The following is a 71,447-nucleotide window of genomic DNA, read 5'->3' as shown; positions in this document are numbered from 1 at the left end:
AAGACATCGCTGCAGGAGTTCCTCAGGACAGTGTCCTCGGCCCAACCATCTTCAGCTGCTTCCTCAATGACGTTATCTCCATCATAAGATCAGAAGTAGGGATGTTCGCTGATGATTGCACAGTGTTCAGTTCCATTCGCAACTCCTCAGATAATGAAGCAGTCTATGCCCATATGCAGCAAGACTGGGGCAAGTAAAATTCATGCCACACAAGTGCCAGGCAATGACCATCTCCAACAAGAGAAAGTCTAAGTACCTCCCCTTAACATTCAATGACATTACCATCGCCAAATTCACCACCATCAACAAATATTACCAGAAACTTAAAGGACCAGTCACAAGAGCAGGTCACAAGAGCAGGTATTCTGCGGTGAGTGTCTCGTCTCCTGACTCCCCAAAGCCTTTCCACCATCTACAAGGCACAAGTCAGGAGTGTGATGGAACACTCTCCACTTGCCTGGATGAGTGCAGCTCCAATCACACTCAACACCATCCCAGACAAAGCAGACCGCTTGATTGGTACCCCATTCACCACCTTCAACATTCACTCCCTCCACCACCGGCGCACCGTGGTTGCAATGGAACACCATCAACTCCAAGTTCCCCTCCAAGTCACACACCATTCCCAACTTAGAAATATATCGGCCGTTCCTTCATCGTCGCTGGGTCAGAATCCTGGAACTCCCTCCCTAACAGCACTGTGGGAGTACCTTCACCACACGGGACTGCAACGGTTAAGAAGGCAGCTCACCATTCCCACAATTGTGCATGTACTAGATGGGGGTAACTAGATGGCAATTGGGATTAGGTCTCTGGCTCATCTCTCTCTCCCTCCATTCTTTCATCCCACAGCCTTGATCTGGGAACGCTCCATGTTGACAGTGGGTGAATGAAATGGGTAAAGCGTTCCATTTGATGTTTATGCCAGGAGGTCTGTAGGTCTGGAGTACTGCGTACAGTTTTGGTCTCCTTATTAAAGGAGGATATACTTGCATTGGAGGCAGTTCAGAGAAGGTTCACTCGATTGATTCCTGAGATGAAGGGGTTGTCTTATGAAGAAAGGTTGAGCAGATTGGGCCTGTACTAATTGGAGTTTAGAAGAATGAGAGGTGATCTTATTGAAATGTATAAGATTCTGAGGGGGCTTGACAGGGTAGATGCAGAGAGGATGTTTCCTCTCGTGGGGGAACCGAGAACTAGGGGGCGTAGTTTCAGAATAAGGGGCCGCCCATTTAAAACAGAAATGAGGAGGTATTTCTTCTCTCAGAGGGTTGTGAATCTGTGGAATTCTCTGGCCCAGAGAGCTGTGGAGGCTGGGTCATTGAATATATGTAAGTTGGAGATAGACAGATTTTTGAAAAATAGGCGAGTCAAGGTTTATAGGGAACAGGCAGGGGAGTGGAGTTGAGGCCAAGATCAGATCAGTCATGATCTTATTGAATGGCGGAGCAGGCTCGAGGGGCTGAATGGCCTCCTTATTGTGTCTGTAAGCACTCTAGTAATGACTCCATGAAGTAAGGTATTGCACTTGAACTGTTGTGACCTTAGTCCATTTATTGCAGCTCCTGAATGAGGGTACAGTAAGGTGAGCTCCCTTTTATACCTGGTTACCTGCAGTGTGCGGGTGACCCCTAGGTCTCCACCAGTTGCACCCTCTGGTGGTACAGGCATATTGTATACAGTGTGAAGATACATTCAGTGGTCTCATGTAACTGGATATTGAGTGTACAGGGTATATACATACACAACACTCCTCCTGCTCCTATTTATTATGTCCTTATGCAATTGAAAAATCTTAAATCAGTTCAAAAAGTGAAGCTTCACTCTGCATGTCACCTATGTGTATAACGTAGTGCCAGAAAGTATTAGTTACTTGGGACTCCGTGCCTTATAGAATGATACAGCACAGAAGGAGGCCAAGCGGCCCATCCTGTCTGTGCCGGCTCTTCAAACAAGCTATCCAATTAGTCCCACTCTCCCGCTCTTTCCCCATAGCTCTGCAATGTTTTCCTCCTTTCAAGTATTTATCCTATACCCTTTTGAAAGTTACTATTGATTTCTGCTGCCACCACCCTTCTATGCAGCTCATTCCAGATCACAGCAATGCGCTGTGTAAAAACACCCCTCCTTATCAAGCCTGCCTCATACTGCCATGTGCGTCCTGTCACATAAGAACAGAAGGCATTTGACAAGGTGCCACATCAAAAGTTACTGTACAAGATAAAAGTTCAAGGGGTTGGGGGTAATATATTAGCATGGATAGAGGATTGGCTAACTCTTAGAAAACAGAGATAAATGGTTCATTCTCGGGTTGGCAACCAGTAACTAGTGGGGTGCCGCAGGGGTCAGTGCTGGGACCCCAACTATTTACAATCTATATTAACGTCTTGGAAGAAGGGACAGAGTGTAATGTAGCCAAGTTTGTTGACGATACTGATACGTCCTTACTATACAGTATAAATGCACACGAGGCCCATGCTTGAGAGAAGGTCAGTCTGTGACCTGTCCTTTATTCCTTAGCACTCAAGTGCAGGAAGTGGGTGGAGCTTCCCCTTTTATCTCTGAAGGTCCAGGTTAGGAGTGTCTCCCAAAAGTTCACCACCTAGTGGTCATTGTTCTCACAGTGAACAACTTAGGTCAGATTATACATGGGTTACAATGCTGGTTGAATACATGACATCACCTCCCCCCCAAAGTCTTATTGGGATCACAGGTTAAGTCTCTCTGGTGGTTTACGCTCCCTTGTAGAGCGCCTGAGTTGGGGCTCCGGTTGTTGGGCGCTGGCCTGAGTGTCTGCTGTTTGCGGTACCTCAGGCCTATCCGGACTGCCCACAGTGACTGGACTCTCCTCCCTTTGGTTCCTGTGTTCGGTCACCTGTGGAGGAGTGAACTCTATATTGTGTTCTTCCTCTGCTTCTTCTATGGAGTTGCTGAACCTCCTTTTTGTTTGATCCACATGTTTGCCGCAGGTTTGTCCATTGGTAAGTTTAACTACCAGAATCCTATTTCCCTCTTTGGCAATCACAGTGCCTGCAAGCCATTTGGGCCCTGCAGCATAGTTGAGGACAAAAACATCAATACATCGCGTCCTCGCATTCCTGTCATGGTAGTCATGCTCTGCTCTCGACAATTTCTTTCTTGGTGGGGTGTATAAGGGATAACCGGGTTTTGAGCGTCCTTTTCATTAGCAGCTCTGCGGGTGGAACCCCTGTGAGCGAGTGTGTTCGGGATCTGTAGGCCAACAGGAGGCGTGATAAGCGTCTTTGTAGGGAACCCCCTTGGATTCTGAGCATCCCCTGTTTGATTATCTGCACTGCTCGTTCTGCCTGGCCGTTTGAGGCCAGTTTGAACGGTGCCGTTCTGACATGGTTAATTCCATTGCCTGCCATGAAGTCCTGGAATTCAGTGCTTGTGAAGCACGGGCCATTGTCGCTGACCAAGATGTCTGGTAGACCGTGGGCGGCGAACATTGCCCGTAGATTTTCTACCGTGGCAGAGGATGTGCTTGAATTGAGAATGTCACACTCGATCCATTTGGAGTAGGCGTCTACTACAACCAAAAACATTTTTTCCATGAAACGACCTGCGTGGTCCACATGGATGCGTGACCAAGGCTTGGCGGGCCAGGACCAGGGGCTAAGGGGGGCTTCCCTGGAAGCATTGCCCAGCTGGGCACACGTGTTGCACCTGCGAACACAAAGTTCCAGATCTGCGTCTATCCCTGGCCACCAAACGTGTGACCTGGCAATTGCCTTCATCATGACAATGCCCGGGTGCTCATTGTGGAGTTCTCTGATGAACACCTCTCTGTCCATCTGGGGCATGACTACGCGGTTTCCCCACAGTAGGCAATCGGCCTGAATCGAGAGTTCATCCCTGCGCCAGTGAAATGGCTTAAATTCCTCAGGGCATGCCCTGTACGTGGCTGCCCAGTTCCCATTCAGGACACATTTCTTGACAAGAGACAATAGCGGGTCTCTATTTGTCCAGACTTTAATCTGACGGGCTGTCACGGGTGAGCCTTCGCTTCCGAAAGCTTCAACAGCCATGACCATCTCAGTAGCATGCTCGGTAGCCCCCTCAGTGGTGGCTAGTGGTAGCCTGCTAAGTGCATCAGCGCAGTTTTCGGTGCCTGGTCTGTGCCGAATTGTGTAGTCATAGGCGGCTAACGTGAGTGCCTATCTCTGTATGCGGGCCGATGCGTTTGCATTTATGGCCTTGTTGTCGGCCAAAAGGGATGTTAGGGGTTTCTGATCTGTCTCCAGCTCAAATTTCCTGCCAAACAGGTACTGGTGCATTTTCTTTACCGCAGATATACATGCGAGCGCCTCCTTTTCTACCATCCCGTAGCCCCTTTCTGCCTGGGACAGACTTCTGGAGACATAAGCTACCAGTTGTAACTGACCCTTGGCATTGACATGCTGCAATACACACCCGACACCATAGGATGATGCATCACACGTTAACACAAGTTTCTTACATGGGTCATATAGCGTTAACAGATTGTTGGAACATAACAAATTGCGTGCTCTATTAAAAGCCCTTTCCTGGCTGTCCCCACAGACCCATTCGCGGCCTTTGCGTAGGAGCACGTGTAGCGGCTCTAGCAGCATGCTCAATTTGGGAAGAAAGTTACCAAAATAGTTCAGGAGCCCCAGGAACGAACGCAGCTCCGTCGTGTTACGGGGTCTGGGTGCTCTCTGGATCGCTTCCGTCTTAGATGCAGTAGGGCTGATCCCGTCTGCTGCTACCCTCATCCCCAGGAATTCTACCTCTGGAGCTAGGAAGACGCACTTCGCCTTTTTCAGTCACAGCCCTACCCGGTCCAGTCTGCGTAGCACCTCCTCCAGGTTGTGGAGGTGTTCTTCAGTATCGTAAACCGTGATGAGGATGTCGACCTGAAAAAACACCGTCCCTGGAATCGACTTGAGGAGGCTTTCCATATTTCGTTGGAAGATCGCGGCGGCCGAGCGAATCCCGAACGGACATCTGTTGTACTCAAACAACCCCTTGTGTGTCGTGATGGTGGTCAGCTTCTTCGACTCACTCGCCAGCTCCTGGGTCATGTAAGCTGAGGTCAGGTCCAATTTTGAAAAAAGTTTGCCACCAGATAGTGTCGCAAAGAGGTCCTCCGCTCTCGGTAGCGGGTACTGGTCTTGGAGTGACACCCGATTGCTGGTGGCCTTGTAATCACCACATATCCACCTTGAGCACCGGCACAATCGGGCTCGTGCAGTCACTGAATTCGACTGGCGAGATGATGCCTTCCCTCAGCAGGCAGTCCAATTCACCTTCTATCTTTTCCCGCATCACGTACGGCACCGCTCTGGCCTTGTGGTGTACTGGCCTGGCGTCCGGGTTTATGTGAATCACTACCTTGGCCCTCATGAAAGTGCCAATGCCGGGTTGAAATAATGAGTCAAATTTGTCCAGGACCTGTGAGCATGATACTCGCTCCAGAGAGGAAATTGCATTGACATCGCCCCATTTCCAGTTCATGACAGCAAGCCAATTCCTCCCCAGTAGTGCGAGACCGTCCCCCGGGACAACCCATAGTGGCAACCAGTTCTCCGAATCTTTGTGGGTCACGACTACCGTGGCGCTGCCTAGCACCGGAATGATCTCCTTTTTGTATGTCCGTAGCTGTGCGTCAATCGGCGATAATTTTGGCCTCCTGGCCTTGGATGCCCACAACTTTCCAAACTGTTTGATACCCATCAGGGACTGGCTGGCCCCCGTGTCTAGCTCCATTGATATTGGGATGCCATTGAGGAGCACTTTCATCATTATCGGTGGCGTCCTGGTGTATGAACTGTATACGTGCTCCACATGAACTCGCTGAACTTCAGCTTCCAGCGATTTCCCCCAGCGTTCATTTCTGCAATTTCTGCAGGTATTTTGCTCATCTCTGCAAACTCCGGCTGAGTGTGTGCCTCCACGCCTCCAACATGAGCTGCTGTTGGAAACAAAAGGTCCCTTGCCAGTCGATCGTCCCTGACTGCTCCTGTGATTGCCCTTGAGTGCGCCATTAACAGTTGTTGATGGTCCCATTACTGGCTGCATTGTCCCTTGCAATGGTGTGAATCGCCGTTCAGCTTGCCATTGTCTCTGTCGAACTCCCCCTCTGGGTTCGACTACATGTTGGGGCATGCCCGATTGTCCTTGACTGCTTGGAGAACTGTGTGCTGCTTTAACAATGTTGAATCTCTGTCCCAACCATTCCTGTACCTCTCGTCTGTTCTGCTAGTGGCCATGCTTGCGTGGTTTAAATCCCAGTTTCTCGTCGCCATTGATAAGTCCTTACTATACAGTATAAATGCACACGAGGCCCATGCTTGAGAGAAGGTCAGTCTGTGACCAGTCCTTTATTCCTTAGCACTCAAGTGCAGGAAGTGGGTGGAGTTTCCCCTTTTATCTCTGAAAGTCCAGGTTAGGAGTGTCTCCCACACGTTCACCACCTAGTGGTCATTGTTCTCAGTGTACAACTTCGGTCAGATTATACATGGGTTACAATGCTGGTTGAATACATGACAGATACAAAGATGGGAGGAAAAGCACTGTGTGAGGAAGACACAAAAAAATCTGCAAAAGGACATAGACAGGCTAAGTGAGTGGCAAAAATTTGGCAGATGGAGTATAATGTTGGAAAGTGTGAGGTCATGCACTTTGGCAGAAAAAAATCAAAGAGCAAGTTATTATTTAAATGGAGAAAGATTGCAAAATGCTGCAGTACAGCGGGACCTGGGGTACTTGTGCATGAAACACGAAAGGATAGTATGCAGGTACAGCAAGTGATCAGGAAGGCCAATGGAATCTTGGCCTTTATTACAAAGGGGATGGAGTATAAAAGCAGGGAAGACTTGCTACAGTTATACAGGGTATTGGTGAGGTCACACCTGGAATACTGCGTGCAGTTTCGGTTTCCATATTTACAAAAGGATATACTTGCTTTGGAGGCAGTTCAGAGAAGGTTCACTCGGTTGATTCCGGGGATGAGGGGGTTGACTTATGAAGAAAGGTTGAGTAGGTTGGGCCTCTACTCATTGGAATTCAGAAGAATGAGAGGTGATCTCATCGAAACATATAAGATGATGAGGGGGCTTGACAAGGTGGATGCAGAGAGGATGTTTCCACTGATGGGGAAGACTAGAACTAGAGGGCATAATCTTAAAAATGAGATGGGGAGAAACTTCTTTTCTCAGAGGGTTGTAAATCTGTGGAATTTGCTGCCTCAGAGAGCTGTGGAAGCTGAGACAGTGAATAAATTTAAGACAGAAATAGTTTCTTAAATGATAAGGGAATAAAGAGTTATGGGGAGCGGGCAGGGAAGTGGACCTGAGTCCATGATCGGATCAGCCATGATCGTATTGAATGGTGGAGCAGGCTCGAGGGGCTGTATAGCCTGCTCCTATTTCTTATGTTCTTATGTAACATAAGATCAATAAGATCATGGCTGATCTTCTACCTCAACACCACGTTCCTGCATTGTCCTCATATCGATTCCCTTAATATCCAAAAATCTATCGATCTCTGTCTTGAATATACTCAACGACTAAGCCTCCACAGCTCTCTGGGGTAGAGAATTCCAAAGATTCACCACCCTCTGAATGAAGAAACTTCTCCTCATCCCAGTTCTAAATGGCCGCCCCCTTATTCTGAGACTGTGACCCCTGGTTCTAGACTCCCCAGCCATAGGCATCTACCCGGTCAAGCCCTGTAAGAAGTTTGTACGTTTCAATGAGATCATCGCTCATTCTTTTCAACTCTAGGGAATATAGGTCTAATTTACTCAATCTCTCCTCATAGGACAATCCCCCCATCCCAGGAATCAGTCTGCCGAACCTTTGTTGCACTCCCTCTATGGCAAGTATATCCTTCCTTAGGTAAGGAGACCAAAACTGTACACAATACTCCAGGTGCGGTCTCACTAGGGCCCTATATAATTGCAGGAAGACGTCTTTACTCTTGCACTCAAAATCCTCTGGTAACAAAAGCCAACATACCATTTGCTTTCTTAATCGCTTGCTGTTGCTGCATGTATATTTACTTACTGAGGCATTTAGGGAAAGCAAAATCTTTAAATAATAAGATATATTTACTGCAATTTAAACTGTTGGTTAAGGCAGGAAATTACCACCAGATCTGTGAAATCCGTGCAGGTGTTTACAGCAGGAAACACTGCAGACTATGCCCTCGTGAGGTTTAGAGGTGATATTGCAGCACATGTAGGGAAATCATTCCACAATTCTTACTTTCAACAGGATGATGTGACTTTGACCCCTCTTTTTGGCTGCAAATATTAACATATAAATTATTTGTGTGATGTTTTAACCTTTTTTTGTTTCGTTAATTTTCTTCTCCCTAGGGATGTTACTCTTGCATCGCTTCTGAGGGCCTTATGGTACCTTGGCTCATTTTTATTATTCATTCATGGGCGTCATTGGCAAGGCCGGCATTTATTGCCCATCCCTGATCGCCCTTGAGAAGGTGGTGGTGAGCCACCTTCTTGAACCGCTGCAGTCCGTGTGGTGAAGGTGCTCCCACAGTGCTGTTAGGGAGGGAGTTCCAGGATTTTGACCCAGCAATGATGAACGGCCTATCTATATTTCGAAATCAGGATGGTGTGTGACTTGGAGGGGAACATGGAGGTGGTGGTGTTCCCATGCACCTGCTGCCCTTGCCCTTCTAGGCGGTAGAGGTCACAGATTTGGGAGGTGCTGTCGAAGAAGCCTTGGCGAGTTGCTGCAGTGCATCTTGTAGATGGTACACACTGCAGCCACGGTACACCGGTGGTGGAGGGAGTGAATGTTGAAGGTGGTGGATGGGGTGCCAATCAAGCGGGCTGCTTTGTCCGGAATGGTGTTGAGCTTCTTGTGTTGTTTGAGTTGCCCTCATCCAGGCAAGTGGAGAGTATTCCATCACTGACTCCTGACTTGTGCCTTGTAGATGGTGGAAAGGCTTTGGGAGTTAGAAGGTGAGACGCTCACCACAGAATACCCAGCCTCTGACCTGCTCTTGTAGCCACATTTGCCTCCCCCAAGTGGTTTCAGTTTGCTCATCGCCCTCCCCCCCACATTCCAAACTTCACTACTTCTTTCCTGAAGGCACCAACTCTCCCTGGGGTTGGTTCTACCACTTTTGGCAGCCTACTCATAGAGTTGGGTGCCTCGGTCACTGTAGGCACCATACCATGATCTAATGTATGTAAGGGCAAGCTTCCAGCATCGGCCACAGCAGAACAGTCAGCAGAGTCATTAGCTGATTTCCACCCTCCCTACAGTCAAAGATCACTCAGGTGCAAATTAAACCCATGGCCGATCCATTGTCTAATCTATTTGCCTTCCAATTTTCTCCCTGTCTCGTCTGAAGGTACTGGTTTGTTTAAAAAAAAGACTTGCATTTCTATAGCACCTTTCACTACCTCAGGACATGCCAAAGCACATTACAGCCAATGAAGTATAGTCACTGTCGTGATATAGGATACGTGGCAGCCAATTTGCACACAAGCTCCCACAAACAGCAATGAGATAATAACCAGATCGTTTTTTTTTTTAAAAAGTGATGCTGATGAAGGGCGAAATATTGGCCAGGATACTGGGGAAGAACTTCCCTGCTCTTCTTGGAAATAGTTCGATGTGATCTTTTACGTCCAGTTGAGTGGGCCAGGCCTTGGTTTAACGCCTCATACGAAAGATGGCACCTCTGGCAGTGCTGCACTTCCAGTATTGGGGTATGGTTCCACAGGCACTGTCAGCCCTTCCCATATCATACTCTGCTTCGTTCCTCCTTGTGACCAGGGGCATACCTTTAACAGTCCGCTTGGCAGGATTGTGAAATTGAACTAGTATCATACCAATTGTTGGTGGCTATGTTGCCGTCTATTAGATTTAAAACCTTTTGCCCCTGTTTGGCAGGTTGGTTGTGAAGCTTGTGGTAGAACCAAGCTCTGTAAGCAAGAGAGACCAAAAACCAATAGTTCTGTTAAAGGCTTTATTGAACTGTATTTTGCACTGGTCTGTCATTTGGAGGGTTTTTTTTTTTTAAAACACAACTGCAAAATTAGGACAATTAAAAAAGGAAACTTGTAAACTGAAAGACAAACTTTTGGATAAATCTAGGCTGTCTGGGATACTTTAAAAGTTTTTTTTTTGAAAGTACACATTACAATGGTCCACCTCTCCTCACTCAAAACTGAAAAAAAATCACCAGTATACATCTGCCTGGTGGCCAGAATTCAGTGCTCCCTAGTGTTTGAAACTAATTCTGCTGCAATTTCAACTTCACAATGTAAACTGCAACTGGGTTACTGGTTATTAATATTTAAGATCTTTGTGTGGAGTTTTTTTTTTTAATTACTCAGAATGGACAGTGATCTATAGCTGCAGAGCTTATTTCAAGCTTGGAAGCAGTGGGGTAGTTTTTTTTTTTAAATGTTGCGATGGTTAAACCAGCACATTGAGTCAAGTGGTTATGGGTTCAAGCCCTATTACAGACTTGAGCACACATCTAAACAGACACTTGCACAGCCTCCGAGGGAGCTCGAACTGGTCAGAGATGGGGGCTTGAGTAAGAGGTTTAAAACGTGGCCTTGTCTGCCTGTTCAGCGGTGTGTAAAAGATCCCATGGCGTGAGGAGGAGCAGGGGAGTTCTCCAAGTGTCATGGCCAACTTACATCATTCCTTCTGATCTCACGGTGTACAAATTGGCTGCTTCACTAGCCTGCTCATCAGTGACTGTACATTGGAGAAACCTCAGTGGCTGGGAATCATCGCGGGAATGTCCCGAGGACGTGAAGGGCACTATAGAAATGCATTATTTTTTTTAAACCCTCTAATCTACATGGCTCGCTTAAATTTTAGATTTTCTTCTCGCGAGTACCAATTCATGCTGGGGTTTACGTTCCACAGGAACCAGATTGGCCATGTAGCCGTGCGTGTGCATGCCAAGTGAACTGTGCGATTAGAGAGATTCACAGCCGAGCCCGGTCCTTGTGGGGCTCTGTGCAGACTTTTGAGGCAGGAGTCACTGGGGGAGGGGGGGGGGGGGGGCGGGGAACCAGGGAAAGCAAGCCCTTTGACCGAGTTTTCCCTTCCCTCACCCTAGGGCAACGAGTTTTGAATGATGAAGGAGTCAAGGGTTATGGGGAGCGGGCAGGGAAGTGGAGTTGAGGCCAAGATCAGATCAGCCGTGATCTCATTGAATGGCAGAGCAGGCTCGAGGGGCCGAATGGCCGACGCCTGCTCCTATTTCGTTCTTGAGACACAAGTTACGCTGCCTTTTGCTACCTGGATGAGAACAGATAGCTCCGGGCACGCGTGCACGTGTATATATACACACACACACACACACACACACACACACACACACACAGTAAGCCTGCAGCTTTCCCATTGTCTACGACTAAACATCACAGCTGTTACCCACTAACCCATTGGGGCCATCACAACTCAGCTCAGCTCAGCTCGTTGCTTTTAAACCAATTGGAGTCAGTCAGCGCTTACGGGGGGGGGGGGGGGGGAATTAGCAACAGTGCATCCCATGTACCTCAAAGGCAACAATCGGTTTTGTCATTTCAACAGCTCGCAGAGCGGGTGATGGGTTCGCCCCAACCACTGCGCTGAAGTCGCCAACGTGTCCACCACTGCAGGTCTTAAAAGATTTTCTTTGGAGGCAGAAGGCACAAGAACTCGGCAGCATACAGATATATATTTAATGTTCAATTTTCTGACCCTATGGCTATCCAGGCAGAGTCAGTAAGTAGTGGGCAGACAGTGATCACTGAAAGAATGAAGAGATGGATTCGATGGTTTTATTAAAAGCTTTCTAGAACATGGACTGCCATGCTGGCACCAGAGATCGAGGGCACAATCCAATGGATTTTAAAAAAGGCAAGGTGATAAAAATTTGGGAGAAATTCTAAAAAGGGAAATTGCGAGTAAATTGGTAGCTCTTAAGAGTTAGCACAGCTACAATGGGGTGAATCCCCTCCATCTCACTATAAACCCTACAATTTTGCCCATCTCCAAGAGGCGAAAAACCCACCTTGGACAGAGGTTGGATTCCTTCCCTTCAGAAACGACAACTGCGGGACACCGAGGCCGCCATTTTATACCGGAGATTAGCACGGGCCATATGGCGGAAGATAAGAGATTCTGGAGCAGCATGGACCTTCCTCAGACAGCAGAGAAGGTCCTATGACTTCAGGAGCACTGGAGAACGAAGGTAGGGAACCATCATTGTAGCTCCCACATCAGTCACTGCACTGAAGCACACAGCGTGGATTAAAGGGGAGTGCCAGAGAGAGAGAGAGAGAGAGAGAGAGAGAGAGAGAGAGAGAGAGAGAGAGAGAGAGAGAGAGAGAGTTTTAACAGACATTACTGATCAGCAATTGCAAGTTGCATCAGTGCCACTCTGTAACTACCCATCTCACATCAATAACGTTCCTCAGCACACAACAACCTGCAGCAACTGGATATCTGAAGAGTTTTAATTTATATTCTTCCTCTTTTTTCCCATCCCTGAAGTTAGTGTAAGGAATGCAAAAAAATTTAATTAGTTTAGCCCTTGTAGTATTACAACTTTTCAACTTGTTAGTTCAACATTCAATAGCCATTAGTGTGAACATTTTGCTACTTTAAAATGGTACATTTTCTTTGCTTTCCCTCCTCCTCCTCCTCTCCCCTAAAGGCTGGAGTCCGGGTACAGTCACCTCTGGCCCGTGTGACCATTCCTCACAGGATAGCCAAGGGGGCAGAGTGTCACAGGCTATCCAGTCACGTGCCGGGGAGGGATGGGGGCATCATGCTCCTGTCCGTCTACAATATGCGTTTCCCAACAGGGGTTAGTCTGCGCCCAACAAACGAGGAGTGGGGAGGACCCCTTGGGCTGAATTCCCTCCCAATCCTCCTCCAGCCCAGGGTTCAGAGGTCAGATGCTGGACCGCTCCTACAACTGGGCTGAGCTTAGCTGAGTCGGTAGAGACTGTGAGCCCCTGGTGTGCGTTGCTCAGTTACAGAACGCCAGTTACAGCAGTGCTTTTAATCAATTTGGTTGGTTTTCAGTGCCCTCCCTCCCCCACAGCAACATTAAAACACAAATACCACTCCGCCTTCAAAAACCACAGCACTGTTTGGGAGTAATCGCTGGGGCTACTGACTGGAGCAGATAAACCCTTCCAAAATTCAGGCCTTGGTATTCAAGGGGAATTAAATGCACGGGGAACTTTTGCTCATCACAGTCACTTACTAGTTTAGCGCTCCTGTGGTGTTTAGTCTGCTTCCGAATTATGGGTGAATTGTAGTCACCACAGGCTATTAAAAATGGCGACCACCGAAAATATTTAGGAGTTAATTGAATTTCTTCTCCCAAATTACAAGGTGCTGACTGTTGGAGAGCATGCAATGGCATTCCAGTGCCTTGCCCAAGTGGCCATTCTTCACAGCGATGGTTGACAGCCAAGCCCAAATCTCGCCACACCCGGCACCCATTCTCCAGGAGAAGAAGAACCGGGAATGGAAACCCGAGCGAATTCTCCCTCCTTTCTAGATAGGAGGGTGTCGCTGGATCCAGTTGTAGCCCTCCCCCCCCACCCACCAATCAGATCACTTTGCCACAGCCCGGGAGGGTCAATCGTACAATCTTCCTGGTCTGCTTAGTGTTCATTACTTTAACCAGCCGAGCCATCTCGGGAGGTGAAAGTGCGGTCTGAAAGTACATCGGGCTCACCTCCCACACCTGGCCCCCTGAACCCCTGGAAGGATCTGCCGGGGCAGGTGACCACATCTGGCACAGATCCAGACCATGAACATCCTAAAAAGAAAAGTGGGAGCCCACAAGGGAATTTGGAAATAGATTCAAAGTTGCAGTGGGAACAGGTGTGAAAATAGCAGGACTGGGTGGTTTCTCCATTAGAATCTTTTCGAAATGGGGGGGGGGGGGGGGTGGGTGGGGGAAATTATGAAGCACAGACATCATTCACAGCAGCAGGTCTACAGTTTCACACACAAGCGTCAGATTTGCTAAACCAAATCGGAGGTCCTGCAACATCACCGGTTAGATGAGTTAGTCTTGCATTTAGTTTTTTTTAAAAAAAAGTTAAACCTAGTTGTTTTCTCCTGTAACCCATGGTCTATGTGAGATAGAAGGCTGCATTCAGCATGCTTTAAGTCAAGATATTTTATGGGGGGGGGGGGGGGGGGGGCTATAGAATAAGGAACGCTCTAATGCAACAGAGGACAGATTAAAATTGCTAAATTGATCATGAAAATGGGAGCCTGCAGCCCAAACCGGGCAGCTGGCTCCCATTCACATAGACGATGAGGCAGCAACTTTAACTGGTGCTAGCATGAGATGTGGCGTAATGTTAAAGTGTTACCTGGGTCAAAGAGATCAATAGGCTCACTTGACGATGCGGAGAGGGCGGAGGGGTCGTTGATGCTTTTTGTAGCAGAATTGCTACTCTTGTCGTAAACCATGCGCTCTCTCTTTTGGAGGCCACTGCACATTAGAGAAAGTCAGAAAGCTATCCCACAGGGAGTGAAGGTCCAGAAATAGCAGTGTGTGCATCGGGTCTCGAAGTCATTGGCTCATTTGAGAGAGGAAGGGGGAAAACATTAAGGGAAGGTCAAAAGCTTAATGTGCCATTACCTTTTAAAGTCAGCAATCACAGGACAAAGCTTTAGATCACTAATGCTTGGTCCTACAACCCCAGCTTTGACACAACTTGCAGAGGCCCCATGTACGCAACATCACCTCCTTAAAATTACAATGACCAAAAAAAAAACCCCGTCTGGCCCTCACAATAAATAACATCCACACATCCTCCTCCCCATGCTCCTTCTTACAAACAGTGTTAATAAATTACAAATCCTAGGGTTTCTTTGCTTCAGTCTCGAAACGGAATAAGGGGGAAAAGAAGTCTGTTCATTTACTGGGCGGCTTGTAAGGCTCGAGCAAGAGCTTGGAGAAGGTGTTGACTTTGTCGGTGCCCCGCACTTCGTGAGGCAACAGCGGGAGCTTCACGATGTGAAAATCTTCGTACAGATCCTCCATCTGGAAGGGAAGCAGAAGAGACGAGCTAAAATAGCCACCACCATCTTCTTCAACAAAAAAAAAAGAGAGCGAGCGATAAAGTGCAAACTGTGATCTAACCCTGGTAATAGGAAGGCGGGACATGGAAATATCTACGCGCCTGCCACACTAAAATCTTAAAGTATCAGGCGAGTTCGTCATTATTCACGTACCGTAACTATTTCAAGCTGCCAGTTCAGTTTCATTCAGCCAGTGCTAGTGGTGTGAATGGTCAAAATAAAAAAAAACTTATGGATTCAACAATCGCAAGGATCCTGAACTCCGGCACCAGAAGCTAACCAAACTCAGTACTAACAGTCGAGAGCAAAGTACAATATAGGAGTTCACATAGATTGGAAAGTAATGTGTCACCCTCACTTTCTCCTCCCTTCTTTCTTGCTACTCCCCCACTCCCCAACTATAAAAAAAAAAGAAACTTGGCCCAACTCAAACGTGCAGTCACAACTTAGCTGGTCACATTTGCTGTGCACAATATTTCATCCAAATTCATGCCCACTGTAATGTACCTGGTCTAGGTATTTTGATTGGATTTTGTGCCGCGCCTCACACATCCGACACGGTTTCTCCCCGGGGTCCGGAAACACCAGCTGGTTTACGATGATGTTGTGGGTGTCGATTTTACATTTGGCCAACTCTTGGATTAGTCGTTCTGTTTCGTACAGGGACAGAAACTCGGCAATGCACACACAGATGAATGTGGTCTGTTCCTGTGAGGGGCAAAAAAAAAAAAGAAAAGGCCATCGAATAGGTTTATCAGGCAACAATCATCTTGGTTCTCAAACACTCAGTCGATGTTGTGCATGTAGTACATACATACACACGGTATTAAAGACCTTTAACCACAAAATTCTCACAACTTTAAGCTTCGGAATCTTTGGGCATTGCAGTTGCTGCCAAAATTTTGAAAATAGTGCATAAATATTGGAAAGCGGACAGAATTAAAAAAACAAAACTAGCACTTTGCATTTGTAGAAAGCAGATATGGAAATATAGGAAAAATCCATGTGTAGTGCGTTGGGGGTGAGGGTTGGGTATACAAGAGCATACAAGAGGGGGTCGGGCAGGAAAGTGGAGTTGAGATAGGTCAGCCATGAACTTATTGAATGGCGGAGCAGGTTCGAGGGGCCGTATATCCTATTCCAGCTCCTAATTCTTATGTTCTTAAGCTGCAGAGGGTTGGCTGGGCATTCTAGAGAGATTAACCCCCAGTAGGTGAAGACAGGCTGTGGTGAAATGGAATAAAGGGAATACTTTTGTTTGGTGCATGAGCAGGAGATATGTGGGCAATGCTGCGGTCTTTCTGAATAAAATAAATTTAAGTGCAAGATAGTTATATTCTCATTGGAACCAACTGGGTAGTGCTAGTTAATAGGATATGGTAGCCTAGCTGGACAAGCAACCCAGAGCTGAAGCTCAAATTTCACTATAGCAAGTTGTGACACGGAATTCAATAAATCTGCTAACGCATGGGCTGGAACCAGATTTTTTTTTTTTTTTAAATAAAGCTGCTCGCAGGGAAGGGATCCATCACCCCTATACGGTCTCACACAATGTAGTTTACTCTCACGGCAACTAATAAATGCAGACTAGCCAGCGTCACCCAAAATCTGGGTGCTGGTATATCTGTAGTAAGCAGCGCCTTTTGGGTGGCAGTGTGAGCTGCGAGGAGGATGCTAAGAGGCTGCAGAGCGACTTGGATAGGTTAGGTGAGTGGGCAAATGCATGGCAGATGAAGTATAATGTGGATAAATGTGAGGTTATCCACTTTGGTGGTAAAAACAGAGAGACAGACTATTATCTGAATGGTGACAGATTAGGAAAAGGGGAGGTGCAAAGAGACCTGGGTGTCATGGTACATCAGTCATTGAAGGTTGGCATGCAGGTACAGCAGGCGGTTAAGAAAGCAAATGGCATGTTGGCCTTCATAGCGAGGGGATTTGAGTACAGGGGCAGGGAGGTGTTGCTACAATTGTACAGGGCCTTGGTGAGGCCACACCTGGAGTATTGTGTACAGTTTTGGTCTCCTAACCTGAGGAAGGACATTCTTGCTATTGAGAGAGTGCAGCGAAGGTTCACCAGACTGATTCCCGGGATGGCGGGACTGACCTATCAAGAAAGACTGGATCAACTGGGCTTGTATTCACTGGAGTTCAGAAGAATGAGAGGGGACCTCATAGAAACGTTTAAAATTCTGACGGGGTTAGACAGGTTAGATGCAGGAAGAATGTTCCCAATGTTGGGGAAGTCCAGAACCAGGGGACACAGTCTAAGGATAAGGGGGAAGCCATTTAGGACCGAGATGAGGAGGAATTTCTTCACCCAGAGAGTGGTGAACCTGTGGAATTCTCTACCACAGAAAGTTGTTGAGGCCAATTCACTAAATATATTCAAAAAGGAGTTAGATGAAGTCCTTACTACTAGGGGAATCAAGGGGTATGGTGAGAAAGCAGGAATGGGGTACTGAAGTTGCATGTTCAGCCATGAACTCATTGAATGGCGGTGCAGGCTAGAAGGGCCGAATGGCCTACTCCTGCACCTAGTTTCTATGTTTCTATGTTTAACTCAGTAAAACGTTCCAAGGCACTTCACAGGAGCGTTATGATGCAAAATTTGACATTGAGCCTCATAGGGAGATAACGATCAAAGAGGTAGGTTTTAAGGAGAGTCTTAAAAAGAAGAGAAGAGAGGTGGAGAAGTTTAGGGAGGAAAGTCCAGGGGTCAGGGCCATGGCAGCTGAAGGCACGGCCGTCAATGGGGGAGCGATGGAAATTACAACTTTACATTCAAGGAACCAAAGGCCAACACCAAGCTTGACTTTTGGAAGATTGCAGGAGGAAGGCGAGAGAGTAAGGTTCTGCAAGTTTGCTGCATTACAGATGTGTACCAGGAGTTAAAAATTCCACAGCCCAATTCAGATTCTGCAGAATTGACCATTTCAGTTCAACCATTAAAACTCAAGTGGGGGGGGAAAAAAACGATTAAGGGGTAATTACCGGGTCCTTAAACTGCTCACTGACTGAACGAATGACGGGCAAGGTCTCCTCCAGCTTCGATGCAAGCTGATCTGCATTCATGTCACCGAGTCCTAGCATGCTGCACATCTGAAACACAGGCAGTGAATAAATATATGCACAGATTGATCCTACGACTCATACAAGCAAATGATTATACGGATCACCAACAATGCAAGGAGCAATTATTCAAAAGTTGAACGTTTGCAGATCAGAGTCACTTTAATTAGCTTGGAACTCAAGAGTCACTGCATGAAGACTTATTTACATCACGAGATTGATTCCTGACATGAAGGGGTTGTCTTATGAAGAAAAATTGAGCAAGTTGGGCCTATACTCATTAGTGCTTAGAAGGAGAGGTGATCTTATTGAAATGTAAAAGGTTCTGAGGGGGCTGGACAAGATTAGATGCAGAGAAGATGTTTCCTCTTGTGGGGGAATCTAGAACTAGGGGGCATAGTCTCAGAATAAGGGATCGCCCATTTTAAAACCGAGATGAGGAGCAATTTCTTCCCCGAGAGGGTCGTGAATCTTTGGAATTCTCTACCCCAAAGAGCTGTGGAGGCTGGGTCACTTAAGGTGGAGATAGACAGATTTTTGAATGATAGGAGAGTCAAGGGTTATGGGGAGCGAGCGGGAAAGTGGAGTTGAGGCCAAGATCAGATCAGCCATGATCTTATTGAATGGCGGAGCAGGCTCGAGGGTCCGAATGGCCGACTCCTGCTCCTATTTCTTATGTTCCTATGCAAACTGCAAGCAAGGTACCCAACTAATTCTATTCCAAAATGCTGCATGCAAGCAATGAAAATTGAATTGCTCCAACATTAAAAGACTGACTTTCCAAACGTACACTATTGGGTGGGGAACAGTGCCGTACACAACAGGAAGCTGCGGGTGTTACACCCGCAACTCATCAACATGCACAGCAAGACTCTACGTCAATAGCAGCTGTTCAGAAAGATCAGCCAGCAAGAGCTGCGGCAGATTGAAATCTAGGCAAGATCTATGGGAGTGACAGGTTTTAAAGCATCATAGATGCAAATTGAGTTCGCCCAGATTGCAATCTGCAACTCTTGATGACCGATGAACAGATACCATGGAATCTTGCTGTGAGTGATGGTGTCAGTGTTGCAGAACAGACTTGCAGCTTGGTCTACCTGGGAGATGAAAGGGCTGATCTGGTTCTTGATCTGCATTAGCCTTCCAAGCCCCCTCTCGACTATCGTCGGAAAGTTCAGGAGTCGTAGTGTGTGCCCTGTCGGTGCGGTGTCAAACACTACCACGGAGAAATTCATGCCTTTCACCAACCTGCAAAACACACGCCCAAAGTTAAACATCAAAAAAAAGGCTGTGTTAAGACCATGAAAAATTATCTATAGTAAAAATGTCACCGTGGTCAGCTGCAAATAAGTGCATACAACTTTCATACCCTCAAACAACTTAATCTGTTAGAGGCTGGAGAATCTGCCCAATTCCATAACGCAATCTTAACACATTCTCAAACTGCATCGACACTTGTAAAAGGCTCAATGTTGCAATGCATAGGTCTGGATCAAGTATTTTACACATGGTCTGCGCAGGTTAAGCATTTTGTGCATTTTTTTTTTTTAAAAACAGAAGGGATATGGGGACAGTGCAGGAAAGTGGAGTTGAGGTACAAGATCAGCCATGATCTCATTAAATGGCGGAGCAGGCTCGAGGGGCCGAATGGCCTGCTCCTAATTGTTATGTTCGTAACGTGCATGATAATCCACCCCGCCGCTTATCTGCAAGGATTTTGATGCATGCCAGAAATGCACTTTGTATAATGCAGCTAAAATGCAATTAAGCATCTTTTATAGATTTTTCACAGAGTTCTGGATCGAGCAGGACAGGCAGTGGGCCGAAGACTCCGTGCACAATAGGATTTACTACCCGCGTAACTCGCACATTTAGCTCTAGATGCAGATGACCAGCAAGCAGCTCGGTGTCAGCATTACCACAATCCCCTCCACCCCACCAATGTTCGCTTTAAGCTGCGCAGTGGCTCGGTGGTCTGGAGCTCCCTCAGCTCACCGGCTTATAAAATGAAAAAAAAACTCACATGCCTGGAATTTTGAACCAAAAACGAAATTAGAGGGAACGCTGCCCCCAACCCAAAACACACCTCATTTTTGAAACAGAAAAAAAAAAAGAATTTGAAGCTTCATTTAGATCCATTAAATAGAAAATCAGGAGACAAAATCTCCGTGTTTGGCAGAGTATACATTGCACAATAGACAGAGGATGAAAACATTACATAGAACAAACAGCACAGAAACAGACCATTCAACCCAACAGGTCCGTGCCGGTGTTTATGCTCCACATGAGCCTCCTCCCACCCCTCTTCATCTCACCCAACCAGCATAGCCTTCTATCTCTCATGTTTATCCAGCTTTCCCTTAAAAATCGAGGAAGCCTTGCTGCCACTCTATAAATGAGTTCTTAGGTGACTGAACAGTCCAATACAGGAATCACAGTCTCGGTCACAGGGGAGACAGTCAGTCGTTGAAGGAAGGGGTGGGTGGGACTGGTTTGCCGCACGCTGTTTCCGCTGCCTGCGCTTGTTTTCTGCATGCTCTCGCCGATGAGACTCGAGGTGCTCAGCGCCCTCTCAGATGCACTTCCTCCACTTAGGGCAGTCTTTGGCTAGGGACTCCCAGTTATCGGTGGGGATGTTGCATTTTATCAAGGGGGCTTTGAGGATGTCCTTGAAACGTTTCCTCTGCCCACCTGGGGCCCGCTTGCCGTGTAGGAGTTCAGGGTCCCTTAAATGCATCTATGCTATTCACCTCAACCACTCCCTGTGGTAGCGAGTTCCACATTCTCAACACTCTCTGGGTGAAGATGTTTCATCGTAGCTTGTGTATCCATAGTTACCTCTTACAGTCCTCTGTTTCCCACCCCCGCCCCAATGCAGCATCCAACCGTTCCTTAAATGGTTGCAGGGTTTCGCCATCCATTACTTGAGCGGGATATCCATTTGAAGTGTTGATCATTCTTGTCTGAGGACCTTCTTGACAGCAGTCCTTTAGCTTTTTCTAGTTTGCACCTTGTACACATTAAAAAGGGTCGAAGTGCACAGGAACATTTTAAATTCCCACTAATGTACTCACACCCTGTCCCACAAGATTTCCCTTCTGCCAATGTAGCGGTTTCACGGGATTCTCCCTCCCTTTTTGCACCAGTTCACAGGAGAGGAAACACAAATGTACCAGCTCGCTGCTCAATTCCAATCCGGTTTAAAAGCCAAGGCCCAGGATTTCCCTTCGTGTCAGCTGGGGCTCAGTGGGTAGCACACTCGCCTGAGTCAGGAGGTCGTGGGTTCAAGTCCCACTCCAGGAACTTGAGCACATAAATCGAGGCGGACACTCCCAGTGCAGTGCTGAGGGAGTGCTGCACTGTCGGAGGTGCCGTCTTTCGGACGAGACGTTAAACCGAGGACCTGTCTGCTCTCAGGTGGACGTAAAAGATCCCACGGCACTATTTTGAAGTGGAGAAGGGGAGTTATCCCCGGTGTCCTGGCCAATATTTTTATCCCTCAATCAACATAACAAAAATAGATTAATCTGGTCATTATCACATTGTGGGAGCTTGCTGTGCGCAAATTGGCTGCCGCGTTTCCACATTACAATAATGACTACACTTCAAAAGTACTTCATTGGCTGTAAAGCGCTTTGAGAAGTCTGGTGGTCGTGAAAGGTGCTATATAAATCCAAGTTTTTCTTTCTGTGAGTTGGAGGAATGGTGGACACAACCAATGCTAGAAACCTGCGATACGGGGGAAGTCAGGTGCATGAACTAACACCTTAAAGAGAAAGAAAGACCAGCTGTCAACGTTCCCTTTAAGCTGTAAGGACGCCCGGCTCTCTCTGCGAGTCCCGCGCAGCCGGTGAGCCGGCTTTTAAATAGAAACAACAATGTGGACATAATTCAGCCCTTAAAGGGGACGCACGGGAAAAAATAAAATTAGAGGGACTATTGCTTGCATTTCTGTAGCGCCTTTCACGACCTCTGGACGCCCAAAAGCGCTTTACAGTCAATCAAATACTTGTGTGTAGTCACTGTTATAATGTAGGAAAATTGTTGTAATGTACTTCCAAAAAGAAAAGGCACCAGGCCATACTGTGCCACAAGTATAGTTCTTCTACAAATGTTAAAAAGACACAGAACTGCAGATTAAGTCAGATCTTGGACAAAATTATCTTTTGGTGTAAATGCTGCCGTACCACTGACTTTTCAGAAAGAGATTTTTACAGCTTTTTGGGTCCTTTCTCCCATCATCCCACATTACCTCATGACTTCGGCATAGCTCATTGCTTCATCAATGCCGGGGAAAGCACTCATCGCCTCCTGCATCATCTTCTTACCCATGCTCAACATATTGTCTTCTTCGAAAAATTCATCGGGTAATTCAGCCACGCCCAGGCTCGGATCGATTTCCTGCAGAGGGGGGGGGGGGGGGGGGGTGGGGGGGGGAGACAAACCACAAAGCAGCTTCAGCTTATGTCCCTTTCATTCTTGGAATCCAGGCTATGATATTCCCGAAAGCTGCTCCCTTCATACGGCAGGTAAACTGAAAATCTTTACTTGACAGAACCATAGAAATTTACAGCACAGAAGGAGGCCATTCGGCCCATCGTGTCCGTGCCGACGACAAAGAGCTATCCAGCCTAATCCCACTTTCCAGCTCTTGGTCTGTAGCCCTGTAGGTTACAGCACTTCAAGTGCACATCCAGGTACTTTGTAAATGTGATGAGGGTTTCTGCCTTTACCACCCTTTCAGGCAGTGAGTTCCAGACCCCACCACCCTCTGGGTGACAAAAGTTCTCAACTCCTCTCTAATCCTTCTACCAATCTATTTAAATCAATGCCCCCTGGTTATTGACCTCTCTACTAAAGAAAATTGGTCCTTCCTGTCCACTATCTAGGCTCCTTGTAGTTTTATACATCTCAATTATATCTCCCCTCAGCCTCCTCTGTTCCAAAGAACCCCAGCCGATCCAATCTTTCCTCATAACTTATATTTATATAACGTCTTTAAAGTACTGAAATGTCCCAAGGCGCTTCACGAGTATTATGCGATAAAAATTTGACACCGAGCCACACAAGTAGAAATTATCGCAGGTAACCAAAAGCTTGGTCAAAGAGGTAGGTTTTAAGGAGTGTCTTGAAGGAGGAAAGAGAGGTAGAGAGACGGAGAGGTTTAGGCAGGGAGTTCCAGAGCTTGGGGCCTAGGCAACAGAAGGCATGGCCACCCATGGTTGAGCGATTATAATCAGGGATGCTGAGGAGGGTAGAATTAGAGGAGTGCAGACATCTCGGGCGGCTTGTGGGGCTGGAGGAGATTACAGAGATAGGGAGGGGGCGAGGTCATGGAGGGATCTGAAAAGAAGGATGAAAATTTTGAAATCAAGACATTGCTTAACCGGGAGCCAATGTAGGTCAGGGGTGATGGGTGAACGGGACTTGGTGCGGGCAGCCGTGTTTTGGATCACCTCTAGTTTACGTAGGGTAGAATGTGGGAGGCCAGCCAGTGTGCGCTGGAATAATCAAGTCGAAAGGTAACAAAGGCATAGCTAAAAGTCCCAGACTGTGCCAAGTTAGTCACTCCCACTTGGGGCAGCAAAATCGGGGTTTACGAACTGGCCTCACCACCAGTGGGCCATGGATCCTTCACCCAATCAAATGACCCCTGGTCCAAACCAGGTGGACATCAAGCAATATCCTGATGCCTTCCGTTGTTAACGAGACTGCTGCACCTCAGTGGGCTCGCTCAGCAAGAGTGGCCCCTTGGGCGAGATATTGGAGAGCTGCTGATACACACGGAGCTGTACCTAGCGAGAGTCAGCACCTTCAGCAGGGCAAAATAAAACTTTAATGGAGACAGTGCAGCAGTGTTCGTACAATACCCCGGACTTGGGTTTAAATCTAACCTAGAATCTAACCTAGAATTAATGCACGAAAACTTCTTCCCTCTGCTAACTAAGGATCGCACGAGAAATTACTTTTGTTAAGTTCTCCGTGGATGCAGTTCTCAGTGGGTGCAGACCCAGAGCACGAATCTCTCAATATTCCACCGGCAATTGCAATTAATGCAGCCACCAGGGTGCTGAAATTACAACACGGGATAGCAGCAGAGAAACTCATCCCATATCTGTCTAACATTTCTCTCCGATTCTAGCAGCAGCTAAATCAATTGCAATGAAAACGCTGAGAGTAGAATTACAGACGAGCTGTCAAGCCTTCAATGACTAATATCCTGCAGCATGAAGTTCAGGGGACTGGTGGCGGTAACGACACACTGATGCAATGGGGCACACTTCAGATCCTGCAGATAAGGCCCACCATTCAGGCAGAGGTGGTGCTGGAGCTCAGAGGGGCACAAAGTGAAGTGTCCCATTCAACGTTCCCCGCTAAACCACGCGGTGGTCTGGAGGTCCCGCTCAGGGCACTCATCGGTTTGTCAACGGAAGAAAGTATGCATGTGTGAAAATTTGGTAACGCAGCAAGTTAAAGGGCCCACGCACAAAATAAAAATTAACGAGAAGCTTGGTCCCATCCCTCACCTTGATAATTTTGTCTAAGAAAAACCAAGAACATTATCGGCGTGGACACGATGGGCCGAAATGGCCTCCTTTCGTGCTGTAAATTTCTATGATTACCAGTTTATTTTTAAAATGTATAACATGATAATTCTATACATAATTTGCTGCATGGAGAAACAAAAAAATACAGGAGTTACACAGCAGGTGTGATGAGTAGCCAAGAAAAAGGACCAGTTAACATTTTGGTGACGACCTCATCAAAACAATGGGGCCCTATCCGATGCATTAACTTTGTGATATTTCCAGCAACTTTAATATATTATTGCATGAAACAGAAGACTACGATTTGCACTTGCACAGCACGCCTCAAGAAACACCCCAAGGCACATCACAAATAAATACAAGAAAGCAGACTTCGAGCAGAGAAAAAGATTAGAGGGAATAAACATTTTGTTCAAGAGATGAGTTGCAAACAGAGGAACAGAAGAAAGATTATTAAGCCCTTACAGCATGTTCCGCTTTTCAATCAGCTCATGGGCGCTCTGTACCTCAACTCCATGGATCTGCCTTTGATACCTTTACCTAATAAAAATCTAATCAAGCTCAGTCTTAAAGTCCCAATTGACCTAGCAACCTCAGCCATTTGGGAGAGATAAGGTTTTAGATTTCTACTTCCCTGTGTGTTTAAAAAAAAAAGTGCTTCCTGATTTCACACCTGAAGAACACATTAGAAAACTCTTCAATCTTCTAAACTCAAGGGAATACAAGCCACGTTTATGCAATCGGTCATTTTAACCCTCACGCCCCAGTATCGTTCTGGTAAATATGCATTGTACCCTCGCCAAGGCAAATATATCCCTTCCTGATGTGCAGTGCCCAAAATTGAACGCAGGGGTCTGACCAAGACTCTCCAACTGCTAATCTGTCTATTGTAAGTGGAGGGTGTTTAAAAAGATTAAGATACAAATCATCACAGACATAAACAGCCATTTATACACATCTATGTATATTACACACAAATACATAATTTAGTTTCAATATTACTACACGGTGCAAATCTCTATTCTACTCTGACCACCTTTGTAAACACAAATATTGACAGGATTTTATGATGGCTCAGCTTCTTGAATGGATATCCTTTCTAGTAATAAGACACTTTGCCTGGTCTTAACCGATAAGGGATTATGGGGAGCGGGCAGTGAAGTGGACTAGAGTCCATGATTGGATCAGCCATGATCGCATTAAATAGCGGAGCAGGCTCCAAGGGCCGTATGGCCTACTCCTGCTCCTATTTCTTATGTTCTTATATCTGTTTAACTGGACTTTCAACACAATCTCTGGAGTTTAGAAGAATGAGAGGCGATATCAATGAAACATAAGATTCTGAGGGGGATTGACAGGGTATATGCTAGGTGGTTGTTTCCCCCTGACTGGAGAGTCTACAACTAGGGGGTATAGTCACAGGCCTTTTAAGACAGAGAGGAGGAGGGTTTCTTCATTCAGAGGGTTGTGAATCTATAGAATTCTCTATCCCAAAAGGACTGTAGATGCTGAATCGTTGAGTATATTAAAGGTCGAGAGTGATAGATTTTTGGACTCTAGGGGAATCAAGGGATTATGGGGATCAGGCGGGAAAGTAGAGTTAAGGTCGATGATCAGCCATGATTTTATTGAATGGTAGAGCAGGCTTGAGGGGCCATACGGCCTACTCCTGCTATTTTTTGTGTGATCTTCCTACATTTGACGTGACTTCTATTTGCAGCGAATCTCTTGAAACAAGAATAAAAATCTCTCAAAGCCAATCTGGGGTCGGTGTGAATTAATACTTTTAGCGCACACTTCCAACTTAAACCAGGTGACTAGCCCTACAACCCTCCGAGAACATCACACTCCTCTAGCTCGATCCTAGTTTCAGCCACAAACGCTGGAATTCCCTCAAAACTTTTCTGCCTTTAAGACCCTCCTTTTATGTCTTGGTGTCCATTTTAGGCTGATGGTGCTCCTGTGAGGCGCTTTCGGACATTTTACTATGTTAGAAAGGAACAATATAAAATACACATTGTTTAAAAAAAATACCCTGATCAGATCAAAAATGTCTGAATAGTAAAACTGCCGAGGAGATCTGAAGTTCTTCTTAAAAATTTGGTGGTTAGAATGGGGGGGGGGGGGGGGGAAACAGGAGCCCGTGACTGAATAATGATCCATGAACTCGAGTGGGCGGAACTGCCTTTCCTTGCGCTAGACTTTTATTTTCTTAAACTTTCCTCCCAAATCAGAATTACCATCTTTGCAGATTTGAAAGCTGCAACATTGAAACACTGCTTTGGCATTCAGTCTTCTCTCAGCACAGAAACGCACACTCTGCGACCCACAAAAATGTATTATTCTAATCTACATCGTGGGTCGCCCAGACCTGTGCGAGACCACCACCGCAGGTCGGGGCTATAGAGCTGGAGCGCCGGGCCCTGGAATATCGTGGCGGATGTGCGGCAAATGAGGGTACGGGGGCCCAGGGACAGCACGGGCCTGCCCACACTGCACGCACTAGATCTGTGCAGAACAGATCTCCAGTCGTCCTGTTTAATCCTTGCCACTGGATAAAGGCCGAGCTCTGTCAAGCCAGTGTGCGGCTGATGTGCAACACTCACCACACGTTAAAAAAAAATCCACGCACAGGCATCTTCCACCCCTCAACTGGAGTTCAGGACTGGAACATCGGGTCCTTCATTGAAACATCCGTGAACTTTCGTGGAAGCAAGTCATCCTCGTTCGAGGGAACGCCTATGAATATTTTACTCCTGCATGTATCAGATTATCAGATTTGACTATCACCCAGAGTACTGAGTAGCTGTAGCATATTTTTCCTATCGACCGTTCATATATGGAATTGCTAATTACAAAACAGCAACATCTATATCATCAGTACAGGTACAACATCTGAAATCCGGAATCCTCGGGACTGAGTCCGTGCCAGTTTTTGTGGTTTGCCGGATTTCAGACAAGAAAATCAAGAATCTGAAATCCCGAATCCTCGGGACCGAATCCGTGCCAGGTTTTGCCAGATATCGGACCTCACTGCGGACCGAATCCATGCCGGATTTTGGACCTCGCCACCCGCCGATCCTCGCCAAAATGTCTGGTTTTCCGACAATTCTGGTTTTCGGAATTCCGGACATTGCACCTGTAATTGGTTACATTCACTTCGATAAGTAAATTACTTCAGCCACCTACACAACATATTTTTGCACTAGTTACCCTCCACTGTTTATATTTCACTCACCATAGCAAACAGATTGTCGTAGCCCTTCACTTTTGTTGGTACTTTGGAGAATTTTTGATCGAATGCATCAGAGATGTTATGGGCTGGGTCTGTGGAAATAATCAGTACGCTCTCCCGAACATCTGCCAACTGCACAGCCAAACTGCAACTGTTTGAGAACACATTTACAATCAGATACAACTATATGAACCATCACAAGTGACCATTGGCCAAGATTTGAGAGAGGTCCTCATTTATTGCTTCTTTCCTTCCCACAGTGCCTGTAACTTGTTCCGACTGAACAACAATTTGTATTTGTATAGCACCTTTAACGTAGTGAAACATCCTGAGGCGCTTCACAGGTGTATTATGCAATAAAAATTTGACACCGAGCCACACAAGTAGAAATTAGGGCAGGTGAAAGATATGTTTTAAGGAGCATTTTGAAGGAGGAAAGAGAGATAGAGAGGTGGAGGGGTTTAGGGAGGGAGTTCCAGAGCTTGTGGCCCAGGCAACAGGAGGCATGGCCACCAATGGTTGAGCGATTATCAGGGATGCTCCGGAGGGCAGATTTAGAGGAGCGCAGTCATCTTTGGGGGGGGGGGGGGGGGGGGAAGAGGAGAGATTGTGGGGCTGGCGGAGATTACAGAGATAGGGAGGGTGGGCGAGGCCATGGAGGGATTTGAAAATAAAAAAAGGATCAGAATTTTGAAAATCGGGCTGTTGCTTAACTGGGAGCCAATATAGGTCAGCGAGCACAGGGGGTGATGAATGAGCAGGACTTGATGCAAGTTAGCACACGTGCAGCCGAGTTTTGGATCACCTCTAGTTTACATAGGGTAGAATGTGGGAGGCCAGCCAGGGGTGCGTTGGAATAGTCAAGTCTGGAGGTAACAAAAGGCATGGATGAGAGAGACAATGCACTATACTTAGGTGACTTTGGTGCAATGATGAAACACAAGAGGTGTGATCACCACAATCAGATTCTTCGAACTGGTGTTAATTTTCTTAAATGCTCTCCTAAAGTCGCTTGATGAGGTAATTACACTGCCTCCAGCAATTCTCAGTACCTCACCCAATATTGCAACAAGTGGCCATGGTGTCAAGTCACCATTCAAGAGAAAAATGAAGCTAACTATAATTTCTCTAATCTAGACAACCTTCTCCTGCAACACAGTAATGTCAAGTCTCATGACTTTTTTAATGTAAATGCTCCCCAACTCACAATTCCATTCAGGCAAGTCATGATTTTTTTTGCTTTGACTGGCTGCTGGGACATGTGGGTTTGGGGGGGGGGGGGGGCAATGACCCCTCCCCATTTCTTTTTTGGATGCGTGAACTCTAACAGGCTGTGCGGCCCATGCAAATTAACGGGCATGCACAATTTTTCCATTCAAACTGCGGCAAGCCGACTGTGTGGGACCTCCAGACCACTGCTCGGCCACACAGCTTAGAGAGAACATTGGTTGGGGGAGGTTAGGGGTTCTCAACGGGTGACACGTCGTGTCGCCCTCTGACAAGCGCCTCGTGCTGCAGGCATTAGCTTTCGAAGTCTAGTAATGGTAAAACTGGAGGGAAAGGTCAAAGGTCTACTGCTGGCTTGATGTGCAACGGTCACCACACGTTAAAAAAAATCCACGCACAGGCATCTTCCAGCCTCCCCAATTGGAGTTCAGGACTGGAACATCGGGTCCTTCATTGAAACATCTGTGAACTCTTGTGGAAGCAAGTCATCCTCGTTCAAGGGACCGCCTATGATGATGAGAGCTGGCCTCAGTTTCCCGTGGGCCACATTCACTGGCAACTGCGGGGTCAGTGTGCAGGTCATGTCATGTCATGTCATGTCATGTCAGGGCAGGGCCGCCCCGCCCCACCCCCCCACCCCACCCCCCACCCCCCACCTGTCCGCCCTGTCCTCCAGTAACCTAGATACTGTAGCTAGCGGGCATGAATTTACCTCGACAAGAAGAATTTATAATGAAAAAGACTTGCATTTATATAGCGCCTTTCATGACCATCGGACGTCTCAAAGCACTTTACAGCCGACGAAGTACTTTTGAAGTATAGTCAGTCACTGTTGTAATGTAGGAAATGTGGCAACCAATTTGCACACAGCAAGCTCCCACAAACAGCAATGTGATAATGACCAGATTATCTGTTTTTAAGGTGGTAGTTGAGGAATAAATATTGGCCCCAGGACACCGGGGATAGCTCCCCTGCTCTTCTTCGAAATAGTGGCCGTGGAATCTTTTATGTCCATTTCAGGGGGCAGACGGAACTTTGGTTTAACGTCTCATCTGAAAGACGGCACCTCCGACAGTGCAGTGCTCCGACAGCACTGCACTGGAATATAAAAGGGTGACTGGTAACATTTCATTTTTATTAAAAGTGAACAGAGCCCCAGGGCTGCTGGTGACTTCAAAGTAACAACATTCCTTTGGTCTCCGCCACTGCTTGTACTCAAACATGTGAACTACATGGATGCAAATGCCAATTAACACAGCTCTGCCGGCTGCAATAACGGAATAAATGTTCTTCTGTTATTGCGGGATAAAAACATTTAGAATCAACCTCCGGAGGGCAATAAATAACTGAGAATTGATTTCCGTGAAAGTTGCTGCTTATTTCTGGAGGAACATAGGATCAGGAGGAGGCCATTTAGCCCCTAGAGCCTGTTCCGCTTTTCAATGAGACCATGGCTGATCTGCGACCTAACTCCATAGAATCATTGAAAAACTTGGCTTGAATGCATGCGAGGAACAATCTTTGACATTTTGGTCTCGTTCCCAGCTCCACAACAACATGGTTATCATTGAGAACTTGGCATTCTATACTTAACTTTTATGACCCTGCAAGGTCTTGGAAATTAAGGGAAGGTAGTTTATTAAAGTTTAGCTGCACAATGCTGTGCCCAGCCCCTGTAACTCCACGCAATGCTGTCCCCAAAAGTTTGTCGCCATCCTCCGTCTGCTCCACGACGACATGCAAGTCGTGATTCTGACCAACAGATCCACCACAGACCCAATCCATGTCCGGACCGGGGTCAAGCAGGGCTGCGTCATCGCGCCAACCCTCTTCTCAACCTTCCTCGCTGGAATGCTCCATCTCATGCTCAAAAGTTCCTTGCTGGGGTGGAACTGAAATATTGAACCAGTGGGAACCGGTTCGACCTTCGTCGCCTCCAAGCTAGATCCAAGACCGTCCCATCTTCTGTCATCGAACTACAGTACGCGGATGACTCTTGCGTCTGCGCACATTCAGAGGCTGAACTCCAAGCCATCTTCACCGAGGCATACGAAAGCATGGGCCTTACATTAAACATCCGTAATACAAAGGTCCTCCACCAACCTGACCCCGCCACACAGCACTGCCCCCGGTCATCAAAATCCACGGCGTGGCCTTAGACAACGTGGACCACTTTCCATACCACAGGAGCCTACTATCAGCAAGGGCAGACATCGACGACGCGGTCCAACGCCGCCTCCAGTGCAGCCTTCGGTCGCCTGAAGAAGAGCGTGTTTGAAGACCAGGACCTCAAATCTGGCATCAAGCTTATGGTCTACAGGGTTGTAGTGACACCCAACCTCTTATATGGTTCAGAGACGTGTACTATATACAGTAGACACCTCAAATTGCTGGAAAAATACCACCAACGCCATCTCTGAAAAATCCTACAAATCCCCTGGAAGGATAGGTGCACCAACTTCAGTGTTCTCGATCAGGCCAACATCCCCAGCATTGAAGCACTGACCACATTCGACCAGCTCCGTTCGGTGGGCCACATCATCTGCATGCCCAACACAAGACTCCCAAAGCAAGGGCTCTACTCGGAACTCCTACAAGGCAAGCAATCCCCAGGTAGACAGAGGAAACGATTCAACACCCTCAAAACCTCCTTGATAAAGTGCAACATCCCCACCGGCACCTGGGAGTCCCTGGCCAAAGACCGCCCTAAGTGGAGGAAGAACATCCAGGAAGGCGCTGAGCATCTCGAGTCTAGTCACTGAGAACATGCAGAAAACAAGTGCAGGCAGCGGAAGGAGCGTATGGCAAACCAGACTCCCCACCCACCCTTTCCTGCAACCATCGTCTGCTCCACCTGTGACAGAGACTGTAATTCCTGTATTGGACTGTACAGTCACCTGAGAACTCACTTTTAGAGTGAAAGCAAGTCTTCCTCGATTTTGAGGGACTGTCTATGATGACGATGACAAACAGAGGTGTCGTGTGCTCTCTCAAGTGAACCTAAAAGATCCCATGGCACTATTTCAAAGAAGAGCAGAGGAGTTATCCCCAGTGTCCTGGGCCAGTATATATCCCTCAATCACCATGACAAAAAAAAAGAGATTATCTGATCATTATCACATTACAGTTTGTGGGAGCTTACTTGTGCACAAGTTGGCTGCAGCATTTCCTACATTACAACAGCGACCACACTCCAAAAGTTCTGACGAAGGGTCATCGACCTGTATCTTCAACTTTTGTGTTTCTCTCCACAGATGCTGCCTGACCTGCTGAGATTTCCAGCATTTCTTGGTTTTATTTCAAATTCCAGCATCCGCAATATTTTGCTTATACCCCAAATGCACACTGCGATATGTGTGCACACTCGATCCGTGCAGCAGAGCAAGTCTCCAGTCGTCTTGGTTAATCCTTGCTACTGGCCTGTCAAGCCCTTGTGGTGGCTGGTGTGCAACGGTCACCACACGTTTAAAAAAAAATCCACACACAGGCATCTTCCACCGTTCAAGATTTAGTTCAGACCTGGAATTTTCAGTCCATCATTGAAACATCTGTGAACTTTTTGACGTGGAAGCAAGTCATCCTCGATTCGAGGGACCGCCTGTGATGGATGCCCCAAAAGTACTTCATTGGCTGAAAAGCAGTTGGAGAGGTCCAGTTGTCGTGAAAAAGCACAATATAAATCAAAGTCTGTCTTTCTTTCATTGGCTACAAAGCGCTTTGAGATGCCCCGAGGGGTGTGAAAGGCAGGCTTGGGCTACAATTTGCACTCCAGTTGTTTGCTTGTGCGCAAATTTGCTGGCGTGTTTCCTACATTACAACAGTGACTACATTCCAAAAAGTACTTGATTGGCTGTAAAGCACTTTGGAACATCTGATGGTCATTAAAGGCACTATATAAATGCAAGTCTTTCTCTCGTTCATTGGCTGCAATGCGCTTTGGGACGCCCTAAGGGGCGTGATAGGGTATTGGTAAGGCCGCACCTGGAGTACTGCGTGCAGTTTTGGTCACCTTACTCAAGGAAGGATATACTGGCTTTGGAGGGGGTACAGAGACGATTCACCAGGCTGATTCCAGAGATGAGGGGGTTACCTTATGATGATAGATTGACTAGACTGGGTCTTTACTCGTTGGAGTTCAGAAGGATGAGGGGTGATCTTATAGAAACATTTAAAATAATGAAAGGGATAGACAAGATAGAGGCAGAGAGGTTGTTTCCACTAGTCGGGGAGACTAGAACTAGGGGGCACAGCTTCAAAATACGGGGGAGCCAATTTAAAACCGAGTGGAGAAGGAATTTCTTCTCCCAGAGAATTGTGAATCTGTGGAATTCTCTGCCCAAGGAAGCAGTTGAGGCTAGCTCATTGAATTTATTCAAGTCACAGATAGATAGATTTTTAACCAATAAGGGAATTAAGGGTTACGGGGAGCGGGCGGGTAAGTGGAGCGGAGTCCACGGCAAGATCAGCCATGATCTTATTGAATGGCGGAGCAGGCTCGAGGGGCTAGATGGCCTACTCCTGTTCCTAATTCTTATGTTCTTAAAGGCAAGTTTGGGTCCACAATTTGGCACTCATGTTGACAATCAACTTGCAGGAGAATAAAGCACTGGGCACTCCCCTTGCTCTTACCTGCAGGTGGTTTTGCCCACCCCTCCTTTGCCGCCCACAAAGAGCCACTTGAGGGACCGCTGCTCGATGATGTTGGCCAGGGTGGGCTCCAGGGGCTCCACGTCGATCGCGTCCTCGAACTCCTCATCCATCGCCGCCATCTTGGGCCCGCTACGCCAGGACCGAGCCCTCCAACTCTCCGTTCTTTATTAAATAATAATTATCTCCCGGGAGAATTAAAAAAAAACTCTCCTTACCGCCGGAACACGTAATTCAACCTTTACCACAAATCCTGCCCCTTCCCCCCTCCCAAACTAACGTCGCTCGGTAGAATTTTAAACTTGAAGCCAACCCCTAACTAAAGGCTATTTTCCCCCACTCGCCCCCATCCTCGACGCTGATTGGCACCTTTTCCCTGAGCAACTCCCGCTTTAATTGGTTAGCCGATTTTTCCTCAGATTAAAACCTTCCTAGCCAAATTATTTTTGACTTCGGGACGAACAGAATTAAAACCTTCCGCGAGTTATGCGATTAAAACCTATTTTTAATCCACCGTCGCTTCAACATCCAAGGGTTGCCCCCCCCCGCCCCAACCAAACGCGCAAAGGATGACGGATCTTGTCTTTACTTTTAATTGACTGCGTGTTTTTTTAAGCTAGAGGGAATACATTATAGTTTTCAAACGAAACCTATCGGTTTGCGATGTCAGCGCGTTTGCCGAACGTTTTATTTCAATTTGTTTTTTTAAAAAAGGGAGGGCGTCTGCTCCCGGCAGCCTTGGCGGCCATTTTTCTTTTCCTTTCCCAAGATGGCGGCGAGGAGACGGGGCCGAGAAGCTTCTGGAAGCGGCGGCGCGGGCAGCCGCGGGGTGAACGCGTTCGCCAACGACGGCAGCTTCATGGCGCTGTTTAAGAAGAAGATGGAGGAGCAGCAGGAGGAGAAGCGGAGAAAGGAAGAGGGAGCGGCGGCGGGAGGAGGAGGAGCTGCCGCCGCCGCCGCGCCGAGCGGCCGGGACATTAACAATGGCGGCGGGAGGGGGAGTGTGGCAGGCGGCCAGCAGCAACAACATCAACAGCAGCAGCAAAGCCCCGAGGCCCAGAGCAACGACGGCAAGAAAAGCGTGCTGAGTATTGTAAGAGCGAGGAGCGGGGAAGGAACGGGGATTTAATTTTGTTGTTGTTACCGAGCAACACTTGCATTTCTGTAGCGCCTGTCGCCACCACACCGAGCATCCCCCGAAATTGGTCTCCCGCGGCGGCGCAAAAACGGGCGGTGTCGTCAGAGGCAGGAGTCGGCCATTGGGATTGGATTGGATTGGGTGGGGTGGAGGCAATTTATTTTGTTGGCCTCAAGGGTTTGATGAGCAAGACTTGCATTTCTGTAGCGCCTGTCGTCATCGCCAGGCCGTCCTGCGGTGCGAGAAATTGGTCTCCCGCGGTGACGCAAAACGGACAGTATAGAAATATAGAAAATAGGTGCAGGAGCAGGCCATTCAGCCCTTCTAGCCTGCACTGCCATTCAATGAGTTCATGGCTGAACATGAAACTTCAGTACCCCTTTACTGCTTTCTCGCCATACCCCTTGATCCCCCGAGTAGTAAGGACTTCATCTAACTCCCTTTTGAATATATTTAGTGAATTGGCCTCAACTACTTTCTGTGGTAGAGAATTCCACTGGTTCACCACTCTCTGGGTGAAGAAGTTTCTCCTCATCTCGGTCCTAAATGGCTTACCCCTTATCCTTAGACTGTGACCCCTGGTTCTGGACTTCCCCAACATCAGGAACATTCTTCCTGCATCTAACCTGTCTCAACCCGTCAGAATTTTAAACGTTTCTATGAGGTCCCCTCTCATTCTTCTGAACTCCAGTGAATACAAGCCCAGTTGATCCAGTCTTTCTTGATGGGTCAGTCCCACCATCCCGGGAATCAGTCTGGTGAATCTTCGCTGCACTCCCTCAATAGCAAGAATGTCCTTCCTCAAGTTAGGAGACCAAAACTGTACACAATACTCCAGGTGTGGCCTCACCAAGGCCCTGTACAACTGTAGCAACACCTCCCTGCCCCTGTACTCAAATGGTAAGGAATAGGAGCAGGCCACACAGCCCCTCGCATCTACTCCGCCATTCAATGAGATCATGACTGATATCTCTCAACTCCACTTTGTTACACTATCCCCATATCCCTTGATCCCCTTTAATATCCAAAAAATCTATCAGATCGGCCGGCCAGTTATCCGCAGCCAAATTTCTGAGCTGCTGTTTTTTTTTTAAAGAGCTGTGAAAAAATTGTCAATGGCGTTTGGCTCCTCTACCACTGAGGCCATCGCAGCTGAGCCCGACCCTGTCTTTGGTGTCTCCCAGTCACACAAAAATGAAGACTTGGACTTATAAAGCACCTTTCACAACCACCGGCCATCTCGAAGCGCTTTACAGCCAAGAAGTACTTTTTTTGACGCACAGTCATTGTTGTAATGTGGGAAACGCGGCAGCCAATTTGAGCACAGCAAGCTCCAACAAACAGCAATGTGATAATGACCAGATAATCTGCTTTTGCTATTTTGATTTGAGGGATACATATTGGCCAGGACAATGGGGAGGATGACTCTTCCAAATAATGCCATGGGGTCTTTTACACCTATCCGAGAGGGCAGACAGGGCCTCGGAAAAAACGTCTCATCCGAAAGACGGCAGCTCCGACAGTGCAGCACATCATCAGTACGGCACTGGGAGTGTCAGCCTAGATTTGTGTGCTCAAGTCTCTGGAGTGGGATTTGAATGCACAACCTTCTGACTCAGGCGAGAGTGCTACCCACTGAGCCATGGCTGGACAGAAAAGATCTCTCAACACTATTTCGAAGAAGAGTCCTCCCTATTATCCTATGGCCAATATTTATCCCTCAATCAGCATTGCTAAAATCTGGTCATTATCATGTTGCTGTTTGCAGAAGCTTGCTGTGTGCAAATTGTCTGCCGTGTTTCCTATATTGCAACAGTGACTACACTTCAAAAAGTACTTAATTGGCTGTAAAGTGCTTTGGGATGTCCTGAAGTCATAAAAGGTGCTATATAAATGCAAGTCCTTCCTTTAATTCATTTCAACACCTGTCTGCTTGAACTGCAAAATAATTCCTTACTGCTTTTGCAAATTGAGCCCTCCCAACTTGTTTTGCAAAACAAAGTATAATAATGCAAATACCAAATATGTGATTTGTGATGTAGACATTTAAATCCAGCCCTGCATTTCTTTTAAGGAAAAGAAAAAGACGAGCATTTTTATAGTGCCTTTCATGACCTCAGCAAGTTCCAAAATGTTTTACTGCCAATGAAGTACTTTAGAAGTGTAGCCACTGTTAGAATGTAGGAAACGCGGCAGCCAATTTGCACACAGCAAGCTCCCACAAACAGCAATGTGATAATGACCAGATAAACTGTTTGTGATTTTGATTGAGGAATAAATATTGGCTAGGACACCGGGGATATCTCCTCTTCTCTTCAAAATAGTGCCGTGGGATCTTTTACAGCCACCTGTATGTTTAATGTTTCATCTGAAAGATGGTACCTCCAACAGTGCAGCACTCCCTCATCACTGCACTGGAGTGTCCACCTTGAATTTTGTGCTCAGGTCCCTGGAGTGGGACTTGAGCCCACAACCTTGTGACTCGGAGGCGAGTGTGCTGCCCACTGAGCCACGGCTGGCACTAAAAACCAAAAGGGGAAACGCTGCAAAGGTTGGAAGTCTGACATAAAAGCAGGAAGTGCTGGAAATACAGGAAAGATAAAGGATAGATTATTGATATTACAGGTGTGTTACCTGAGGACTGAAAAATAATTATTGTGTTAGCCATAAGCTCACTGGTAGCATTCTCGCCTCTTGAGCACATATTCCATGCTGACACTTCGGTGCTGCACTGCAGGAGTCGTCTTTCAGATGATTTATTGAACCTCATGTTTAATGAATGAGGAATGGCAATAATAAACTAATGATCCAATTTTAATGGAGGTGCAGGAACAGCGAGAATTAGGGATTCACCTACGCAAATCTTTGAAGATAGCAGGACAAGTTTATGTATAAAAAGCATGATCCTTGGCTTTATAAAAAGAGGCATAGATTGCAAAAGCATATAACTTTGTGCTAAAACTTTTAAGTTGATGGTTGGGCCTCAATCGTATCCAATTCTGGGCACCACATTGTAGGATGCCAAGGCCTTGGAGAGAGACAGGGTTGCAGAGGAGATTTACTAGAATGGTACCAGGGATGAGGGACTTCAGTTATATGGAAAGACTAGAGAAGCTGGGATTGTTCTTGGAGCAGAGAAGGTTAAGGGAGATTTAAATGCTCACAATTATGAAAGGTTTTGATGGAGTAAATTACATGGGATTACATTACATAGGATATATGACACATAAGCAGGCCATTCGGCTAGTTTATGCACTCGCGCCTCCTCGTTTTTTCCTCATCTAACTCTTGTCAGCATAACCCTCTATTCCCTTCTCCCTCAGGCTTGTTCAACTTCCCCCTAAATTCATCTATATTATTCGCTTCAACCACTCCCTATGGTAGCGAGTTCCACATTCTCACCACTCTTTGGGTAAAGATTTTTCTTCTGAATTCCCTACTGGATTTCTTGGTGACTATCTTGTATTGATGGCCTCTAGTTTTGCTCTTCCCCACAAGTGGAAACACTCTCTCTGTGTCCACTCTATCAAAACCTTTCATAATTTTGATGATCTCTATTAGGTCACCCCTCTTTTTTTAAAGAGAAAAGAGACCCAGCCTGTTCATCCTTTCCTGATATATATATATATATATATACCCTCATGGTTCTGGTATCATCCTTGTAAATCTTCTCTGCACCCTCTCCAGTGCCTCTATCTCCCTTTTATAATATGGCGACGAGAAATCTATGCAGTGTGGTCTAACCAAAGTTTGATACAGGTTTAGCATAACTTCCCTACTTCAATTCTACACCTCTAGAAATAAACTCTAGTGCTTGGTTTGCTTTTTTTATGGCCTTGCTAACCTGTGTCGCAACTTTTCGTGATTTGTTTATTTGTTCTCAGAGATCCCTTTGTTCCTCTACCCCAACTGGACTCGCACCTCCCAAGTAATAAGTCACTCGTTAGTATAGTGGTGAGTATCCCTGCCTGTCACGCAGGAGACCGGGGTTCAACTACCCGACGGGGAGGCAGTTGTTTCAAGATGTCGAATTGGGGTGGCTTGACCCATCCACCTCCACGGAGGTGTGTGGGTGGCTTGACCCATCCACCTCCATGGCACGAACCTGGTATTGCAGTACTTCCAGGAACGGTGCAGTGGCTCTAGGCCTTTTGGCTAAGAGCATTGGCGCAGAGTGATCCTTGGCATGTGCAAGGTGACCTCTGGCGTTTGTGATTTGACAAAGAATTGGAACGATTGGTTACGAATTTAAAAAAAAAAAATAAGTGACCTCCCTATTTCACATTTATCTATGTTGAACATCATTTGCCAATTATATGCCCGAAGAGAAATAAGGAGAGTCTGTTTCTACTGACGCGTGGGTCATGAACCAGAGGGCCTAAATAATTGCCAAAAGAACCAGGGGGAATGGGGGGGATTTCTTTGCGGAGCAAGTTATGATTTGGATTGCACTACGAAAGGATGGTGGAAGCAGATTCAACAGTAACTTTCAAAAGTGAATTGGATGTATACTAGAAAAGGGAAAATTTGCATGGCTATGCGGAAAGTAAAAGCCGGCACAGACACTTGGACCGCCGAATGGCCTATTCTATGCATCTATTCTATGAATCCAAGTCCCCATCTCATCGCTGTTTGTGAGAGCTTGCTGTGCGCAAATATTCGGCCCTCAGGTGGACGTAAAAGATCCCGTAAAAGATGAATGGGGCATATTTTGTGGCCAGGCCGATATTTATCCCTCAACCAATGTTATTAAAATAGATTAGCTGGTCATTATCTCACTGCTGTTTGTGGGAGCTTGCATTTTGGCTTCCTGACTGCACTCCTAAATAACCTAGCTCTAATAAGATTGTGTCCTCTTGTTCTGGATTTCCCTACCAGAGGAAATAGTTTCACTGTGTCTATTCTATTGAATCTCTTGATTGTTTTAAAGACTTTGATTAGATCACCCATCAACCTCCTAAACGCAAGTGAATACAAGCTAAGTTTATGCAATCGGTCCTCATAATTTAACCCTCTTAAGCCCCGGTATCATTCTGGTGAATCTTCGCTGCACTCCCTCCAAGGCCAGTTTATCCTTCCTGAAGTTTGGTACCCAAAGCTGCATGGAGTACTCTGTACGGGGTCTGAGCAAGGCTCTGTAGGGGTGTCCCTGACTGCCCTCCAAGAACTTGTTAAACCTATTTGATATTTTAAATATTTAGAGAACGCGGACACTTCTGCCTGAATGCCATGTAAACGCTTATATTCTAATTACTGGAAGAGGAGCTTGTATCCATCCTGCTCTCTGAGATTGCTTTCTGGCTCTTCTCATACCTTAGTCGCCTTGATTGGAATGGGAATTATAAATACAAGGTTCAACAAAACAGGATCATGGATTTGGAGTATCTTGGTTGCAAGTCTGAATGTTCCCTTTTCTGTTATGTTGCTTTGAGAAACTTTTCTTCCATTTGTTTCATAGAGCACTACTCAAAACTATTTCCTCCCTTTTCTCGTTATAAAAGTGCATGTCTAACATGTAACTAGTATCCTGGTTCATATGGTTCCATAGTTCCAATGAGTAGAAGTATAGGGCCGTCTCAATCCAGTTCCAACTACTGGGTATGTTTCAGAAGATATTACCAATTGGCAATCTCGCTCTGAAAGGCTGGTGTACGAAGTGGAAAGTGTGCCTTCTGATCTTTGCACTGAGATACATTGACGCAGGTGAAAGGGAGCTTTATTCTTCAAGGATCTGTAATGCCTGACCTGGGAGTGTTTGATGCCGGCGCCAGGTGCCTGAACTGAGAAAGTGCTCCATTCCCTAGCACTAATATCTCCTCGTAATAATTCAAATGTTGATACAAAAATAAATGTAAGAACTATATATTTCTCCTCAACTACCTTTTGTCAGCATGGTGGTGGTGAGGGTGGGGTAAAGGAAAATGAAATACCTTTGGTGGAACAGTGCTGCAATTAAGAGTGTATTTGCTCTGCTTTGTTTTGGAGTAAGTTCGGGTGTTGATGCCCGATTTGCAATACAGTTTGGAGTCACAACCACTTTGCACTGATGTAAGCCTAATGTAAATGCACCTTTTTTTTTTCTTCACACAAGTAGTGTCAGACTGTCTGGACAGCCATTGACTGCGAGTGTGAGCCACAGTTGAATGTGAAACAAATGAGAATGTATGGTAGCTTCTGTAGTAGGTGAAGTCACATCAATTGAAGATTAAAAGTTGTCTATGGAAATCCTATGAAGGAAAAATGTTTGGTTCCAATTCTGGTTCCGTTGCGGGAGCTGGTGTACGTGAGGGTGATGGGCCCCTTTGCATTTTCAATTCTTCCAGACAACCTTTTGGTTGCTGGCAGGATGCTGTTTTTCTTTTTTAAAGATTTAAAATTTTGGGTCAAAAGATCCCTGCAGAGGTTTACATCAAATAGAACTGTATACGTCGAGGCTGTTAACGACTATTGCATCCGCAGGAATTCTGGCTTAAGTTGCGATGTTAGACGATTCATCCTCTGAGAGTAAAACCATTTTTCAGCTTGTCGGAGAATAGGATTCTCTCCTGCCGGAATAAGCATTCAATTCTTGGGTGCTTTTGCATTGGGGCGTGTTGCACTTTCGTCGTGGGGGAGTGGCGTCTATGTACTACCTCCTTGTGTTTACATTATTCAAACCGGCCACCTTAGCCCAGCAACAGAATCGTGCAACTACAAAAGGACATTTCAGACCAGAAAGGAAAACTAATATTGCTATCTGGCTGTGTATCCTTTAAAAAAATTTTAAAACCGGAAAATTACCGCTGGTGCCTAGATCAGAAAGATAGCAATTTGTGAGTTTATTAGGCTCTTAATCCCCTTTATAAATTTGGTTTGCGGCTTCAAAAGAGCTCTATTATGCCCCAATATGAATGTTTAAAATTATTCTGCAATTATGATAAATAAACCAAGCGATGTGGTATGACTCCATGGGGAGAAATTGGCCAGCCCTGCGCACGTTTTTTCGGCGATATTTTGCCTTTTTTTCCGGTAAAAGCTGCTCTCCTAAATTGGCCAAAGTTAACGAATGGCAGTTTTGAAATATTGCCGAAAAGCGGATCGACCACATTCTTAACACCAAAAAAAAACGCACTGCTTAGAATTGGTCGTTTGGCGAACCCGTACTCTGGGTGAATGAAAAAAGCCTGTGTTGAAGCAGTAGGTATGAAGACCTACAAAAAGGGTAAGTTGAAGTTTTTATTTTTAAATTATTTTTCAGCGATTCATTAAGTGTATAGTGAATGTTTTCTGATTGTTTATTTTTTGATTTTTGTAATTTTTTTTCTAGTGTTTTCTCCCCTCCTAGGGCCTGTATTTTTGGTGGTGATAGGCGAGGTCTATGGTTTCCATCCCGAATCCTTGTGCAACACTGATTTTTACCATCTGGTGCATTTTTTTGCCAATTCTACCCCTTTTTTAAAAAAAAAAATGGCAAATGTTTTGTGGTATTTTTGCCGTAAAATAACGGAGAAATCGATATTGCCAAAAACTGAATTTCTGGCCCTATATGCCTCTGGTTTCTGAGCAGTAGCTCAGCATTGCCCTGGTTATAAACGGGCCTGTTAATGGTCAGGGTGTTTGAACGGTATTTTGTCCGCACTAATTTACAGCAAAACAGGATTACATTTAGTTGCTGAAAATGTGATCTTATTTAATTGAAAATATGACACCGTATTCATGATGCCAGCTGGATCAAAAACCTGTTCTTGCGGAGACTTAAGACAAGATTGGGACTATATCTGAAGCTGCTTGTGCAGCTATTGCGTGTACTCTGTAAAACCCGGCACAATCTAGCTGTCCATCATGAGGCTGTTGGCTTCTATAGTGACCATTAAGATTCTAAGACGAAACAAGAGAAGCTAGATGAAATGTTTTTCTGAGATTGCTGCAGCCTTTTTAATGAGGCTTTTTCACTTCCCAGTGAAGTTAGATTAAAAGTATCCATTAACACAGATTCATGAGTCCCATTTGGAGCATTAATAAATGATGTGGGAAATGGAAATGTCACTGGGTACAGGAAGTACACGATATTGAAGCAAGGACTCTGTTACATTCGATCTACAAAGTGCTTGCCGCTCACTTAGTCTTTATCAGCAGATTGCACACATGTTCAGTGTGTCCCTTTAACCAGCATTGCAACTGTCAGTTAGCCATAATGTTACTTTCTAGATGTTACAATGCGATAGGGTGAAGAGACAATTGGAGTACATTCCTGTCAAAAAGTAACTGAAAATCTGAAATAAGAACTAGAGAGCAACAGCAGCGGTTAGCATTGGAGAGAGAAAGCTTTCACTTAATTCAGATTTACCCTTCAGCTGAACCGAATTAATGTTTTATAAAGTGGATATGCTGACTCTTCGATTCCATCTTAACATGAACATATAAAACTACTCCGAATCTACGTGCACAAATTTTGTGTTTTTAAAGTAACTAGTCGCGTTGGAAGCTGGCCTATGTGGTAGAGGTATCGCCACCCGTTGGAAGCGATCGTTCAAACCTTATTAAGGTATCCTACTGTGTTGGCAGAGCAGAAGTTCCTCTCTCTGATCCTTCTGCTACCCTGTAGTTAGGCTGGAGCCTTTATGTTAAGCCCAGCAACTGGTGAGTGGTCTGGGTGTGATCGTAGCAACAGTGCAGATATTGTGTCTTCACTCTAAATAGATCACTCTCCCGGCAATGCTTCATGTTTGTGATCGTTTTAGATTATTAGCAAAACTAACAACTCGTGGCACCCACATATTCCAACATTGGCATTTGGTGAACAGCCAAGAACATAAAAATTAGGAGTTGGCCACATGGCCCCTCGAGCCTGCTCCGCCATTCAATATCGTGGCTGATCTTCGACCCCAACCCCACTTTCCTGCCCAATCTTCATATCTCTTGATTTCCCCTAGAGTTTAAAAATCTATCTGACTTGGCCTTGAATATACTCAATGATTCAGCGTCAGCAGCCCTTTAGGGTAAAGAATTCCAAAGACTCTCAACCCTCTGAGTAAAGAAATTCCTCCTTATCTCACTCCTAAAATGGCCGAACCTTTCTGAGAGTATGCCTCCTAGTTCTAGACTTTCCAGCCGGGGGGAAACAGCCTCAGCATCTACCCTGTCAATTCCTCTCAGAATCTTCTATGTTTCAATAAGATCAGCTATCATTCTTCTAAACTCCAGAGAATATAGGCTTAATCTCCTTATAGGACAACCCTCTCCTCTCGGGAGTCACACTAGTGAACCTTTGTTGCACCGCCTCTAAGGCACGTATGTCGTTTCTCAGATAAGGAGACCAAAACTGTGCACAGTACTGCAGGTGTGGCCTCACCAAAGCCAGCTTAATTGTTGCCTAATGTGTCTATATTCAGCACTTGTAGAGTTTCTTTGCAGGCTTCCCTGCTCAATAAAACGAACCAAAGATAGTGCAGGAGTCAAGAGGCATCAGTTTGCAAATTAATTCTTGAAGTCAAGGCACAGGGAATGTGCAGATCCTCAAATTGAAGTGTTGTATTTTGGATTTGAAAAGCAGATTGTCAGAAATTGCAGTAACCATGGCCACAAAGCAAAGTAGTAGCTTTTTAACTTTGTTAACTGTCGGAAGAGGTATCCAAAGTGAAGATGTGCATCTATACTGATGTCAACTTTTAAGAATTTTTTTGTAGCACTGAAATAACTTCTCCAGTAGAAAAGCAGGTTGGTATAATGCTGCTAAACCCCCTTTCTGCTTAATCCCAGATCCCAGTTTCTAGGTCAAGGCTCTTGTAGAAAACGGGAGCAGGTTGAAAACCATCTGATTGCAACATTGCTTATTCAAAATGATGTGTGTAGGTAATACCACCAGTTCTATTTTAACTCTTTTAGCTCCGAAATATTCAACATGCAGTGAGAAATCCAGTTTATAATCTTATATTTTGTTGCAAGAAAGCTGTTGCAGGTCTATTGATGGATTTGCATATCAAATGTCTGGCTAATTCAGTGCTGAAAGATTTAAAGAGCTGTTGGCGGTCTTTAAAATGGTAACACCTGCCCTGTCACTTTTGCCTTATAGGGGAGTATAAAGAATGACCTGCCTCCGCTCACAGTAGCTTGTGTACTGTATGTTAGAAGTGCATTGAGACGATGACGTGGGAGATGCATTCTGTTGTGGAATGAGGTCTAATTTCAGGATCCCTGTTTTATTACATAGTGGGCAGCATTGACATTGCAGCTCCAAGCGCTCGTGTAATGGTTGCAGTCTTCTGTCCCTTACCCCAGGTGGGAAAGCGACGAGGTGGGGCAAAGCTAGCCCTCAAGACGGGAATGGTAGCCAAGAAATTCAAGGCCGATGAAGAGGTAAGAGTCATTGGCCTGTTGATGATGTTGCTTCTTGTGCAGTCTAAACTTGTGTGCCTATGTACTGCCTTTGTTCTTAAAGCATTTGACCGTATTCATGTGGATGGGAGCCTGTCTCTGCCCACACGTGCTCCCATTTAAATGGGGAGACACATACACCCTGTACTGCTTTTCAGGCTGTCCTGTGTGTAAATGTTATGGTCATTATGCTCTCCAAGATCCTTGTACTGACTTGAAATATTTTTTTAATTCATAAAATGATACAGCACAGAAGGTGCCATTTGGCCCATTGTGCTCGTGCCGGCTCTTTGCTGGAGCTATCTAACTAGTCCTATTCCCCCGCTCTTTCCCCACAGCCCTGCAAGTTTTTCCCCTTCAAGTACTTATCCAATTCCCTTTTGAAAGTTACTATTGAATCTGCTTCCACTGCCCTTTTAGGCAGCGCGTTCCAGATCATAACTCGCTGCGTTTAAAAAAAAAAAGTCTCGTGTTCTTTTGCCAATTACCTTAAATCTGCATCCTCTGGTCACTGACCACCGGCAAGTGGAAACAGTTCCTCCTAATTATCAAAACCTGTCATGATTTTGAACACTTCCATTAAATCTTCTGTGCTCTCAAGGAGAACAACTCCAGTCTCTCCACATAACCAGAGTATCTCGTCCCTGGCACCATTCTAGTAAATCTCCCACGCCCCCTCCAAGGCCTTGACACCCTTCCTAAAATGTGGTGCCCAGAATTAAACACCATATGCAGTTGTCCATTCATCAGTATACTATTCCAATCTCAACCAAGGATCATTACGGTTGGCCTCAGAACCCTGGGCTAGGGCGAGGACAGATCAACTATAATGTGCTCCGTTATCAAATAAGCCTTTGGACTTTCCCACGGTAGGCTCAATAATGGCTTCTTGGATGAGGTACCAAAAGACTGCTGCCACATGTGGAACCACTACTGTAGCAAGTCAGTGCCTCGGCAAAAAAAAAGAGGGAAGAATGAGGATAGACCATGCACATTAAATTTTATAATAAAAGTAAGAACAGTGCACAAATCTTCAAATGTGGAAGGACAGGTTAACAATGCAGTTAATAAAGCGGATGGGATCCTGGGCTTTATAAATAGAGGCAGGAAGTTATGTTAAATAAACCTTTATAAAAGACTAGTTGAGCCCCAGCTGGATTATTGTGTCCAAATCTGGGCACTACACTTTAGGAAGGCTTTGGAGAGGTTACAGAAGAGATTTACTAGAATGATTCCAGGGATGAGGGAATACAGTTATGTGGATAGACTGGGGAAGCAGCGAAGGTTGAGGAGATTTGATAGAGGTGTTCAAAATCACGAAGGGTTTAGATGGAGTAAATAAAGAGAAACTGTTTCCAATGGCTGTATGGTCGGTAACCAGAGGGCGCAGATTTAAGGTGATTGGCAAAAGAGGCTACATGAAGAAGAACTTTGTTACGCAGTGAGTGGTTAGGATTTAACATAAAAACATAATAGCAACAGGAGTAGGCCATACAGCCCCTCGAGCCTGCTCCACCATTCAATAAGATCATGGCTGATCCGATCATGGACTCGGCTCCACTTCCCTGCCCGCTCCCTATAACCCCTTATTCCCTTATCATTTAAGAAACTGTCTATTTCTGTCTTAAATTTATTCAGTGTCCCAGCTTCCACAGCTCTCTGAGGCAGTGAATTCCACAGATTTACAACTCTTCTGAGAGAAGAAATTTCTCCTCATCTCTATTTTAAATGGGCGGCCCCTTATTCTAAGATTGTGCCCTCTAGTTCTAGTCTCCCCCATCAGTGGAAACATCCTCCCTGCATCCACCTTGTCAAGCCCCCTCATAACCTTATACATTTCGATAAGATCACCTCTCATTCTTCTGAATTCCAGTGAGTAGAGGCCCAACCTACTCATCCCTTTCCTCAAGTCAACCCCCTCATCCCCGGAATCAACCTTAGTGAACCTTCTCGGAACTGCCTCCAAAGCAAGTATATCCTTTCGTAAATATGGAAACCAAAACTGCATGTGGAATGCACTGCCTGATAGGGTGGTGGATACAGATTTCATAGCAGCCTTCAAAAGGGAGTTGGATAAATTCTTGGAGGAGAAAAAAATTGCATGGTTATGGGAGTGGGACTAGCTGGATAGCTCTTCGAAAGAGTCGGTGCAGACTCAATGGGCCAAATGGCCACCTCCTGTGCTGTACTTTTCTATAAGAGAAGAACAAAGTTCAAATAGCCAACGAACCCAACCAACACTATGATGATTTGAATCCTGGGCCCTTGTCTATAGTACTAAAGGATTAGTCCTACCATTGCCTCAATGCTGCTTGATATTTCTACCTGTTAAACACCCATTTCAGTCTGCCTGTTTCTTTCCCTTCTCTCCCCAGGCTGAGGCGCGTGGAGGAGATGCGTGGGCCAAGTACATGGCAGAGGTGAAGAAATATAAAGCGCATCAATGCAGCGATGACGACAAAACCCGGCCTCTTGTTAAATAGCCACGTGTGTGAGCCCATGCAGACAAGAACTGTATTATATTTTACAAGCGTTAAGATCAAGTCCTCAACCCATTGCCCTCGCTGTACAGCCAGTATAATTTTCTTTTTCCTTTTGACAGCCTGAAATATGTATTTATTTGAATTCGTGGTTTGAAAACACTTGCGGAAAAAAAACATCCGATGCATTGTTTAATTTTCAACATTGAAATCCTGTCCACTTTCAAAGTGTGATTATCAGTGTACAGTTTCCCTATAGTTACTGTCCCGCCATAGAACATAGTTTCCAGACACTTTTAATCTTTTTTTTATAATATGCACGATATAATTCCGATTGTCAGTAAAAAAAAAAACTCCATGCATATTTTGCTCTGTTATGCCTCCAGTTATTAGCTACAAAACTGTAGCCATTTTTTGAAACTAATATCCAATATTGCATATTCTGCTGGCCTCCTCTTGGCAAGTATATTTGCCAAGTCAGCTATAATGTAGAGGCCGGCTAGTTTGACCGGTGGCTGGTCTGGCGCCTCCCTGCTTCTCTGCGTTGCGAGGAGCGTGGTGCTGGTAAGGCATTTATGTTTATCAGACGTATTCCGTCACTGCTAGCATCAAGAGCTGAACTGTAAGAGGCAGTAGTAGGACTTGTTTCTAGTGGTCTGTTGGCTACAGCGCTAGAGAACTGGAGACCGGTGATTTGAATGCTGGTCACACTGAGCGTCTTCCTGGACGGGGTGGGGGGGGGGCGGTGGTGTGAGGTCAATCCAGACAGCCACAGGACAGAGGAATGTGGCTGCAAAGTGACCGCTGCGGTGCCTCTTGAGTGGATTTTGAAGTGGGTCAGCCAGCCAATGAGTGGGACTGTCCCATCGTAATTAAAGGGGGAGCCTGGACACAGGAGGTGAACGTGAGCACAGCAAATGGGGTGGGGTTAGCAAAAAGTTTCTCAAATTCACAAAACTACCTCAAATGTATTCAGTGGAGCATTATTACCAAGCTCTCATTATAATCTACCCAGCTAGGTTTTCACCTGGGTGGTAAATGCTGATCTTCCTGCAGTGCTAGTGGGAGACATCACCTCTTGTCCGATGCTTGAATCTCCCTTTCCCCATTGTTAACCAAGAGTGTGTTGCAGCATCCCATGTCTCCCTCTGCCTGTTACTGCTGAAATGGTTACGTGACCATTCAGTCAAAATAAAATGAGATGGTGGGGGAGAAAGATATGAATAACTTATCAGAGCGGTAAAGAGAGAAACTCTGCCTCAGTTAGCACATTGCAGTCAGGTGGGGTGGGGAAAGCAAGGGAGTTGATTTAGGGGGAAGGTTTACCCCCCCTCGACCTCGGTGGTGGCTGCTTACCGCTGACCCCGGGGAGGGGGGGAGGTGAAGAGGAAAGGACTAAAAAGTTGACAGTGGCCATTTCTAACCAATTGCGAAGCAGTCTGCCAGAGTCAGGCCGAGTTCTGGCTTTAGTCTGAAGTGCAGCTCAAACTGTAGGTCCCTACTGGATCTCCATAGGACTCTTATTTACAAGCTCTTGATTTGTATAGGATTTACTTAACATTCATTGCACATGGATGTGAAAAGGTGATGGAAGTGAAATGGCGGGGCGGTGAAAACCGAGAAGGTAGAATAGAACTAGTTTGTAGAACATTAGAATTTTCTTGAATTTGACAATTAGTAATTTTGACTTGTGTTTGTTTTGTAAATTTCCCCTCTCGTGAATTATCTCTGGACTTGTGCCTGCTTCTCCCAGACTTTCACCAGTACCCTTTCTGGCCAGTTGCTAGGAGTTGTGTGGTTTGTCCAGACACGGTGAAACCACCTGCTATTTCCCTACCCATATGGGCCCATCTTGTCCTGCTCGTATGGTTTATGTTGGAGGGGGAGGTGACTGAATGATTTGGGGATTGAGTTGTCATTCACCTTTTCTCTACAATGTGTTACAGGACCGTGCTGTTGCTTTTTTAGGTATGACGTTAGAAGCATGAACCAAAGATTCCCCCTGATGTCTCAGTGGGTACTGAGCCATGCAAGCCGGAAAGTTCATTCTGGTTCGTGCTGTTGGCTAATTTCAGATGGGGCCGAGAAGCAGAACAATTGGCCAGGGTTGCAGCTCCTGATTGCTGCCCCTGCGTGCGGATGCAATGCCTTTCATGGTCAAGTATCCAGGACTCGCTGTCTGTGCTCCCATGAAGAATGGGTGCTGGGATGATGTACTGGAGTCTTGCTAGTGTTTGTAGAAACCTGCCACTGCAGGAGTTGCCACTTTCTGGGAGGAGCGAGGAGCAGACCAAAGCAACACGTGTTAACAATTTTATTTTAAATGAAATTTTTGTTTCTCAAGCTTATCTTGAAATAAAGGGACCAAGGAATGCCCATTATGAAATAAAACCATGCCGTTCACCCCACAAATAGTTTAAAGGTGAATAACTGGGGCCCTGTAGCCCACGAGTTCTTTGCTGAGTTAGCTGTTCCTGGCCAGGACAAAGCACTCAATTTGCCTTCAGCTTTTGGGTTAGAGAGGGGGAAAATAGGGCACAGTTCCCACTCCTGCTGGGAGTGTGTTTGCATGTGGAGATTGAGCTTTATTGTGATGCTTTGGCAGCTGAATAGCCTGCTACTTGCTATCCAGGCTGGCATGTGAATAGCAAATTGGGTGAGTTACTAGAGGGGGGCTGAGATCCAATGGAATTGTACCCAGCCAAGATGTAACAACTTGAGTGTCAGCCATAGCTCTGGGTAGCACTTTCACCCCCGAGTCAGAAGGCTGTGGATTCAAGCCTCACTCCATAGTCTTGAGCGCACAATCTAGACTGCTAGTTCAGTGCAATACTAAGGGAGTGCTGCCCTGTCAGATGTGAAGTCTTTTGGATGAGACATTAAACTGTCTTCTCAGGTGGGTGTATAGGGGCCCATGACACTTTTTAAAAAAAAAAAGAAGAGCAGGGGAGTTCTGGCATCCTGCCCAACACTTAACCCAAAACCAACACCACAAAGAAAAGATTATCTGGTCATTTATCTCGTTGCTTAGTGGGCCCTTACAGTTTGCAAATTGGCTGCTTTGTTTTCATTGATCACAACAGTATCAAATGTATGTAATTAGCTGAGAATCGGTTTGGGGTGTTGGGTTGTGACAGGCACTATATAAATGCAAACTTATGGAGGGACGAAATAACTTTTTTTTAAAAACACAATTTTTGGGTGGGAGGATTGAATCTGGATTGCCTAATTATGAAGCAGTAGTTAATTTAATTGAATCTATGTTTCTAAGGTTCTGGAAGTTTGGTTGCTGTAAATGGACAAGTCGTTGGCTATTTTTACACTTTGTTTTGCCATTGGTCACGCTGGACATCCTGATGCACATTGTTTCCCATTGCCTCTTCCTGAGCAGGACAAGTGGGACATTTGGGTCGGCTCAAACCAGCTGAACTAATTCTCAAATCTGTTCGCAGTTTAACCGTTGGCACTCCAGTCATGGAACAAAGTCAAATCGTCCTCTATACAGAATCAGTGCAGTTTATTGCCAAGTGAACTCTATGCAAATTGAACAGTTTAGTCCAATCACGCTCACAGCTCCAAACAGGACTAATTTGGATTTTGGTATAACTGGAGATTTCATTTGGTGCTGGTGTGTTCCATTCTTTTAATTAAATGTTATTTTTTTCCTTCCTTGAAATCCTAATGTAGTTTTTCTCCCAACAATCTTTACTTTGCCATTCCTGAACACTGCGTCATTTACTTCTAGAACGTAACATTGCTTCGTTTAGCCCAACATCACCGGCAACATTTTTAAATTCATTGTCTGGCCAGTAAAGATGTTTAACCAAGTTTTTTATTGGAGGACTGTCTTGGAGCACTGCAAATTGGTTTTAACTGGAAGAAGATGAAGTGAAACGCCACTGACCCGGCTCGGTAGTTTGGGTATTGAATTCTTACTGATATTTAAGGGACTGCCTTCTGCAATCCAGTGCTTGCCTACAATATACAAAAGGGGTTGACGATGTTTGTGTCGGATAACCAGTGTGTACATGCCTTGTATCATGCTTTGTTTTACATGCAAAGCAGTCTTTTAAAATAAAAAGAAACGCCAGTCACTTAATACTGGATTCTTTTGACTGAAAATCTGAAATTCACAAGCATTTTCCAATCTGCAAAGTTCCCTTGTCAAAATGCAATTAAACTCTGACTGACCTGCATTTACTTAACTATTAACTGTGGCCTGAGGGACACCGTCTTGCTTTCTTGCTCTAACTGCATTCTCTGTTACTTAATGCAACACTACTGGCCTTTAACCTGTATCAGCTGACCAATAGCAAATGGCTATGTATTTTTTTTCTAAAACCCGAAATCACACTTCCAGGATTTTGACCCAGCAATGATGAAGGAACGCTGATATATTTCCACTTCCGAATGGTGTGTAACTTGGAGGTGATTGTGTTTCCATGCGCCTGCTGCTCTTGTCCTTCGAGGTTGTAGAGATCTCTGGTTTGGTAGGTGCTGTCAAAGAAGCCTTGGTGAGTTGCTGCAGTGTATTTTGTAGATGGTGCACAATGTAGACACAGTGTGCCGGTGGAGAGAGTGAACATTGAAGGTGGTGGATGGGGTGCTTATTACGTGGGCTGCTTTGTCCTGGATGGTGTCGAGCTTTTTGAGTGTTGGAGCTGCATTCATCCAGGTAAGTGGAGAGTATTCCATCACACTCCTGACTTGTGCCTTGTAGATGGTGGAAAGGCTTTGGGGAGTCAGGAGGTGCGGTACTAGCTGCAGAATACCCAGAGTGACCTCTCTTACTCTGTCCTGATTTTCCCATCTCTTAGAGTACCTCTAGTTACTGACCTCAAACAGTTTTTAACGGAATGACGTTTGAGGAGCTTGTCGAGAACTGGAGCTGATAACTACGCTCAGCTATGTTCGAATATTATCCCTGGAATGGGTTGCATGTTTCTAGTAATTAGACAATTTAATCCAGGTTTGTATTCCATGAACCAGGACGTTGAGACTTGAGCTTTACCCAAGTATCTTTACAGTGGTTCCCCTGATGTCCCAGTGGGTAGAGTTGTGTGTTAACAGCTTAAATGGATGAGAGGGTTAGGGTTCACTGAATTGGATGATCTGGGTAGGGACAGCAATAGGGCACAGCGTCCCTCAAAACAGCCAGAGTAACACTGATGTAGTAAATATGGGATGATAAGCTACATCACTTATGTTGGACTATTAAAGTGATAAAACCAAACTTAAAATTGTACAATAGTCGATGTGAGTTGAAATCAATAACAACCGTGTTGGTGTTAACTTGAGTTTTGAATTAAGTTTATCCTCCACCCTGTCTGAATCATTTTCAACTTGGTTTACAAACTGCCCTCTTTACATTGTACTGTCCACAGCTACGTTCTTCAGGTGCTGAATGCAATCAGTTTTTCCTTTTAACCATCCTTGCTGATCACTGAATAAAGCATTGTAAACAACTTGGAGTGTTACTGTGACCGCACTTCACTGCATCAGCATCCTGCAAGAAGGGCTAGACTCCTAACACTGAAGGCAAATGGATCCAGCTCTTAATTGGCCTGGGAGTGTGGGATATCAAAATTGCACGGGGCTGAGAGCAGCTGTAACTGTATGTATCTTGTGAGAAGTTCCCATTGTTAACCATTGACTTCTTGGTGACATTGTATTCAGTAATGGAGCTGGGAAACTCCTGGTACCAGATATGGTGAAGTTGAAGAGCCAGCAGTGTGACCTGATAAACAGCTGCTTATTGACACTACTTTACATGTTCCATCAGTTGTGACCATTTTGTCATGATGTGCCAACAATGAACTTGTCCCTGCACAATCAGGCCAGCTCCATGCACTCATCCAGTCACAGCAGCTGCAAGAGTAAATAGTGATTCTACTTTGAACCCGCTAGAATAATGTGCACCAGTCTATCAGGCACAATATATTTGTCATTTTTGATTCAATCAGCCCACTTATAAAGGTAAGGCGATTACAGAATTGATGCTGGGTGGAGGCTGGACAAACTAGTTTGAAGCTTAGTTAAATTGAGCCCTGCTGGCATTGGTGTGAACTGATTAGGTTGAGAGCTTGGGTAGATTTTCTTGTATTAAAGCATCCATTCTCATTAAGAATTGGAGTAATGGTCAACTCATTCTAATTACACATATCTCTAGGTTCGGGGAGGCAGCCGAAGGTGAAAGTGGATCATTATATACAAGTATAATTTAAAGGGATATGGGCAATTAAAGGATAGTAAATGCAAGTCTTATACTTTAATAGGGGACAACAATCCTTATAGTAACAATCCTAAAACTGACTGCAAAAGCTTCTGTAGATATGTGAAGAGAAAAAGATTAGTGAAGACAAACGTAGGTTCCTTGCAGTTGGACTCAGGTGAATTAATAAAGGGGAACAAAGAAATGGCAGACCAATTGAACAAATACTTTGGTTCTGTCTTCACGGAAGAAGACACAAATGACCTTCCAGATGTACTAGGGGACTGAGGGTTTAGTGAGAAGGAGGAACTGAAGGATATCCTTATTAGGCGGAAAACTGTGTTGGGGAAATTGATGGGATTGAAGGCCGACAAATCCCCGTGGCCTGATTGCATCCCAGAGTACTTAAAGAGGTGGCCCTAGAAATAGTGGATGCATTTGTGATCATTTTCCAACAGTCTATCGACTCTGGATCAGTTCCTATGGACTGGAGGGTAGCTAATGTAACACCACTTTTTAAAAAAGGAGGGGGCGAGAAAATGGGGAATTATAGACCGGTTAGCCTGACATCAGTAGTGGGAAAATGTTGGAATCAATTATTAAGGATGAAATAGCAGCACATTTGGAAAGCAGTGACAGGATCGGTCCAAGTCAGCATGGATTTGTGAAAGGGAAATCATGCTTGACAAATCTTCTGGGATTTTTTGAGGATGTAACTAGTAGAGTGGACAAGGGAGAACCAGTGGATGTGGTGTATTTGGACTCTCAAAAGGCATTTGACAAGGTCCCACATAAGAGATTGGTGTGCAAATCAAAGCACATGGTATTGGGGGTAATGTACTGGCGTGGATAGTAAATTGGTTGGCAGACAGGAAGCAGAGAGTCAGGATAAACGGGTCCTTTTTGGAAAGGGAGGCAGTGACTAGTGGAGTGTCACAGGGCTCAGTGCTGGGATCCCAGCTCTTTACAATATACATTAACGATTTGGATGAAGGAATTGAGTGTAATATCTCCAAGTTTACAGATGACACTATACTGCGTGGCGGTGTGAACTGTGAGGAGGATGCTAAGGCTGCAGGGTGATTTGGACAGGTTAGGTGAGTGGGCAAATGCATGGCAGATGCAGTATAATGGGGATAAATGTGAGGTTATCCACTTTGGTGGAAAAAACACGAAGGCAGAATATTATCTGAATGGCAGCAGATTAGGAAAAGGGGAGGTACAACGAGACCTTGGTGTCATGGTTCATCAGTCATTGAAAGTTGGCATGCAGGTACAGCAGGCGGTGAAGAAGGCAAATGGCTAGGGGATTTGAGTATAGGAGCAGGGAGGTCTTACTGCAATTGTACAGGGCCTTGGTGAGGCCTCATCTGGAATATTGTGTTCAGTTTTGGTCTCCTAATCTGAGGAAAGACGTTCTTGCTATTGAGGGAGTGCAGTGAAGGTTCACCAGACTGATTCCAGGGATAGCTGGACTGACATATGAGGAGAGACTGGAGTTTAGAAGGATGAGGAGATCTCATGGAAACGTGTAAGATTCTGACAGGATTGGACAGGTTAGATGTGGGAAGAATGTTCCCGATGTTGGGGAAGTCCAGAACTAGGGGACACAGTCTTGGGATAAGGGGTAGGCCATTTAGGACTGAGATGAGGAGAAACTTCTTCATTCCAGAGAGTTGTTAACCTGTGGAATTCCCTGCCGTTGATGCCAGTTCATTGGATATATTCAAGAGGGAGTTAGATATGGCCCTCACGGCTAAAGGGATCAAGGGGTATGGAGAGAAAGCGGGAAAGGGGTACTGAGGTGAATGATCAGCCATGATCTTATTGAATGGTGGTGCAGGCTCGAAGGGCCGAATGGACTACTCCTGCACCTATTTTCTATGTTTCTATAGTCTGCAGTTTTGCTGATGCTGAAGGAGAAGGGAGGTATGAAGTGACAGGTAAAAATTAAGTGAAAGGAATCCCAAAAATGGAGGTATTGGTCTGTAAGCAAGTGATCATAAAACCCAGTACTCCAACACCTTGTTGGGCTGCTGCAATGGAGGTGGTGTTGCACAAGATGGGTAGTGTTTGCTAATTGATGGCACTATCCACATAGGAATTCATTGGCATATGGCTGCAAGGAGGGGGACCTGAGGCCATAGCTGTCACTGGTTTGGCTAGTACCAGACTGTGTTAGATGCAAGTGTGCTTGCAGAAAATGAAACAACTGCCTCCGGTGGTGCTGACCCAGATTCTGTGAAGACAGTTTCCCATGGATACTGCCAGGTAGGTGCCATGGTGTCTGCACTTATGGTTGGTGGTGCGGTGATTATTAATCACACTTTTGTGCAGTACCAGTATAATATATGGTGATTGTGTGGTTCCAAAGAGTATAGTTAGTATAGCATAGCAGTATAGTATAGTTAGCAGTATAGTTAATTGGGCCATCAGATATCTTGTGTCATCCATTCTGCTGTCCCAGTATTCCTTTGAGAATGCAGCCTCCATGTGCACGAAACCTCTATGGATGAGGTGCCTGCATTTCTGTCCGGACATGCCAGTGATACCAGAACATCTCTCGTGCAGTCTGACCAGTTTGGTTGGTATGTTCTTTCAGAAAGGAGATTTTCCTCTTTGGTGACATGAATGCTGGCGATGGGAGGAAATGTCTCAGGAGAAAACAAGCCAGGTTTATGCAACCTGTCCTCATAATTTAACCCTTTAAACCATGGTTCATTCTCTGCTTGGCAACCAGTAACTAGTGGGGTGCCGCAGGGATCAATGCTAGGACCCCAACTATTTACAATCTCTATTAACGACTTGGAAGAAGGGACTGAGTGTAACGTAGCCAAGTTTGCTGATGATACAAAGATGGGAGGAAAAGCAATGTGTGAGGAGGACACAAAAAATCTGCAAAAGGACATAGGCTAAGTGAGTGGACAAAAATTTGACAGATGGCGTATAATATTGGAAAGTGTTTGCAGAAAATATCAAAGAGCAAGTTATTATTTAAATGGAGAAAGATTGCAAAGTGCCGCAGTACAGCGGGGCCTGGGGTTACTTGTGCATGAAACACAAAAGGATAGTATGCAAATACAGCAAGTGATCAGGAAGGCCAATGGTATCTTGGCCTTTATTGCAAAGGGAATGGAGTATAAAAGCAGGGAAGTCTTGCTACAGCTATATAGGGTGTTGATGAGGCCACACCTGCAATATTGCGTGCAGCTTTGGTTCCTATATTTACGAAAGGATATACTTGCTTTGGAGGCAGTACAGAGAAGGTTCACTAGATTGATTCCGGGGATGAGGGGATTGACTTATGAGGAAAGGTTGAGGAGGTTGAGCCTCATGGAATTCAGAAGAATGAGAGGTGATCTTATCGAAACATATAAGATTATGAGGGGGCTTGATAAGGTGGATGCAGAGAGGATGTTTCCACTGAGCCTAGAACTAGAGGGCATAATCTTAGAATAAGGAGCCACCCATTTAAAACAGAGATGAGGATAAATTTCTTCTCTCAGAGGATTGTTAATCTGTGGAATTTGCTGCCGCAGAGAGCTGTGGAAGCTGGGACATTGAATAAATTTAAGTCAGAAATAGACAGTTTCTTAAATGATAAGGGTTATGGGGAGTGGGCGGGGAAGTGGAGTTGAATCCAAGATCAGATCAGCCATAATCTTATTAAATGGCAGAGCAGACTCGAGGTGCCATATGGCTTACTCCTGCTCCTATTTCTTATGTTCTTATGATTCTGGTCAATTTGCGCCGCACTCCTTCCAAGGCCAATATATATTTCCTGAGGTTCGGTGTTCAGTACTGAACCGCAATACTCCAGATGGGGTCTGATAAAGGCCCTGTACAACTGAATTCCAACCCTAAGATAAAGGCCAACATTCTATCAGCTTTTTTGTTTACTTTTTGTTTACTACCTGTGCACTAGCTCTTATTGATTGGTGTACATGGGCACCTTGGCTGCTCCACAGCCACTAGTCCTCATGATGAAGAAACTATTCCGATTTGTCTTTCTCAGATTTTAGTGGATAACATCACACTTATCCACATTGAACTCAGAGTGGACAAAACTATGGAAGACTATGTCCCTGTGTAATTTCTTTCTCCTCTCATCCGCACAATTTTAATGGGCCTACACAACCTTTTATCATCTTTCTCTTGATATTGGGAGTTGTGTACAGACCTCCAAACAGTAATAGTGATGTTGGGGAGGGCATCAAACAGGAAATTAGGGGTGCATGCAATAAAGGTGCAGCAGTTATCATGGGTGACTTTAATATGCATATAGATTGGGCTAACCAAACTGGAAACAATACGGTGGAGGAGGATTTCCTGGAGTGCATAAGGGATGGTTTTTTAGACCAATATTTCGAGGAACCAACTAGGGGGGAGGCCATCTTAGACTGGGTGTTGTGTAATGAGAGAGGATTAATTAGCAATCTCGTTGTTCAAGGCCCTTTGGGGAAGAGTGACCATAATATGGTGAAATTCTACATTAGGATGGAGAATGAAACAGTTAATTCAGAGATCATGGTCCAGAACTTAAAGAAGGGTAACTTTGAAGGTATGAGGCGTGAATTGGCTAGGATAGATTGGCGAATGATGCTTAAGGGGTTGACAGTGGATGGGCAATGGCAGACATTTAGAGACCGCATGGATGAACTACAACAATTGTACATCCCTATCTGGCGTAAAAATAAAAAAGGGAAGGTGGCTCAACCGTGGCTATCAAGGGAAATCAGGGATAGTATTAAAGCCAAGGAAGTGGCATACAAATTGGCCAGAAATAGCAGCGAACCCGGGGACTGGGAGAAATTTAGAACTTAGCAGAGGAGGACGAAGGGTTTGATTAGGGCAGGGAAAATGGAGTACGAGAAGAAGCTTGCAGGGAACATTAAAATGGACAGCAAAAGCTTCTATAGATATGTAAAGAGAAAAAGGTTAGTAAAGACAAACGTAGGTCCCCTGCAGTCGGAATCAGGGGAAGTCATAACGGGGAACAAAGAAATGGCAGACCAATTGAACAAGTACTTTGGTTCGGTATTCACTAAGGAGGACACAAACAACCTTCCGGATATAAAGGGGATCAGAGGGTCTAGTAAGAAGGAGGAATTGAGGGAAATCCTTATTAGTCGGGAAATTGTGTTGGGAAATTGATGGGACTGAAGGCCGATAAATCCCCAGGGTCTGATGGTCTACATCCCAGAGTACTTAAGGAGGTGGCCTTGGAAATAGCGGATGCATTGACAGTCATTCTCCAATATTCCATACTCTGGATCAGTTCTATGGAGTGGAGGGTAGCCAACGTAACCCCACTTTTTAAAAAAGGAGGAAGAGAGAAAACAGGGAATTATAGACTGGTCAGCTGGACGTCGGTATTGGGTAAAATGATGGAATCAATTATTAAAGATGTCATAGCAGCGCATTTGGAAAGAGGTGACATGATAGGTCCAAGTTAGCATGGATTTGTGAAAGGGAAATCATGCTTGACAAATCTTCTGGAATTTTTTGAGGATGTTTCCAGTAGAGTGGACAAGGGAGAACCAGTTGATGTGGTGTATTTGGACTTTCAGAAGGCTTTCGACAAGGTCCCACACAAGAGATTAATGTGCAAAGTTAAAGCACATGGGATTGGGGGTAGTGTGCTGACATGGATTGAGAACTGGTTGGCAGACAGGAAGCAAAGAGTAGGAGTAAATGGGTACTTTTCAGAATGGCAGGCAGTGACTAGTGGGGTACCGCAAAGTTCTGTGCTGGGGCTCCAGCTGTTTACACTGTACATTAATGATTTAGACGAGGGGATTAAATGTAGTAACTCCAAATTTGCAGTAACTCTAAGTTGGGTGGCAGTGTGAGCTGCGAGGAGGATGCTATGAGGCTGCAGAGTGACTTGGATAGGTTAGGTGAGTGGGCAAATGCATGGGAGATGAAGTATAATGTGGATAAATGTGAGGTTATCCACTTTGGTGGTAAAAACAAAGAGACAGACTATTATCTGAATGATGACAGATTAGGAAAAGGGGAGGTGCAACGAGACTTGGGTGTCATGGTACATCAGTCATTGAAGGTCGGCATGCAGGTACAGCAGGCGGTTAAGAAAGCAAATGGCATGTTGGCCTTCATAGTGAGGGGATTTGAGTACTGGGGCAGGGAGGTGTTACTACAGTTGTATAGGGCCTTGGTGAGTATTGTGTACAGTTTGGTCTCCTAACTTGAGGAAGGACGTTCTTGCTGTTGAGGGAGTACAGCGAAGGTTCACCAGATGGCGGGACTGACATATCACGAAAGACTGGATCAACTGGGCTTGTATTCACTAGAGTTCAGAAGAATGAGAGGGGATCTCATAGAAACGTTTAAAATTCTGACGGGTTTAGACAGGGTCGATGCAGGAAGAATGTTCCCAATGTTGGGGAAGTCCAGAACCAGGGGTCACAGTCTAAGGATAAGGGGTAAGCCATTTAGGACCGAGATGAGGAGAAACTTCTTCACCCAGAGAGTGGTGAACCTGTGGAATTCTCTACCACAGAAAGTTGTTGAGGCCAATTCACTAAATATATTCAAAAAGGAGTTAGATGTAGTCCTTACTACTAGGGGGATCAAGGGGTATGGTGAGAAAGCAGGAATGGGGTACTGAAGTTGCATGTTCAGCCATGAACTCATTGAATGGCGGTGCAGGCTCGAAGGGCCGAATGGCCTACTCCTGCACCTATTTTCTATGTTTCTATATATATATATTTTTTAAACTTTTGCTGTTCTGTTTGATATCCCTTGCAACTTTATTTCATATTCCCTTTTTTTTCACCTCTTTGTTGCTTTTTATAACTCTCCCAGTCTGCTGGATATCAATTTCACTTTGCATTTGTGTGTCTTTTTTTAGCTTGATACTGTCTCTTACCTCATTTGTTGTTCAAGCTTGCTTAACTACCCCGAGGCTGCATGAAGTGCCAGCCTAAGTGTGGTTTAGTCTCTGGGAGTGGGAGATTGTTCCTTCTTTGTTTCATGAAGGTTCCAGGGGTTCTGTCAACATTGGGATAGGAGATTGGGAAAACCCAAATAAATTTGGGCCTGGTATGGCACAGGAGGCCATTTGGTCCATCCTGCCTGTGCCAGTACATTAAGAGCACTGCAAAACCAATTCTACTGCTCTGTTATCTCCCCTCTATCTTACTGGATAGAGGCAGCTTTATCCTACATCTAACTATGTTATACCTGACCTGGAAATGCCTTATGCTGATAATTGGTGTCTGAAATGAGATGCGCTCCATCCTGCAAAGCATGCAAATGATACACATATAAAAATTAAAATTGTGTAGACCAGAAAGTTCCAGCTTTGTTTGGGCTGCGGTGTTAGCTGATTTCAGTAGTTCGAGGAATTCTATCATTGTGGGCAAGGACCAGGAAAAAAAAAACAGAGTAGCAATTTAGTTACTCCCTTTCTTGGAAGTGTGTATGTAAAGAGAGAGAAAACAGACTAGAGAAATAGGCCAGTTAAAGGAACACAAATCTAAAATATATCTCTGGCCATAGTTCAATCCAACAGGTCTACAGCTCCGACCCCAATAATACCACTGACCTCAGAAATCAGCCTGTAGAGTGGATACTGAATCCACCCCTGCCCCCGCACCCCCCCCCCCCCCCCCAGTTATTTAACTACTTAAAGGTTACCAAAGAAACACGGAAATACACTAAATTTGAAAATTTAACTTCGGGATTTTGGCATGCAGAAATCCCGAGGTTGCGGTCAGTCAGTGATAGCTCCGAAACTGGCTCCATTGTGCCCATCCGCCAGTGCCGGCAATCAGCCAAATCATTGAAACAGACAAAAACTTTGGCTCTTCTGCAGTAAGTATGCTGTTATGTTCCCTCCGTTTTGGATGCCCCCAAAAGTTCGTCACCATCCTCCGCCTGCTCCATGATCCTTACCAACGGATCCGTCACAGACCCAATCCAAGTCCGGACCGGGGTCAAACAGGGCTGCGTCATCGCCCCAACCCTCTTCTCAATCTTCCTCGCCACCATGCTCCACCTCACAGTTGACAAGCTCCCCGCTGGAGTGAAACTAAACTACAGAACCAGTGGAAACCTGTTCAACCTTCGCCATCTCCAGGCCAGGTCCAAGACCACCCCAACCTCTGTTGTCGAGCTACAGTACGCAGACGATGCCTGTGTCTGCGCACATACAGAGGCTGAACTCCAGAACATAGTCGAAGTATTTACTGAGGCGTACGAAAGCATAGGCCTTACGCTAAACATCAGCAAGACAAAGGTCCTCCACCAGTCTGTCCTTGCCGCACAGCACTGTCCCCCACTCATCAAGATCCATGGTGCGGCCCTGGACAAAATGGATCACTTCCCATATCTCGGGAGCCTCCTATCAACAAGAACAGTCATCGACAACGAGATCCACCACCTCCAGTGCAGCCTTCGGCCGCCTGAGGAAAAGAGTGTGAAGAACAAGCCCTCAAAACTGCCACCAAGCTCATGGTCTACAGAGTTGTAGTGATACCCACCCTCCTGTATGGCTCAGAAACATGGACCATGTACAGTAGACACCTCAATTCGCTGGAGAAATACCACCGATGTCTCCGGAAGATCATACAAATCTCCTAGGAGGATAGACGCACCAACATTAACATCCTCTCCCAGGCCAACATCCCCAGCATCGAAGCACTGACCACACTTGATCAGCTCCGTTGGGCAGGCCACATAGTTCGCATGCCAGACACGAGACTCCCAAAACAAGTGCTCTACTTGGAACTCCTTCACGGAAAACGAGCCAAAAATGGGCAGCGGAAATGTTACAAGGACACCCTCAAAGCCTCCCTGATAAAGTGCAACATCCCCAATGACAGCTGGGAGACCTTGGCCAAAGACCACCTTAAGTGGAGGAAGCGTATCTGGGAGGGCGCTGAGCACCTCGAGTCTCCTCACCGAGAGCATGCAGAAATCAAGCCCAGGCAGCGGAAAAAGTGAACGGCAAACCAGTTCCACCCACCCCTTCCCTCAACGACTATCTGCCCCACCTGTAACAGACTGTGATTCTCGTATTAGACTGTACAGCCACCTAAGAACTCATGGTAAGAGTGGAAGTAAGTCTTTCTCGACTCTGAGGGACTACCTCCGATAATGACATTTCCCACTAAAAGTTAGACACAAAGAGATCAGGTGTAACTGGAGTTTTGATAGCGTTATTACTGCTAAACAAATGTTAAGGGTCTGGAAAAGTTATTTTAATTTTGTTCAGTGTGAAATTTGTCCAATTAAATAAAAATAAAAATGTAAGAAACTTTTCAAAATTAAGTTTTTTAAAGTTTGCCCATCTTTATTTCAGGTTTCCCTTTTCCCCATTCAAGAGCCCCAATCTTTGTCTTGCTCTCTAACATTTTTAAAGTTAGAATGTTAAGAGCTTATTCACTTCCTGTTCACTGTGAGAATTCTGCATTCTGATTGGCTGCTCAGACAGCTTGCACAAGGGAATCGCCATTAAGTTCAGTTGAATTGAATTGATGGTTGGAAAACTCCAAGTTCTCCACGCACAGATCGTGAAATCCTTGTGTGAAGGGTACTTCGGGGCCAGCGGCAAATGTCTTCGCTTCGCTGCAGAACGCAAATTCCGGGCCACGGTTTAGTATAACTGAACACAAAGACCAAACTGAAGACATCAGCTTTAGGGCTGTTCACCCAGAATGTTTTCTTGTATTTTTTTTAAAAATATACATACTTTTACATGATTTATGTTACCAGCAGCTAGTATAAACTAACAAAACATATCATTTGTACTCAAAACACAAGATTATTGGGCAGTTCTGGTTTGCAACACTTTGACTGAAATGCCAATCCAGGTTACAAAATGACTTAATGGGAACATACGCTGTTGAGGTCTGAAGATGGCAGTCAGTGGGTTTTTTTTTTGTTTCCCCAAGGTGTTGTGGCAAGATCCAAGGGACTGTGCCTGCCACAGCAACCACATTTCACTCTCTTCATTGCCACAAAAGCCAGGCTCCTCCAAATACACAGGTGGTGCAGACAACGGTAGTGGTGCTGACTTGAAACCGCGCTTCAGGACCATTGAGAGAAGTCGAAGATAACGAGGCATCGTTGATGTAGAAAGTCCTTTGTGCAAATCGAACCCGCCACTGTAAAGGGAATACACAGCGACTCCAACTGGAAGAGTAAGCCCTTAGAACTGGGAGAAATTCTGACAAAGTGTCTCCACCACAAATGGCAAGCTGTACCTTTTTTTTGGACACATTTTTCCTGCTTTTACTTATGATTGCTAGTTTACATTTTCTCTTTTAATCTCCAAGTGGCCACAGTTACTAGTGACGAAAAGCAATCCCTGGTTTAACATTAGAATGTAGTCTCCAATCTTTGATATTCTGAGACCCATGGGAGGGCGTTGGCAGATTCGCTGACTACAACTCCAGAAATTGCAGATAATAAATCAGTTTTATTTATAATCCTCCGCCAAGTGACTTTTGTATTGCTCGAGTATTCCCCCTCGCACTCTGGGGAGGCAGACTCTGTAAATCACGCTTGTCCTTTTACTTCGGGTCAGAATGTGCTGAGCTCCTGAAACCCGGGCACTGCATCAGTAGAAACATGAGTGACTAGCAATGATCCCGCTAAGCTGCGTGGTTGCACAGGGGGGTCTGGAGGTCCCGCACAGGCCCCTCACCAGCGTTTACATGGAAGAAATGTGCGAAAATTTGACTGGGCCGCGCAGTCAGTTAAAGGGATCGGCGTACGGAAAAATTAGGGGAAACATTGGTGACTGCTTGTATTTACTTCTGTTACCTTATGGTACAGCCACCCGCCCACATTTAGGTTAGTATGTGATGCCATGGGGTCCCCAAACCTGCTGTGTGCACTGTACAAAATAGAAGTGCTTTTAAGTGTTTGCACCTAATGTTCTTATCTGGATTGTGTGATTTTTTTTATCATGCAATTAATTCAGTTCACTCACTGGTGCCAATTCCCAGGCAACAGTGAAAACTACCTTCTAACACTGGTGGCTCTTTGCTCATGATTCGTACAACATGCCAAGTTTACATGTACTAGTCCAGGGGTTCCCAAACTATGGTACGCAGAGACATCTCTGGGGCTACGCGGGAGAAATTGTCAAATGGTGTGATGGTTAAGTTGTATGTGTGTATTATAATTTGTACATTTTGTACAATGTTTGGGCATTAAAGGGGTTGAAATATAAAACCTAATAGGGTGACACGGGCACTTGGTAGATCTGGAAGGGGGTAGACAATAAGTAAAGTTTGGGAACCTCTGTACTAGTCGAACTCCTGTGGAATTACACATACCGGTAAGTAAAGTGAGGTTAGAGAGAGTAAAGATCATTGAACCAGTGCACACAGACATCATTCAGTCCCCATTTTAAAGTCATACTTTGTATCCTTATTTTTGTATTTCTATTATAAATTCCTGTGTCCACCCAGTTATAATGGGAACTGCCTATTTAAAACTGCCACGCCTGTGGGAGGGTGTAATTACAGTGTGACAAGTTTACATAGGATTCCTAATACACTGAACGGATTGTTACAGTCTTTAAGTATTGCACCTGACCCACATGGGCTTCCGTCACAGAACGTGAAAGATTAATTACAGGAAATTCTTTCATCTCTCCCCAACCCAGGTTTCATTCTCCTCCGCCAACAGGTGAGTCAACCCGGGGTTGCGCCCTCCCAATTAACGGGGGTCAAATTAGGGATTGCTCTTAGTAAACAGCTCAAGAGCAACATTCATAATTAATGCATAGCAAGACCCCAAAATAAAACAGCCACAATCTTAACTGCAGGTTAGTGCAATTCCAGAGATATTTAAGTCTGTGGCAGTGCATGCATTAAAGAGCACTTCTGAAGTTCCCCCTCCCCCCCCCCCCCCCAGTTGACCCATTAGGTAAAGGCAGCACCTGGTTTAATACTTAGCTAGAGGCCAGAATGTCACCGCTTTGATTATTGGTTAGTAATGAATAAACTGATCTCAGCTAAGGGAGCGCTATAATTAACTGAGCGGTGCCACGCATCTCTAGCCAGTGTTCGCTGCTGGACAGTCCACGCAGGTGGTGATGTCTGGCGACAAAGGACATGGCCGTGAAGACTCACTCCTCCGGTCAAATAACACACCAAAAGTCCTTGTCTAGGCACACCCACTGGGGCGAGGGTAGTCATTACCAGTGGAACTGTGCCCCAGTCTGAGCCACCTCCAGGTGTGAGAGGAGACAGAGATAGGAACAAGAGTAGGCCATTGAGCCCTCTCGAGCCTGTTCCGCCATTGGCTGATCTGTGACCTAACTCCATATACCATATGGCCTTTGCCCTTATCGATTAATACATTCGGTTCAAAAAACATCCATCAATCTCAGATTTAAAATTAACAATTGATCAAGTATCAACTGCCGTCTGTGGAAGAGTGCCAAACTTCTGCCACCCTTTGTGTGTGTAGAAGCGTTTTCCAACCTCAGTCCTGAAAGATCTGGCTCTAATTTTTAAACTATGCCCCCTAGTCCTAGACTCCCCAACCAGCAGAAAGTTTCTCTCGATCTACCCCATCAGTTCCCCTTCATACCTTGAAAACTTCGATCAAATCACCACTTCTAAATTCTAGGGAATATAACCCTTTTGTAATCCCTTCTCCTCGTAATTTAACCCTTGGAGTCCGGGTATCATTTTGGTAAACCTATGCTGCACTCCCTCCAAGACCATTATATCCTTCCTAAAGTGCGGTACCCAGAGCTGCTCACAGTACTGTACACTTCAGGTGTGGTCTAACCAGGGCTTTGTATAGCTGCAACATAACTTCTACCCCCTTGTATTCTAGCCCTCTAGATATAAAGGCCAGCATTCCATTAGCCTTTTTGATTATTTTCTGTACCTGTTCATGATATTTTAATAATACTTTTTGTATCTCTTCCCAGCTGAAATCAAGTCCAACCACTGTGTTACTGTTCTAGTATCACCAGAATGCTAACCAATAGATTTGAGAAATCTCAATGTCCAACATTTAAGCCTTTTGGGTGCAAATGGTAGTGTGATATTAGCCTGCCATTTTAAGTCTTCAGGTTAACCCCTTCTTAAAACACAAGAACTTTAGATAAATGCATTGTGTACAATACAATTTGTACTCGTTACTTGTTCACGTTCTTGCCCGGGAAAGTCGGAAACATCCCCCACTTTGGTGACTCACAGGCCAAAAGTGGCTTTGTAAATAAATAAGGCTGCCCCAGGTTACATAAGAAATAGGAGCAGGAGTAGGCCATACGGCCCCTCGAGCCTGCTCCGCCAGTCAATAAGATCATGGCTGATCATCCACCTCAACTACACTTTCCCGCCCAATCTCCATATCCCTCAATTCCCCTCGACTCCAAAAATCTATCGACCTCAACCTTGAATATACTCGAGATTCGGCATGTTACGGAACCAGATAGACCAGACGGTTCCCGGTTTCAATCCTGGGTCTGTGCAGGGTCCACTGATCCCAGTTGGGAACCTTCCAGGATTCCCCAGGAATGAAGGATTAATCTCCGGGGTCACTGTTGCAACCCGGAAGGAAAGTCATAAGAAAAAGGTTTGTGTTTTTCATTTTCTTTGGACACTTTGCTTTCCAGTTGAGGGGGGGGGAAGGCGGGGCCCTGTGAGGATGGCCTGAGCGGCGACCAATGGTGCGAGCAGGAGGCCGATTGAACCAGAGATGGCAGCCCCTAGTTGGGACAGCAGCAGAAACACTAATTCGCCGGTGTTCCTGGATTGGGATTGGATCCCGATCCAGCGACCCTCTGCTTGAGAAAGTGAACAACAAAAGAGTTCAGGATAGGGCCCCACCCCCATTGCCAAACAAGTTGCCCGCTCTCCTCGGCCCAGCCTCATGCCTGAAGGAAGGTAACTTGGGCATGGCAGGGCGGCAAGGGGGCAGCACACCCCGATAAAATTGCACTTGATTCAACAGGCCTGAGGAAAGGTTGCTTTTACACTCTTCAAAATGGTTTACCAAAATAACCCTTCTAATACTTTAAGAGAAAAAACTTACAGGGCTGTGGGGAAAAAGCAGGGGAGTGAGATTTTAAAAAAGCTCGACCAACGAGCTGGCACAGGCACGATGGGTCGAACGGCCCCCTTCTGCGCTGTATCATTCTATGATTCTGATCTGCTATTCTGCAGTTTTGGAGCTAATTCATTGACACTAAATATCAGGAAATCTGCTAAATCAATAGTTGACTCCCTGTGGTACAAACTCCCTGGAGGAAATGCAGGAGAAAAAAGTGCTGTGAAATGGGGGCAATAAAATTAAATCTCTCCGGGCCAATCCCCCACAAAGGCTGCAGGAGTTCAGTCTCCCCGTTTCGTACATTATTGCTTCTCCCCCCCCCCCCCCCCCAAACCCCCCCGCGTGCTGACACTCTACGTCACCACCCCCCAGCACAGAGCCCAGCGGGCTCTGAACATTCCAAACAGAAAATCAGTCGTTAAAAAGACACTAACCAGAGCCATCGCTGTGCTCTCTTAGCAAGTCATCGAAGCTTTCACTTGCCGGCCTCAGAATACATTGTGTTTAAAGCTGTACAAAACTCAGCTCCCCTGCTCCGTAAAGGCATGACTCATGCAGGCATTGAGTTTGATCTCAGTTCAGCGCCAATCTGGCTGATGTCAGCCGAGGACCGCAGCAATCGTGAGCTGGTACAACTGTCCTCAGCACCCCTGGGCCAGGGGACAGACGGTCAGGATTTCCTCGACTCCAGCGACTGCTGGGACAAGTGAGGCTCAGCTGAAGGACAAGGGCAGCAGGCGCATGGGAACACCACCACCTCCACGTTCCCCTCCCAGTCACACTCCATCCCGACTTGGAAATATATCGACCGCTCCTTCATCGTTGCTGGGCCAAAATCCTGGAACTCCCTCCCCAACAGCACTGTGGGAGCACCTTCACCACACGGACTGCAGCGGTTCAAGAAGGTGGCTCACCACCACCTTCTCAGGGGGCAATTAGGGATGGGCAATAAATGCCGGCACTGCCCACATCCCGTGAATGCCACTGTGGTTGAAAAGGCCACCAATCACTGCCTGGGCTCACATGTCACCGCAAAGCTTCAGAGGGAGAAGGGCCTCACAGTTCATTTATAGAATCAAGAGAGCTTTACGGTACAGAAGGAGGCCATTCGGACCATCGTGTCTGTGACGGCCGAAAAAGAGCCACCCAGCCCCATCCCGCTTCCCGGCAGAATCACCCCGCTGCCTCCCCGTTTAGGTTGCGGCTCATTCAGGAGAGGGCGTGTTGCGCCCAGTCCCAGTCACCAAACCTGTACCCCGCTGTGTCAGCACAGGAGACGAGCGGGCGTGGGGGGCAGCGGGGGGGAGAATAGCCAAATGAGCGAGGCACCAGGGAGCTCGCGTCGGCCGCTGGAACCGAGGCGAAAGCTCGGGAGAAGAGCAATGGCCAAAAATAAAGAAAATAAAAAACTATCTTCAAAGTCAAAAACGTACAAAGATTTTGCCCGGGTCTCAGAGCCAAGTAAAGCAGTTCTATTTGTAGAGAATACTGTGCGTGTAGAGAGCTCAAAACCAAAACGTCTTTGTACTGTTTGAGTGGGACTGCTGCCTTCACTCTGGTTTAATCACTTCCCTTTCAACTGGTTAGTGTTAAGTAGAAGATTTGCCCAATTGGTTGCTAGGAAAAATGCACTGTGTGGTGCAAGCTTAAAATCTTCGGTTCATTTTTGGGGGTGGGGTGGGGGAGGATGACAGGATATTTCTTTGGTCTGAGTGAGTGCAAGATTTTTTTCTCCTCCCCCACCCCCAACCACCCCACTTCCCATTTCTTTCGCCTTTGGCAGCAAGACATTCAAAGTGCAGTGATGCTTTGGTGAGGCCGAGTTAAGTCAGTTGGTCTCGTACGAAGAGAGCAAAGCCGCGTCTACAGGCTCCATACACGACGGGCAGGTGAAGGACCTCATGAGCCACTCGTCAATGCACTCCATGTGGTATATGTGCATGCACGGCAGAAACCGGATCGGGTCGCCGTACGCAAAGTCCATCATACAGATCACACACCTAGGGAGGCAAACAAAGTACAAATGTTAAATAGCACAATTTTAAAACGTGCAGGACGAGAGAGAGCTGGAAATTCACATACACAAATCTTTAAAGCTGCCAGGACAAGTGTTAACATTGAAACATAGAAAAGAGGTGCAGGAGTAGGCAATTCGGTCCTTCGAGCCTGCACCACCATTCAATATGATCATGCAACTTCAGTACCCCACTCCTGCTTTCTCTCGATACCCCTTGATCCCTTTAGCCGTAAGGGCCACATCTAACTCCCTTTTGAATATATCTAACGAACTGGCCTCAACAACTTTCTGTGGTAGAGAATTCCACAGGTTCGCAATTCTCTGAGTGAAGAAGTTTCTCCTCATCTCGGTCCTAAATGGCTTACCCCTTATCCTTAGACCGTGACCACACCTGGAGTACTGTGCACAGCTTTGGTCTCCTTATCTGAGGGAGGATTTACTTGCTTTCGAGGCAGTGCAACGAGGGCTCACTAGATTGATTCCTGGGATGAGAGGATTGTCCTGTGAAGAGAGATTGAGCCTATATTCTCTGGAGTTTAGAAGAATGAGAGGTGATCTCATTGAAACATACAATTCTAAGGGGGATTGACAGGGTAGATGCTGAGAGGTTGTTTCCCCCAGGCTGGAATGTCTAGAACTAGGGGGCATAGTCTCAGGATAAGTGGTCGGCCATTTAAGATATGAGAAAAGGAACTTCTTCAGAAGGTGGTGAATCTTTGGAATTCTCTGCCCCAGAGGGCTGTGGATACCAAGTCTCTGAATATATTCAAGGCTGAGAGCGATAGATTTTTGGAGTCTAGGGGAATCAAGGAAAGTGGAGTTGAGGTTGAAGATCAGCCATGATCTTATTGAATGACGGAGTAGGCTCAAGGAGTTGTTGTTGTTATATCAAAAGCCCACATTGGGGAAGGATAACCCGGGAGGCCCAGCTCCCCGCTATACTGCGTCTAGCTCCCTTTCCAACGCACCGATACTCACTCCTTGATTTTTTTGTTGGGGCCCTCCTTGCCACAGTCAAAGCTGCCTTTGGGAAGATGCTGGATCAGGCCGAGCCGCTGCGCTATCCGAATCTGCTCTTCCTCGGTCAGCTGAGTAGCCAGGCGGGTCTGACTGGGTGTCGGGTGATAAACCGGAATATGCGTTTGTTCCTGAAACACATGTCATTCATTTGTTAGGTAATGATGAGCATCAATACGGATGATGGAAGCCATTCAGCCCATCTTAGTTCATCCAACCAATTGTTTCTTTCCACGATTCCAGGGTTTTTACCTCTGCTCGTCCATTTCCAGTGGCAGAAGGGTTTTCAAACCCCGCCATGGCCTCACCAGTCCCAATCTGTAATCTCCTCCAGCCCCACAACCCCCCCCCCCCCCCCCCC

At 45.8% G+C, this 71,447-nt stretch overlaps 3 protein-coding genes across 4 annotated transcripts in view; 1 reads left to right on the top strand and 2 right to left on the bottom strand.

Annotated features, from left to right (window-relative positions):
• Nucleotides 1-11,795: 11,795 nt before the first annotated feature.
• Nucleotides 11,796-34,358, bottom strand: get3 (guided entry of tail-anchored proteins factor 3, ATPase). The gene is made up of 7 exons (XM_070867282.1): nucleotides 33,801-34,358; nucleotides 27,948-28,095; nucleotides 22,414-22,562; nucleotides 19,259-19,409; nucleotides 18,084-18,191; nucleotides 15,597-15,797; nucleotides 11,796-15,051 (listed from the first exon to the last, which is right to left on the bottom strand). Exons 1-7 carry the CDS (start codon nucleotides 33,938-33,940, stop codon nucleotides 14,923-14,925), a joined length of 1,026 nt encoding a protein of 341 aa, XP_070723383.1. The 5' UTR covers nucleotides 33,941-34,358; the 3' UTR covers nucleotides 11,796-14,922.
• A 229-nt stretch (nucleotides 34,359-34,587) lies between these two features.
• Nucleotides 34,588-51,888, top strand: trir (telomerase RNA component interacting RNase). The gene is made up of 3 exons (XM_070867281.1): nucleotides 34,588-34,911; nucleotides 45,214-45,291; nucleotides 47,685-51,888. The coding sequence occupies exons 1-3, from the start codon at nucleotides 34,588-34,590 to the stop codon at nucleotides 47,790-47,792; spliced, it is 510 nt and encodes a 169-aa protein (XP_070723382.1). The 3' UTR covers nucleotides 47,793-51,888.
• Nucleotides 51,889-69,573: 17,685 nt separating this feature from the next.
• Nucleotides 69,574-71,447, bottom strand: part of rnf11a (ring finger protein 11a) — an 8,280-nt gene continuing 6,406 nt past the window's right edge. For both annotated transcript variants that reach the window (XM_070867279.1, XM_070867280.1), the window contains exons 2-3: nucleotides 71,048-71,217; nucleotides 69,574-70,052 (exon numbers count right to left, since the gene is read on the bottom strand). In XM_070867279.1, the coding sequence (XP_070723380.1) occupies nucleotides 69,881-70,052; nucleotides 71,048-71,217 (342 nt within the window). In that variant the 3' untranslated portion in view covers nucleotides 69,574-69,880. The remainder of the gene's footprint in view (nucleotides 70,053-71,047; nucleotides 71,218-71,447) is intronic.

Source organism: Pristiophorus japonicus, chromosome 24 (genome assembly GCF_044704955.1).
Source record: "Pristiophorus japonicus isolate sPriJap1 chromosome 24, sPriJap1.hap1, whole genome shotgun sequence".
Classification (NCBI taxonomy): domain Eukaryota; kingdom Metazoa; phylum Chordata; class Chondrichthyes; family Pristiophoridae; genus Pristiophorus; species Pristiophorus japonicus.
Note: the sequence above shows the minus strand (reverse complement) of the source record. Positions and strands in the feature narration are given on the sequence as shown.

Bases quoted from the DNA above. Each gene is read 5' to 3' on its own strand.
- get3 (XM_070867282.1), bottom strand. From the start codon at position 33,940: ATGGCGGCGATGGATGAGGAGTTCGAGGACGCGATCGACGTGGAGCCC. The intron at 22,563-27,947 runs GTGAGTGAAATA...CCCCCTCTGCAG, and splicing joins ACGACAATCTGTTTGCTATG to GAAATCGATCCGAGCCTGGG. The intron at 19,410-22,413 runs GTAATGTGGGAT...TGTGTTTTGCAG, and splicing joins AGCTATGCCGAAGTCATGAG to GTTGGTGAAAGGCATGAATT.
- trir (XM_070867281.1), top strand. From the start codon at position 34,588: ATGGCGGCGAGGAGACGGGGCCGAGAAGCTTCTGGAAGCGGCGGCGCG. The intron at 34,912-45,213 runs GTAAGAGCGAGG...CCCTTACCCCAG, and splicing joins AGAAAAGCGTGCTGAGTATT to GTGGGAAAGCGACGAGGTGG. The intron at 45,292-47,684 runs GTAAGAGTCATT...TTCTCTCCCCAG, and splicing joins AATTCAAGGCCGATGAAGAG to GCTGAGGCGCGTGGAGGAGA.